Source organism: Phyllobates terribilis, unplaced genomic scaffold (genome assembly GCF_046119375.1).
Source record: "Phyllobates terribilis strain yellow unplaced genomic scaffold, ASM4611937v1 Scaffold_4__5_contigs__length_816908805, whole genome shotgun sequence".
In the NCBI taxonomy this organism is placed as follows: Eukaryota; Metazoa; Chordata; class Amphibia; order Anura; family Dendrobatidae; genus Phyllobates; species Phyllobates terribilis.
In genome coordinates, this window is record NW_027362764.1 from 504659340 (window position 1) to 504731428 (window position 72089).

Genomic DNA, 72089 nt, shown 5'->3' on the forward strand with positions numbered 1-72089 from the left:
TGTCGTAATCGATTTGAAGAGTCGGGATCTATGTTTTCTGACATTTTTCTATCAAAACCAGCATTAACTTTTTTATTATTTTATTCTACATTAGTGACTCGCCCCCTGGGCCATGGGGCACGCGGATCCGGGCGATAGGGGAACGATGGTGTAGTAGTGGCAACCCGGTCCCGCGGCTCAGGGTGGTCAGACCAATGGTAGTCTGCTACGTGCTTCAGATAATGTCCGACTACGCCACCCGTGGATTGCAGTTATTAGGAACCGCCGCTGCAAGGTAGTCCGCTGGGGCCGATGATGAATGCAGCTGGGATGGTGTGACTCCCCACGGGAAGAGTGCGGCCCCAGGGCAGTGTAGTGGATGGTGGGAGTGATGGTGGTGAGAGTCCCAGTACCGGTAGTGCTGGAGGCGCGAAGGAGCACACAGACAACAAGTTACAGTCCAGGGTCTTTACTCACAGTTCATTTGATCCGGGTCACTTCTGTACAGGTAGTGACCGCGCGAGCCGTGCTGCGTCCACCAGGTGTGGGGCTCGGTCAACTCCCAAGCAGTTCAGGAGCATGGCACAGGACCCCCTTTAATCCTTTCTCTGGCCTGCCTCACCAGTGACCCACTTTTGTCCAGCTGCCGCGGACTTGTGCAGTTAAACGTGGGCCCCGTCCTCCACTGTCCTATATGGTGCCTTCCTAGCAGGTTTGATGAGGTGTCGCACCAATAGATGATCACGACGACCGGTCTTTGGCTGAGGGTAGTTTCTCCTCCACCAACTTGGGATCTGGTACCCTTAATCTGCCTGACCCTGCACCCTGGATTCTCGTGGGTTCTTAGGGTCCCTTCCACCTTCTTGTTCCTGATCCCTTCTGTTTCTCTGTCTCTCCTTCTCTTTCTCTGTTCCTTTCTGTTCCTTTCTCGTGGAGCTGGGATGAGACTTAATCACAGCTCCCTTTCACCTCCTCTCTCTCTCTTCTCCGGCCTCTCTCTAGGCCCGCTCCTGAGTGGAGCTCCTACAGAGCATCCACTCCCGGTCTTCTCCTCTGACTGAACGAACCTAGATCTAAGATGGTGCCCACCTTTTATACCTCCCTCTGACCATGAGCCCAGGTGACCAGCAACCATTGGGATCCTTCCTACGCTCAGGAACCAACCCCTATCTGCCCCTACAGCACTGGGTGTTCCACCCCCCTCCCCACTCCAGCCAGGGACATAGTCGGTCGTGCCTACACTTCTGTCTAGTGGGAGCACCGTTGAGCTGTCCCTCGGAAATGGGGTGTGTGTGCTGTATGCAGCTAACTGAGCCCTGGTCCATACTCCATCCTTACCTGGGAGTGGAATACCACACCTCTGGCAGAGGTGCAATACCCCTGTAGCGGTCGAACCCTCGGGGCGTTACATTCCCCCCTGGTAAACCACAGCACGTCCTCGGGCTGGAAAAGAGCAAAAACAGTTAATTACAGGACATGCAAACTTTTTTAAAACTTTTCACATCAGAAAACAGGCAACATGGTTCAATTCCCTTTATGGGAATCGCTTTTCTTTTCTTGTCACACTATTATAAAACGCTTACTAATACTTCTGGAACTCTTTTGTCACTCGTCATATAAAACGGTTTCAAGATTATGTAAAACATTTTCTAGCAGCATATTAAACTCTTCATATAAAACAATTTTAGGCAAAACACATTCTTGTATTCTTGGATCCTGGCGGCGGTGCAACTTGCGACCAGGTGTGCACTCTTCTTGTAAGTGCAGGAACTTTGGCAAACTTGTAAACACGAGGGACTTGCTATCCCGAGGTAGACGTGGTAGTCTTTTTATAAAACCAGTAGGGGGCGCTTTAGGAAGCGCAACTATATACAAGGGATTGACCGCTCTCAGTCCTCGGCCAGTTTTGGGAAGGAAATGGCTGCTCACAGTCCTCAGCCTGGTAGGGGATGAGGGGCACACAGGTAACAGTCTCTTAACAGTAATCAGTTCTCTGTACCCTGACGGGTAACTATGTACACAGGTACTTTGCTACTTACTAGTAGCGGTGTCCTCCATATGCTCCTTCTTCCTCCTCATATGGTTCTTCAGACCCGTCCGGGTCCTCTTGGCTCTCCTCATAGCCGCGGTGTTGTAGCTCCTCCTCAGTGAGCCGATGAACATGTAGGGCGTATGGTCCTTTTGCACCTACGTGGCGGGTAAAGGCGACCACATCGCCAGGGTACAAGTCACGGCCACGGTGTCCCTCAGGTAGATGACTCTCAACGTCCCTGCAGGTCACAAAGACGTTGCCTGCGGTTTCTGGGCCCCTGATGAAACCCCAGCCGTTTTCCATATGAAATTTGACTATGGTCCCGGTGATTCGGGGACCACGGGCTGCTCGGGGGTCTTGGCGGGCCTCGCATTTTTGTTCAGCACTCTGGGCCTGGAGCCGTTCCTCTCTGACGCGCCTCTCTCGTCGCTCCCGCTCAAAGGTCGCCAGTTGCTGATGACAGGCCTCCAGACGACGGACCGCGTCTGCCCGGGTCTCTTGAGAGAACCCCATCAAGTTCTCGCTGGTGGGGTCCCACGCAAATTGGATGTCCTCCAGTGGGGGTAGGGTGACCTCTACGGGTTCTGGAGCTGGTATCAGAGGCTCGCGCGGGGGCTGGGCCTTCCATGGCTGACTGTCGGTCACTTCCGCCGGCCACTCCAGCGGCAGTCCATCCGGACCGGTATGATGTGCCAATAGGTGCTCCGGGTCTCTGGGGAGCTGCGCTAGGACTTCTGCTAGGCTGCAGAGCGGTTTGGCCTGCAGCAGGCTTCGGGCCAGGAGGCTGGTGCTGCTGAGGGAGTCCATCCCCGGGTGCGGTCTGTCTGGACTGATCCAGACCACCCCCTGCCCCGCAGTTTTCTTCTCTTTCCGCCCCCATGGGGGGTGGTCCTGGGGCATTCTGCTGACAATCACTCTCAGGGGCAACCCCCCCACGTTGACGGACATTTCCACAGCCGTGCTCATGGTTGTTGGGGGCAGGCTTCCTCTTTGGCGCCATTCTGGGACCCGGCCCACGATGGGAGGCGGCCTCCTGTGGTCTTTTGGCGCGCACATTATGGCGCTCATTCTTCTGGGGCGGGCGCCATCTTTAGTACCGTGAAACAGTCTCTTTTCAGGTGCGCAGTACCCGTTGTTAGCGGGCACGAAATCCTGCCGACTACGCCAAAGCAGACTCGCCCCCTGGGCCGTGGGGCACGCGGAACCGGGCAATAGGGAGATGCTGGGAGTAGTAGTGGTGGCCCGGTCCCGCGGTTCAGGGTGGTCAGGCCAATGGTTGTCTGTTATGTGCTGATGTTTATGTCCGACTACGCCACCCGTGGATTGCGGTTGTTAGGAACCGCCGCTGCAAGGCAGTCCGCTGGGGCTGATGACGTGTGCAGCTGGGATGGTGTGACTCCCCACGGGAAGAGTGCGGCCCCAGGGCAGTGTAGTGGATGTTGGGAGTGATGGTAGTGAGAGTCCCGGTGCTGATAGTGCTGGAGGAGCGAAAGAGCACACAGACAACGCACTGCAGTTCAATGTCGTTTACTCACAGTTCAGGTACTCCAGGTCACTTCTGTACAGGTAGTGACCGCCCGAGCCGTGCTGCGTCCACCAGGTGTGGGGCTCGGTCAACTCCCAGGCAGTTCAGGAGCATGGCTCAAGACCCCCTTTTGTCCTTTCTCTGGCCTGCCTCACCAGTGACCCACTTTTGTCCAGCTGCCGCGGACTTGTGCGGTTAAACGTGGGCCCCGTCCTCCGCTGTCCTATATGGTGCCTTCCTAGCAGGTTTGATGAGGTGTCGCACCAATAAATGATCACGACGTCCGGTCTTTGGCTGAGGGTAGTTTCTCCTCCACCAACTTGGGATCCGGTACCCTTAATCTGCCTGACCCTTCACCCTGGATTCTCGTGGGTTCTTGGGGTCCCTTCCACCTTCTTGTTCTTGAGCCATTCTGTTTCTCTGTCTCTTCTTCTCCCTTTCCGTTCCTTCCTGTTCCTTTCTCTTGGAGCTGAGCTCAGGTGGCACCACAGCTCCCCTTCACCTCCTCCTCGGCCTCTCACAAGGCCCTCCTGGAGTAGAGCTCCTACAGAGCCTCTACTCACTGTCTTCTCTCTGGACAGAACGAACTTCTCCTAGAGCTAAGATGGTGCCCACCTTTTATACCTCCCTCTGACCTATGCTCAGGAACCAACCCCTATCTGCCCCTACAGCACTAGGTGTTCTACCCCCCTCCCCACTCCAGACAGGGACATAGTCGGTCGTGCCTGCACTTCTGTCTAGTAGGAGCACCGTTGAGCTGTCCCTCGGAAATGGGGTGTGTGTGCTGTATGCAGCTAACTGAGCCCTGGTCCATACTCCATCCTTACCTGGGAGTGGAATATCACACCTCTGGTCTGAGGTGCAATACCCCTGTAGCGGCCGAACCCTCGGGGCGCTACATTAGCTTTTCTGTTAGATCAAATAAGATCGACTTACCGTCACCACCGTATGGTTATGTCCTGAAAAAGAAGTTGGGTAACTTCGAAACGCGTTGACTTATTAATAGTGGTGAGCGAACATGCTCGACACTGCTCGGTACTTGCCCGAGCATCACGCTACTCGGGATGTTCGGCGAGCACCGAGCATTTCCGGGTTACTCGGGCGGGAGCTCGGGTCTCCGCCCTGCATGTTTGGCGCTCTTTACAGAGCCAATGAACATGCAGGGATTGCCAGCCAGTCACTGTAATGCTGCAGCCATGTTGGTTGTGGGCATTAAAGTGATTGGCTGGCCGCACAACGTCACCTCGAGTATTTAAAACGGGGCGCCGCCATCTTGGACACAGTCGCTCCAGATTAGACAGTTTAGGGACAGCGCTGCCGATTTAGGGAGAGATATAAACTGCGAAATAGTTAGTGTAGGGTCTGTAAAGGCTGCCAGAACAAACAAACAGTCCTTTTCAGGACTAATATCCATCCCAGATACCAGGCAGGCAGGCTGTATAGGAGACACAGTGGTTATACCAGCAAACGCTGCATTACAGTCCTGTGTACTCCTGTTGCTGAAATTGCTAGACTTAGCACCAGGTGTTGGGGGCCAGGAAAAATCCTTTTTTTTTCATCTAAATCCTCCTTTTTTTTTCCTCCTTCACACTGTACAAATACCTGTCTTATTTACCTTTTGGTGTGTGTCCCCCTCCCACCCCAAAAAAAAAGCGTGTCTCTGATTTTTCAGACACAAATATAACTGTTGAAAATAGTCTGGTGTAAGCTAGAGAAACAGAAGTGTTGTTTTGCACTTCCACGGTTCAAACCTCTGTATTATCCATTTTGGGCCATTTGTATCTAAAAAAAAACAGTTTGAGTGTGTCGCTCACTGTTCAGCCGCAAATATCTCTATTTAAAAAAGTGTGGTATACCCCAGTAAACAAAAACTGTGGTTTTGACATGCCACGGTAAAAAATCTCTATTATTCAGGTTTTGGTAGTTTTTTCCGTAAAGAAAAACAGTAGTGTCTCCTGACTGTTGTGACACAAAAATATATCTGTTGAAAATAGTCTTGTGTAGGCCCGACATCCCAGTGTGGTTTCGCAGTTCCACGGGTCAAATTGCTGTACTATCCAGTTTTGGGCCTTTGGTATGTAAAAAAAAGCAGTTTGAGTGTGTCGCTCACTGTTCAGCCGCAAATATCTCTATTTAAGAAAGTGTGGTATACCCCAGTAAACAATAACTGTGGTTTTGCCATCCCACGGTAAAAATCTCTATTATTCAGTTTTTGGTATTTTTTTCTGTAAAGAAAAACAGTAGTGTCTCCTGACTGTTGTGACACAAAAATATATCTGTTGAAAATAGTCTTGTGTAGGCCCGACATCCCAGTGTGGTTTCGCAGTTCCACGGGTCAAATGGCTGTACTATCCAGTTTTGGGCCTTTGGTATCTAAAAAAAAAGCAGTTTGAGTGTGTCGCTCACTGTTCAGCCGCAAATATCTCTATTTAAAAAAGTGTGGTATACCCCAGTAAACAATAACTGTGGTTTTGCCATCCCACGGTAAAATATCTCTATTATTCAGCTTTTGGTAGTTTTTTCCGTAAAGAAAAACAGTAGTGTCTCCTGACTGTTGTGACACAAAAATATATCTGTTGAAAATAGTCTTGTGTAGGCCCGACATCCCAGTGTGGTTTCGAAGTTCCACGGGTCAAATCGCTGCACTATCCAGTTTTGGGCCTTTGGTATCTAAAAAAAAAGCAGTTTGAGTGTGTCGCTCACTGTTCAGCCGCAAATATCTCTATTTAAAAAAGTGTGGCATACCCCAGTAAACAATAACTGTGGTTTTGCCATCCCACGGTAAAAAATCTCTATTATTCAGCTTTTGGTAGTTTTTTCCGTAAAGAAAAACAGTAGTGTCTCCTGACTGTTGTGACACAAAAATATATCTGTTGAAAATAGTCTTGTGTAGGCCCGACATCCCAGTGTGGTTTCGCAGTTCCACGGGTCAAATCGCTGTACTATCCAGTTTTGGGCCTTTGGTATCTAAAAAAAAAAGCAGTTTGAGTGTGTCGCTCACTGTTCAGCCACAAATATCTCTATTTAAAAAAGTGTGGCATACCCCAGTAAACAATAACTGTGGTTTTCCTCTTCCACGATTCTAATCTACTCTTTAGTACCCATTTCAATTGATAGTGCAAGTGTAAGCTATTTTATTTCATTTACAATGGGCAAGGCGTGTGGCAAGGGACGTGGAAGTGGACGTTCTGGTAATGGTTCGTGCAGAGGACGGGGCCGTGGCCAAGGTGAAAATTAGTGTTGAGCCACCCCCGTAGTGTTCGAGTTCGGTTCGGTTCGTTGAACACCCGTGTGTTCGCCGAACTGTTCGTCGAACTGTTCGTCGAACACCTTCGAACACCGTTAAAACCAATGGCAGGCAAACAAAAACACATAGAAACACATAGAAAACACCTTCAAAGGTGTCCAAAAGCTGACAAACTGCTCAGAAGACACAACTAACACATGGAAAAGTGACAAGTACATATAGTCATGAGAAAAGAAAAGAGGTGGAGGAGTAAAAGGAGGGGGAGACACAGATATAGGCATGTCATGCCCTTCTAAAATCCAAAAAGTGAGAAGCCGACACGTTCAGTCCGCTCCTGCCCGTGCCACCTCTGTGTCGCCGGGTTTGTTCCAGAGCCGCGGTGAACCCTGACGGCCAGCCCCCCTCTCCCAATACTGGTGCCTGTCCGCTGGTGGGTCGAGCGAGCCCCCCTGTGGTGGAGGCAGCTCTAAGCTTTTTAATTTAAATTGTCTCTCTAATTTGAATGAATACACTTTAAATCCATTTACAAGGATCTATTGGAGGGCAAGTCTCATGCCAGCAGCCGCGTAATTCCAGCTCCAGTAGCGTCCACTAAAGCTGCTGCAGTTAAAAAGCTTTTATAAGGATCGAGCTCGGCTGTCCACCGCAAGGCATCCTACTGCCAGTCCCAGCCCCTATGCCTTGGGGTGCCTCCTGATGCTCTTCACTGAGTAACCCGTGGTCCCGAAGCATTTCCTTTGAAAAAATTAAGTGTCCAAACTACAGGTGGTGTAGCTTGCTTAACAGCCGGGATAATCCGCTGACTAGCAGACACTGCTACTAGGCACAAAGTATTTCCTGGGCTAGATGCAGTTAAAAATTTGTAATTAGATACTCTCGTTGGATGCTGAGAAAGCATTCCATAGAGTCTCCGGGCACGCCATATATGATTCTCTTAAAAAGCTTGGGGTAGGGGTCTAGGGGACCCTTTTATAGCCAAAATCACGGCCCTGTATCGCAATACATCACCTAGGCTGAAGATAAATGGAACTGTAGCACCCTGAGGGCTCGGTTGCTACAGAGGTATTGCACCTCACCCAGAGGTGTGATATCTCACTCTCAGGTAAGGATGGAGTGTGGATCAGGACCCGACACCTGCATGCATTACACCACATTGCCGTGGGGCAGGGCGACCAATATGCCCCTGAGATGGGCACGACAGTCCCTGTCCCTGGCTGGAGTGGGGGGAGGGAACACTGAGGAAGGGGAACCCTGTAGTGCAGGAGCAGGGAGGAAGCAGTTCCTGGGTGCATTGAGAAGGGATTATAAAAGGTGGGCACCATCTTAGTTCAGTGCAGAGAAGTCTGAGCAGAAGTGGCAGGGAGCAGGGGCTCTGCATGAGCTCTGCTCCGGAGGCGGGCCTAGTAACAGAGGCCCAGGCCTGGAAGAGGGAGAAGGAAGGAAGAGGAGCGGAGAAGGCTCCAGGAACGAGAAACGAAGGGATCCCAGGGGTGCGGACGGGCAAGTCGCCACCGCACGCCCGAATCCACCTGCATGGAGGGATCAGGCCAAAGGGGGAGACCGGTCCCCGAAACTAGTGGAGGCAGGAAACGACCCTCAGCTAGAAACCGGAGGCTGTGACATTTTATGTGGCGCAGCCCCTCGCTACACCCGCTAGGAGGGCAGCACATAGGGTCAGGGAAACTGGCGCCAAGTTTACCAAGAGGAGGCCCGAGGCAGCCGGACAGAAGGGTTGGTAAGAAAGGCCAGACAAAGGACACACAAAGGGGGTCCTGTGAAGCGCTCCAAAGTTATCTGGGAGTTGTCTGAGCCCCTCACCTGGTGAGCACAGTACGACGTGGGCAGCCGTTACCTGCAGACGTGGTCTGGATAATAAGAACTGTGAGTAAAGGCCCTGGACTGCATCACTGACTCCGTGTCGCTACTGCTGCTGCCCTGCACCATCACCCCCATCCTCCGTATACACTGCCCTGAGGCTATGCTCCTCCCGTGGGGAGTTATGCTACGCTCTGCTGCACCCACAACACCAGCCTCAGCGGTCTGCCCTGCAGCGGCGGTTCACTCTGACCGCAATCCACGGGTGGCGTAGTCGGACATTTAAACATCAAAACCACATAAATAGTTCCGCCACTGGTTTGACCACCCTGAGCCACGGAACCGGGTCGCCGCCACGAAGACTACAACCACCAGCATCCACCAAAAAGGGTCCGGCTCCGGGTGTCCCAAGGCCCAGTGGGTGCATCAGAACATTTTCATCACCTTTCACAATCACCAATGGGACAAGGCAGGGATGTCCTCTGTCCCCTCTCTTATACATCCTAGTGACGGAGCACCTGCTCTCATCAATTCGCCATAACCCCAATATTAGGTGGATTGAGGTGGGAGGCACCGAGTACAAGTGCTCTCTATTTGCTGATAATGTACTAGTATATATCACTCAATCACATATATCCATCCATGCTGTTATGGCTGAAATAGATCACTTTGTTACATGGTCAAATTTTAAAATCAATGCAGCGAAGTCTGAGGCCCTCGATGTCTCCCTCCCCAAATCCATATAGGATTCCATCCAGTCCAACTTTCCCTTTGCCTGGCCCTCACAGGGTATCAAATACTTAGGAATTCCTATTCATAGAGACCTCTCCCATCTATGTTATCTAAATTTTGGGCCCTTTATTGAACAACTCTATACAGACCACGGTTGGCAAGTTAGAACTGTAAGATTCACTACGTGAACCACTGGTGTTTTGTGGAAAAGCACATGTACACTGTGTTCCAAATTATTATGCAAAAAGTGTTTAGGAGTGATAAGGGAAGAATTTGTTTGTTTGTCAGTTAAACTCATTGATGGTGATGTGTGTCAGGGCTCTTTATATCACTGTAAGCAATTGCAGACACCTGTGCTAATTAGTTTGGCAGGTGTGTCCAATGAAAGGCAAGACTACTTAAGAAGGCTGTCTCACATTATTAAGCAGCCTACATTTTCTGCCAAAATGGGAAAGAAAAAGGATGTGTCGGCTGCTGAGAAGCAACAAATTGTGGAGTGTTTAGGTCAAGGCATGACTACAATCAACATTGTGCGATGATCAGGATGAAGTGTCTTGGCAATCAAGAAGTATGTAGCTGATTCACAGTACACACGTGTGCGTGCTGATAAGGGCAAATTGAGGACTCTTTCCTACAGGCAATTACGTCAGGTTAAAAGAGCAGCGGCAAAAAAGCCTTGTCATAGCAGCAGACAAGTTTTTGAAGCTGCTGGTGCCTCCAACGTCCCCCGAACAACAAGATGCAGGGTCCTTCAGAGGTTTGCAGCTGTGCATATGCCATCCTGTCGACCTTCTCTATCCACTTCACACAAGCAGAAACGGCTCCAGTGGGCCAAACATTACATGAAGACTGATTTCAAAACTGTTTTGTTCACGGATGAGTGCCGTGCAGAGCTCGATGGTCCAGATGGATGGAGTGGAGGATGGCTGGTTGATGGACACCCCACGCAAACACGGCTATAGCGCCAACAAGGAGGAGGTGGAGTAATGTTTTGGGCTGGAATCATGGGGAGAGAGATTGTCGGCCCCTTTAGGATCCCTGAAGGCGCTAAAGATGAACTCCATAATGTATGTGGATTTTCTCAAACAGCACTTCCTGCCATGGTTCAAGAAGAAGAACCATGTATTTCACAGCAAGATCATTTTTTTGCATGATAATGCACCATCTCATGCTGCACATAAAACATCTGCATCTCTGGCTGATATGGGCATAAAAGGGGACAAACTTATGGTGTGACCCCCATGCTCCCCTGACCTCTACCCCATTCAGAACCTCTGGAGCATCATCAAAAGGAGTGTCTATGATGGCGGGAGGCAGTTCACATCTAAGCAACAGCTCTGGGAGGGTATTCTGTCCTCATGCTAAACAATTGAAGCAGAAACCATCCAAAACCTGACAAATTCAATGGACGAGAGAGTTCAGAAGCTCCTTTCGAACAAGGGGTCCTATGTAAAAATGTAACATCACCTAGAATAAAGTTTTGAGTTGAAAACTGTTTGATTTCAGTTTCCAATAACCTGCTAATGCTTATAATTTCAAAAATGACCATTTTTTTGGTCTTTATTAAAATGAAAAGGTTGATCGAAAAGTTTGGGGGATCTAAGAGTGTGGCAACCCAGTAGTCATGATTACTTCGAATTCTGACAATATGAGGGTCATGTTGCAGGTAGTGCAGCAAGAAGGCACTTATGTGTCTTGCGCATCTCGGAGCCCCAAAATTATTTTCCGGGCTAGATGCAGCTACAAATTATTATTAATTTTAAATCTGGTGGTGCTTAGTATAGATGGGCTAATAGGATCAGTGCTGCACACTGCTACAAAGCCCAAATTATTTTCCAGTCAAGATACAGATAAACATGATTAGTAATTTGAAAGCTTAAAACGGTTGGTAGGGTGATTTTAACCAATCATCAAGCTTTTACTCTCCCCAGGATGACACAGGGGTAGAAAAGTCGTTTCGGATCCATGATTTGTTCATCTTTATGAACGTGAGTCCGTCTACATTATCAGTGGAGAGCCGCGTGCGCTTATCTATCAGCACACCACCAGCAGCGCTGAACACACGTTCAGACAGAACGCTGGCTGCGGGGCATGACAAGATCTCCAAGGCGTAAGTGGCTAGCTCCGGCCATTTATCCAGATTGGAAGCCCAAAAAGAGCAAGGGTCCAGTGACACAGTCATGGCTTCAATGTTTACTTGGAGATACTCCTGTACCATCGTCTCTAGGCGTTGACTATGTGTCAGACTTCTTGTCTCCTGTGGCCTTGCAAAGGATGGGCTAAAAAAGTGGTGAAATGATTCCGCAAAATTGATGTTACCAGCAGATACTGTGGTTCTGTTATGGTTTGAGTGATGAACACTTGACGGTCCCACGGTTGGCAAGTTGGAACTGTGAGATTCACTACGTGCACCACTGGTGTTTTGTGGAAAAGCACATGTAAGATTCTGCAACAGTCTCTGCTGATACTCCTGCATGCGTGCATCCCTTTCTATGGCAGGAATAATTTCTGCAAATTTACTTTTGTACCGGGGATCTAACAGTGTGGCAACCCAGTAGTCAGGATTATTTCTAATTCTCACAATTCGAGGGTCATGTTGCAGGTAGTGCAGCAAGAAGGCACTCATGTGTGTTGTGCATCCAGGAGCACCAAGTCCCTGTTGTGTTGGTGGCGAGGTAACAATCATGCTTCCTTCCTCTGTCCTCTCCCCCCAACCTCGCACAACAGAAATGTGATCAAGGTCTCCCTCATCTGATGAGTCTTCCATCAGTTCGTCCTCCACTTCTTCCTGGGCTCCTGCACCTTCCTCACTAGTTTGGCTGCTACCATGCGCCCTGGTAAAACCATCTCCCCCACCCTCACATGCCTGCCGCCTTGGTGCTGCCGACCGTCTGGACCTTGCAGATGTTAGCCCTTCCGCATACAACTCCTCCTCCTCTACTTCCTCCACCTCCTCTTGTGCCACCACCTGACTCCGAATTCTGTTTAACATGTGCTCCAGCATGTAAATCACCGGAATAGTCATGCTGATAATGGCATCGTCAGCACTAAACATCTTCGTCGCCATTTCAAAACTGTGCAGAAGGGTGCATAGGTCCCTGATCTGAGACCACTCCTCCAGCGTGATTTGCCCGACCTCCGGATCTCGTTGGCCCAGGCTATACGTCAGAACGTATTGCACCAGGGCTTGTCGGTGCTGCCACAGTCGCTGCAACATGTGCAGAGTTGAATTCCACCGGGTAGGCACATCGCATTTTAGCCGGTGAAGTGGCAGGCCCAACGACTTCTGTAGAGATGTAAGTCGCTGAGCTGCGGGATGCGAACGGCAGAAGTGAGCACACAGCAACCGTGCCCTCTGCAGAAGGCCATCTAGTCTGGGATAGTGGGCTAAAAATTGCTGGACAAACAGGTTCAACACGTGAGCCATACAAGGCACGTGTGTGACATTGCCCCGGCAAAAGGCCGCACCCAGGTTTGCAGCATTGTCGCACACGGCCTTCCCTGGTTTCAGGTCCAGTGGAGACAACCATTCATGAAATTGGTTCTCCAGAGCTGACCACAACTCCTCACCTGTGTGACTCACATTTCCCAGACATTTCAAAGTAAAAACCGCCTGATGACGTTGAGCCCTACTGCCAGCATAGTAAGGAGGTGTGCAGGATCCCTTCTGCGCAGTTAGAAAGCTTGTGGCATGACCAGACAGGCTTTGGGTGCAGGTGGAAGACCGAGAGGAGGTTGAGGAGGCAGAAGCAGTGGAGGAACTTTGACATAAAGAGGATTGACGCACAACTCGTGGGGACGGCAAGACTTGGACAGCAGCCCCTTGTCCTGCTGTCACCATAGTTACCCAGTGCCCAGTCAGCGACATGTAACGCCCCTGTCCATGCCTACTCGTCCAAGTGTCTGTGGTGAAATGCACCCTGTCACACACAGAGTTTCTCAAAGAAGCGGTGATGTTGTGTGCGACATGCTGGTGGAGCGCAGGCACACCTTTCTTTGAGAAGTAGTGCCGACTGGGCATCTGGTACTGGGGCACTGCGACGGACATAAGGTCTCGAAAATCCTCTGTGTCCACCAGGCGGAAAGGCAGCATTTCTGTAGCCAAGAGCTTGCAGATGGTGAAATTCAACCTCTTAGCTTTCTCATGGCTAGGAGGAAATGGTCTTTTACTTGTCCACATCTGAGGGATCGAGGGCTGGCTATTGTGCTTAGACGGGGTTGATAAGGGTGTCCCCGGCAAACTGCCGGTCTGTGAGGAAGATGCAGGCGGACATGTTAGGTTGCCTTGATCCAAAGGTGGTGCTATCGATGTCGGACAGCGCTCAACACCAGCTGGTGTTACCACCTCCAAAGAAAATGATGACCTGCCAATCACGCTGGCTGTTGCGGGTAAAGAGGTGGCAGGTCTGCGCCCCAAAACAGGTGTGACTGCTGTCCCCCCAGTCACAGAGGATGAAGAGGCCGCGGATGCACAAGATATGGCAGACGGTGGTTGGCCCGGCCGGCTAGGCCGCATTGTAGCACACTGAGCTTCCCACTGCAACTTATGCTTCATGTCCATGTGCCGGTTCATGCATGAAGTACTCAAACTATGTATTTTTTGGCCTCTACTTAGCTTTTGCTGACAAATGTTACAGATAACACGAGTTGGGTCATCTTTATCGATCTGAAAAAATGCCCAGGCTGTGCAACGCTTAGCACCCATGCGACCTGAAGAGCCACCACGACTTGTGGTGAGAGGCAGAGTTGTGTTTGAGGATGCAGTTGTTGACGTGCTTCCAGTACTATGTCTCTATCCAGGAAGGCGCAACCTGACCTCGTCGTCACTAGCATCTTCCTCCACCTCCTCTGCTGACCTCATCTCTTGGCTGACTGTGGGTTGACAGTAAGTGGGATCTCCAACCTCATCATCATCACCCTGTGCGTTATCACACCCGTCGTCCTCAGAGCCAACCTGTTCCTGCCCTGACAAAAAACTAAAGTTGTCGCTCCAATCAGGTATTTGAGTCTCATCATCGTCTTCCTCATTGTCTCCACCAACAGGAGTTACAGTTTGGGAATGAGGGTCTACATTATGGTCAGAACCGTCTGCGTCTGGTCCTGGATCCGATTCATAAAGATTCTGGGCATCAGTGCAGATCATTTCCTCGTCTGGATTCACAGAAGCGCTGGAGTCGACCTCTGATTCCCAGGCTATAGTATGAGTAAACAGCTCTGCAGACTCAACCATCTGTTCTACCTCATACTCAGACGGGCAGCTGGAGATTTGGGAGCTGTGAGGAAGCAAGTGCGATTGGGGTGACACTTTTGAGGACTGGAGTATTTGTGATGTTGAAGTTGATGTGGAGGAGAGCCCACTTAAAGGAGCACTTGATATCCGTTGAAGCACCTGCTGTTTTTGTGCCTCATCTGTAATTTGTAGCGATTGGCGTGGCCGTAAGAAAGGGATCTTATCACATTGTCCGCTAAAAGAAGTAGACATTTTAGTTTGGCTGGAAGATGGTCTTTCTTCTGCAGATGTTACTGTTGCTTTAACACCTACCCCACGGACACAACCTTTTTTCCCCTTCCCAACACGCCTGTTCCCCTTTCCACCAGCAGCAGGCCTTTTTCCACTCATTTTGGTGGTTAACTAATTCACAACTCTGGAGTTGTTTGCACAAAAAAACAATGGATGGGAACCGAGCAGAGCTGAGTGGCCAAACTGTGGTATTAGGCCAAAACTATTGGCTGGGTTAGATGCAGAAAAAAATTATATTCAATTTGCAACCTGATGGAGGTCAGTATAGATGGACTAATAGAGAAAGTCCCACACACACCTAGAAGCCCAAATATTTTTTCAGAGGTAGATGCAGAAAAAAAATATATTCAGTTTGCAACCTGATGGAGGTCAGTATAGATGGACTAATAGAGAAAGTCCCACACACTGCTAGAAGGCCAAATATTTTTTCAGAGGTAGATGCAGAAAAAAATTATATTCAGTTTGCAACCTGATGGAGGTCAGTATAGATGGACTAATAGAGAAAGTCCCACACACTGCTAGAAGGCCAAATATTTTTTCAGAGGTAGATGCAGAAAAAAATTATATTCAGTTTGCAACCTGATGGAGGTCTGTATAGATGGATTAATAGAACAAGTCCCACACACAGCTAGAAGCCCAATATTTTTTCAGAGGTAGATGCAGAAAAAAAATATATTCAGTTTGCAACCTGATGGAGGTCAGTATAGATGGACTAATAGAGAAAGTCCCACACACTGCTAGAAGGCCAAATATTTTTTCAGAGGTAGATGCAGAAAAAAAATATATTCAGTTTGCAACCTGATGAAGGTCAGTATAGATGGACTAATAGAGAAAGTCACACACACTGCTAGAAGGCCAAATATTTTTTCAGAGGTAGATGCAGATGAAAATTATTTTTAATTTGCAACCTGATGGAGGTCAGTATAGATGGACTAATAGAAAAAGTCCCACACACTGTTAGAAGGCCAAATATTTTTTCAGAGCTAGATGCAGACAAAAATTATTTTCAGTTTGCAACCTGATGGAGGTCAGTATAGATTGACTAATAGAACAAGTCCCACACACAGCTAGAAGCCCAAATATTTTTTCAGAGGTAGATGCAGAAAAAATTATATTCGGTTTGCAACCTGATGGAGATCAGTATAGATGGACTAATAGAGAAAGTCCCACACACTGCTAGAAGGCCAAATATTTTTTTCAGAGCTGGATGCAGATAAAAATTATTTTTAATTTGCAACCTGATGGAGGTCAGTATAGATGGACTAATAGAGAAAGTCCCACACACTGCTAGAAGGCCAAATATTTTTTCAGAGCTAGATGCAGAAAAAAAATATATTTAGTTTGCAACCTGATGGAGGTCAGTATAGATGGACTAATAGAACAAGTCCCACACACAGCTAGAAGCCCAAATATTTTTTCAGAGGTAGATGCAGATAAAAATTATTTTTAATTTGCAACCTGATGGAGGTCAGTATAGATGGACTAATAGAGAAAGTCCCACACACTGCTAGAAGGCCAAATATTTTTTCAGAGCTAGATGCAGACAAAAAATTATTTTCAGTTTGCAACCTGATGGAGGTCAGTATAGATGGACTAATAGAACAAGTCCCACACACAGCTAGAAGCCCAAATATTTTTTCAGAGGTAGATGCAGAAAAAAATTATATTCAGTTTGCAACCTGATGGAGGTCTGTATAGATGGATTAATAGAACAAGTCCCACACACAGCTAGAAGCCCAATATTTTTTCAGAGGTAGATGCAGAAAAAAAATATATTCAGTTTGCAACCTGATGGAGGTCAGTATAGATGGACTAATAGAGAATGTCCCACACACTGCTAGAAGGCCAAATATTTTTTCAGAGCTAGATGCAGACAAAAAATTATTTTTAATTTGCAACCTGATGGAGGTCAGTATAGATGGACTAATAGAGAAAGTCCCACACACTGCTAGAAGGCCAAATATTTTTTTCAGAGCTGGATGCAGATAAAAATTATTTTTAATTTGCAACCTGATGGAGGTCAGTATAGATGGACTAATAGAGAAAGTCCCACACACTGCTAGAAGGCCAAATATTTTTTCAGAGCTAGATGCAGAAAAAAATTATATTTAGTTTGCAACCTGATGGAGGTCAGTATAGATGGACTAATAGAACAAGTCCCACACACAGGTAGAAGCCCAAATATTTTTTCAGAGGTAGATGCAGAAAAAAATTATATTCAGTTTGCAACCTGATGGAGGTCTGTATAGATGGATTAACCACTTTGCGCCAGAGCCTGTTTTTGCCTTCGTGACCGGGCCAATTTTTTCAATTCTGACCACTGTCACTTTATGAGGTAATTACTCTGGAACGCTTCAACGGATCCACCTGATTCTGAGAATGTTTTTTTGTGACATATTGTACTTCATGATAGTGGTAAAATTTCTTCGATATCACTTGCGTTTATTTGTGAAAAAATCGGAAATTTGGCAAAAATTTTGAAAATTTTGCAATTTTCAAACTTTGAATTTTCATGCCCTTTAATCAGAGAGATATATCACACAAAATAGTTAATGAGTAACATTTCCCACATGTCTACTTCACAACAGCACAATTTTGGAACCAAAATTTTTTTCTGTTAGGAAGCTATAAGGGTTAAAAGTTGACCAGCGATTTCTCATTTTTACAACAAAATTTACAAAAAAATTTTTTTAGGGACCACATCTTATTTGAAGTGACTTTGAGGAGCCTTTATGACAGAAAATACCCAAAAGTGATACCATTCTAAAAACTGCTCCCCTCAAGGTGCCCAAAACCACATTCAAGAAGTTTATTAACCCTTCAGGTGCTTCACAGGAATTTTTGGAATGTGGAAGAAAACAATGAACATTTAACTTTTTTTCACAAAACTGCTACTTTAGCCTCAAATTTTTAATTTTCACAAGGGCAGCCAGAAAAAATGGACTCCAAAATGTGTTGTGCAATTTCTCCTGAGCACGCTGATACCCCATATGTGGTGCAAAGCCACTGTTTGGGCGCACGGCATGGCTCGGAAGGTAAGGAGCGCCATTTGACTTTTGGAATGGAAATTTGACTGGAATCGATAGCGGACGCCATGTTGCATTTGGAGAGCCCCTGAGGTGCCAAAACAGAGGAAACCCCCAACAAGTCACCCCATTTTGGAAACTAGACCCCTCAAGGAACTTATCTAGATGTGTGGTGAGCACCTTGAACCCCCAGGGGCTTCACAGAATTTTATAATGTTGAAGGGTGAAAATAAAAAAACACATTTTTATCACAAAACTGCTACTTTAGCCTCAAATTTTTAATTTTCACAAGGGCAGCCAGAAAAAATGGACCCCAAAATGTGTTGTGCAATTTCTCCTGAGCACGCTGATACCCCATATGTGGTGCAAAGCCACTGTTTGGGCGCACGGCATGGCTCAGAAGGTACGGAGCGCCATTTGACTTTTGGAATGGAAATTTGACTGGAATCGATAGCGGACGCCATGTTGCATTTGGAGAGCCCCTGAGGTGCCTAAACAGAGGAAACCCCCAACAAGTCACCCCATTTTGGAAACTAGACCCCTCAAGCAACTTATCTAGATGTGTGGTGAGCACCTTGAACCCCCAGGGGCTTCATAGAATTTTATATTGTTGAAGGGTGAAAATAAAAAAACAAATTTTTAACACAAAACTGCTACTTTAGCCTCAAATTTTTAATTTTCACAAGGGCAGCCAGAAAAAATGGACCCCAAAATGTGTTGTGCAATTTCTCCTGAGCACGCTGATACCCCATATGTAGTGCAAAGCCAGTGTTTGGGCGCACGGCATGGCTCGGAAGGTAAGGAGCGCCATTTGACTTTTGGAATGGAAATTTGACTGGAATCGATAGTGGACGCCATGTTGCATTTGGAGAGCCCCTGAGGTGCCTAAACAGAGGAAACCCCCAACAAGTCACCCCATTTTGGAAACTAGACCCCTCAAGGAACTTATCTAGATGTGTGGTGAGCACCTTGAACCCCCAGGGGCTTCACAGAATTTTATAATGTTGAAGGGTGAAAATAAAAAAACACATTTTTAACACAAAACTGCTACTTTAGCCTCAAATTTTTAATTTTCACAAGGGCAGCCAGAAAAAATGGACCCCAAAATGTGTTGTGCAATTTCTCCTGAGCACGCTGATACCCCATATGTGGTGCAAAGCCACTGTTTGGGCGCACGGCATGGCTCGGAAGGTAAGGAGCGCCATTTGACTTTTGGAATGGAAATTTGACTGGAATCGATAGTGGACGCCATGTTGCATTTGGAGAGCCCCTGAGGTGCCTAAACAGAGGAAACCCCCAACAAGTCACCCCATTTTGGAAACTAGACCCCTCAAGGAACTTATCTAGATGTGTGGTGAGCACCTTGAACCCCCAGGGGCTTCACAGAATTTTATAATGTTGAAGGGTGAAAATAAAAAAACACATTTTTAACACAAAACTGCTACTTTAGCCTCAAATTTTTAATTTTCACAAGGGCAGCCAGAAAAAATGGACCCCAAAATGTGTTGTGCAATTTCTCCTGAGCACGCTGATACCCCATATGTGGTGCAAAGCCACTGTTTGGGCGCACGGCATGGCTCAGAAGGTACGGAGCGCCATTTGACTTTTGGAATGGAAATTTGACTGGAATCGATAGCGGACGCCATGTTGCATTTGGAGAGCCCCTGAGGTGCCTAAACAGAGGAAACCCCCAACAAGTCACCCCATTTTGGAAACTAGACCCCTCAAGGAACTTATCTAGATGTGTGGTGAGCACCTTGAACCCCCAGGGGCTATATAGAATTTTATATTGTTGAAGGGTGAAAATAAAAAAACAAATTTTTAACACAAAACTGCTACTTTAGCCTCAAATTTTTAATTTTCACAAGGGCAGCCAGAAAAAATGGACCCCAAAATGTGTTGTGCAATTTCTCCTGAGCACGCTGATACCCCATATGTAGTGCAAAGCCACTGTTTGGGCGCACGGCATGGCTCGGAAGGTAAGGAGCGCCATTTGACTTTTGGAATGGAAATTTGACTGGAATCGATAGTGGACGCCATGTTGCATTTGGAGAGCCCCTGAGGTGCCTAAACAGGGGAAACCCCCAACAAGTCACCCCATTTTGGAAACTAGACCCCTCAAGGAACTTATCTAGATGTGTGGTGAGCACCTTGAACCCCAGGGGCTTCACAGAATTTTATAATGTTGAAGGGTGAAAATAAAAAAACACATTTTTAACACAAAACTGCTACTTTAGCCTCAAATTTTTAATTTTCACAAGGGCAGCCAGAAAAAATGGACCCCAAAATGTGTTGTGCAATTTCTCCTGAGCACGCTGATACCCCATATGTGGTGAAAAGCCACTGTTTGGGCGCACGGCATAGCTCGGAAGGTAAGGAGCGCCATTTGACTTTTGGAATGGAAATTTGACTGGAATCGATAGCGGACGCCATGTTGCATTTGGAGAGCCCCTGAGGTGCCTAAACAGAGGAAACCCCCAACAAGTCACCCCATTTTGGAAACTAGACCCCTCAAGGAACTTATCTAGATGTGTGGTGAGCACCTTGAACCCCCAGGGGCTTCACAGAATTTTATAATGTTGAAGGGTGAAAATAAAAAAACAAATTTTTAACACAAAACTGCTACTTTAGCCTCAAATTTTTAATTTTCACAAGGGCAGCCAGAAAAAATGGACCCCAAAATGTGTTGTGCAATTTCTCCTGAGCACGCTGATACCCCATATGTAGTGCAAAGCCACTGTTTTGGCGCACGGCATGGCTCGGAAGGTAAGGAGCGCCATTTGACTTTTGGAATGGAAATTTGACTGGAATCGATAGTGGACGCCATGTTGCATTTGGAGAGCCCCTGAGGTGCCTAAACAGAGGAAACCCCCAACAAGTCACCCCATTTTGGAAACTAGACCCCTCAAGGAACTTATCTAGATGTGTGGTGAGCACCTTGAACCCCCAGGGGCTTCACAGAATTTTATAATGTTGAAGGGTGAAAATAAAAAAACACATTTTTATCACAAAACTGCTACTTTAGCCTCAAATTTTTAATTTTCACAAGGGCAGCCAGAAAAAATGGACCCCAAAATGTGTTGTGCAATTTCTCCTGAGCACGCTGATACCCCATATGTGGTGCAAAGCCACTGTTTGGGCGCACGGCATGGCTCAGAAGGTACGGAGCGCCATTTGACTTTTGGAATGGAAATTTGACTGGAATCGATAGCGGACGCCATGTTGCATTTGGAGAGCCCCTGAGGTGCCTAAACAGAGGAAACCCCCAACAAGTCACCCCATTTTGGAAACTAGACCCCTCAAGGAACTTATCTAGATGTGTGGTGAGCACCTTGAACCCCCAGGGGCTTCATAGAATTTTATATTGTTGAAGGGTGAAAATAAAAAAACAAATTTTTAACACAAAACTGCTACTTTAGCCTCAAATTTTTAATTTTCACAAGGGCAGCCAGAAAAAATGGACCCCAAAATGTGTTGTGCAATTTCTCCTGAGCAAGCTGATACCCCATATGTAGTGCAAAGCCACTGTTTGGGCGCACGGCATGGCTCGGAAGGTAAGGAGCGCCATTTGACTTTTGGAATGGAAATTTGACTGGAATCGTTAGTGGACGCCATGTTGCATTTGGAGAGCCCCTGAGGTGCCTAAACAGAGGAAACCCCCAACAAGTCACCCCATTTTAGAAACTAGACCCCTCAAGGAACTTATCTAGATGTGTGTTGAGCACCTTGAACCCCCAGGGGCTTCACAGAATTTTATAATGTTGAAGGGTGAAAATAAAAAAACAAATTTTTAACACAAAACTGCTACTTTAGCCTCAAATTTTTAATTTTCACAAGGGCAGCCAGAAAAAATGGACCCCAAAATGTGTTGTGCAATTTCTTCTGAGCACGCTGATACCCCATATGTGGTGCAAAGCCACTGTTTGTGCGCACGGCATGGCTCAGAAGGTACGGAGCGCCATTTGACTTTTGGAATGGAAATTTGACTGGAATCGATAGCGGACGCCATGTTGCATTTGGAGAGCCCCTGAGGTGCCTAAACAGAGGAAACCCCCAACAAGTCACCCCATTTTGGAAACTAGACCCCTCAAGGAACTTATCTAGATGTGTGGTGAGCACCTTGAACCCCCAGGGGCTTCATAGAATTTTATATTGTTGAAGGGTGAAAATAAAAAAACAAATTTTTAACACAAAACTTCCACTTTAGCCTCAAATTTTTAATTTTCACAAGGGCAGCCAGAAAAAATGGACCCCAAAATGTGTTGTGCAATTTCTCCTGAGCACGCTGATACCCCATATGTAGTGCAAAGCCACTGTTTGGGCGCACGGCATGGCTTGGAAGGTAAGGAGCGCCATTTGACTTTTGGAATGGAAATTTGACTGGAATCGATAGTGGACGCCATGTTGCATTTGGAGAGCCCCTGAGGTGCCTAAACAGAGGAAACCCCCAACAAGTCACCCCATTTTGGAAACTAGACCCCTCAAGGAACTTATCTAGATGTGTGTTGAGCACCTTGAACCCCCAGGGGCTTCACAGAATTTTATAATGTTGAAGGGTGAAAATAAAAAAACACATTTTTAACACAAAACTGCTACTTTAGCCTCAAATTTTTAATTTTCACAAGGGCAGCCAGAAAAAATGGACCCCAAAATGTGTTGTGCAATTTCTCCTGAGCACGCTGATACCCCATATGTGGTGCAAAGCCACTGTTTGGGCGCACGGCATAGCTCGGAAAGTAAGGAGCGCCATTTGACTTTTGGAATGGAAATTTGACTGGAATCGATAGCGGACGCCATGTTGCATTTGGAGAGCCCCTGAGGTGCCTAAACAGAGGAAAGCCCCAACAAGTCACCCCATTTTGGAAACTAGACCCCTCAAGGAACTTATCTAGATGTGTGGTGAGCACCTTGAACCCCCAGGGGCTTCACAGAATTTTATAATGTTGAAGGGTGAAAATAAAAAAACAAATTTTTAACACAAAACTGCTACTTTAGCCTCAAATTTTTAATTTTCACAAGGGCAGCCAGAAAAAATGGACCCCAAAATGTGTTGTGCAATTTCTCCTGAGCACGCTGATACCCCATATGTAGTGCAAAGCCACTGTTTGGGCGCACGGCATGGCTCGGAAGGTAAGGAGCGCCATTTGACTTTTGGAATGGAAATTTGACTGGAATCGATAGCGGACGCCATGTTGCATTTGGAGAGCCCCTGAGGTGCCTAAACAGAGGAAACCCCCAACAAGTCACCCCATTTTGGAAACTAGACCCCTCAAGGAACTTATCTAGATGTGTGGTGAGCACCTTGAACCCCCAGGGGCTTCACAGAATTTTATAATGTTGAAGGGTGAAAATAAAAAAACACATTTTTAACACAAAACTGCTACTTTAGCCTCAAATTTTTAATTTTCACAAGGGCAGCCAGAAAAAATGGACCCCAAAATGTGTTGTGCAATTTCTCCTGAGCACGCTGATACTCCATATGTAGTGCAAAGCCACTGTTTGGGCGCACGGCATGGTTCGGAAGGTAAGGAGCGCCATTTGACTTTTGGAATGGAAATTTGACTGGAATCGATAGTGGACGCCATGTTGCATTTGGAGAGCCCCTGAGGTGCCTAAACAGAGGAAACCCCCAACAAGTCACCCCATTTTGGAAACTAGACCCCTCAAGGAACTTATCTAGATGTGTGGTGAGCACCTTGAACCCCCAGGGGCTTCACAGAATTTTATAATGTTGAAGGGTGAAAATAAAAAAACACATTTTTAACACAAAACTGCTACTTTAGCCTCAAATTTTTAATTTTCACAAGGGCAGCCAGAAAAAATGGACCCCAAAATGTGTTGTGCAATTTCTCCTGAGCACGCTGATACCCCATATGTGGTGCAAAGCCACTGTTTGGGCGCACGGCATAGCTCGGAAGGTAAGGAGCGCCATTTGACTTTTGGAATGGAAATTTGACTGGAATCGATAGCGGACGCCATGTTGCATTTGGAGAGCCCCTGAGGTGCCTAAACAGAGGAAACCCCCAACAAGTCACCCCATTTTGGAAACTAGACCCCTCAAGGAACTTATCTAGATGTGTGGTGAGCACCTTGAACCCCCAGGGGCTTCACAGAATTTTATAATGTTGAAGGGTGAAAATAAAAAAACACATTTTTAACACAAAACTGCTACTTTTGCCTCAAATTTTTAATTTTCACAAGGGCAGCCAGAAAAAATGGACCCCAAAATATGTTGTGCAATTTCTCCTGAGCACGCTGATACCCCATATGTGGTGCAAAGCCACTGTTTGGGCGCACGGCATGGCTCGGAAGGTAAGGAGCGCCATTTGACTTTTGGAATGGAAATTTGACTGGAATGGATAGCGGACGCCATGTTGCATTTGGAGAGCCCCTGAGGTGCCTAAACAGAGGAAACCCACAACAAGTGACCGAATTTTACAATCTACTCCTCTGTATAAATTAATCTAGTGGTGGGAAAATAAGTAGATAGGTAAATGGTCACTAAACCCATAGATGAATTCCCACAGAGGTGTCATTTCCATAATGGGGTCACTTCAGGGGGGATTATGCTGTTCTGGCACTTTTCAGAGTACCAGAGCTAAAGAATCCCCCCTGAAGTGAACCCATTTTGGAAATGACACCCCTCTGGGAATTCATCTATGGGTTTAGTGACCATTTTAACTTGATGGATGATTTCCAGAAACAAGCACGCAATGGAAGGTTTAGATTCTGGAGAACCCCCCCTGGAAATTAAGTGAGCTCTACTCGAATATGTCATTCACTAAATGAACCAAATGTTTGAATGACAAATTGGGATACATTTTTACAGTTTAAAAACGTGGTTCTGTGTGGTAGATTTTAAAGCAGTCAGTGACGCATAAGGCTGGCAATGATGGGCATTGTGGGCAATAGTAGCGGATATCACGCCTCATTCCTCTCTTAGTACATACACAAAATCTTTTCTGGGGGTTCCTTCTTGTTTCCGTTGCTGGAATAAGTGCAATAAAATGTCGCTCAGTGAGTCTTTTCACATCCTCAGATTCTAATGGATGAGCGGGGCTAACACTTTGAAAGACAAGATTTTCAATTACCTTTTCTTGATAATCAAGAAAAGGATCTGAATTTCCTGCTTTTTTGTACAACACAAAAGAATTGTATGTGGCCACCTGAAACAAATAAATAACCAACTTTTTATACCAGGTATAGGACTTTCTTGATACCTGGTATGGCTGTAGAACCTGGTCTGCAAGGTCCACACCCCCCATGTGTTTGTTGTAGTCAATGACTGACACAGGTTTTTGCTTCGGAGTGGTGGATCCTAGTTCTACAGTGGCCCTTGTGGCATCTGTGTGGATCGAGCTGAGGACAAAAATATCCCTCTTATCCCTATATTTCAGGGCAAGCAGCTCTCCGTTGCGTACAGCCCCTGACTGCCCCTTTTGGAACTTCTGGTTGACCAATGGTTGTGGAAACCCCTGACGGTTTTTACGGATGGTCCCACAAGCCCCGATGTTGTGTTCAACCAGACTTTTAAATAGGGGTATGCTGGTGTAATAATTGTCCACATATAGATTGTAGCCTTTTTGAAAAAATGGACTTATCAGCTCCCAAACAATTTTTGCAGATGTCCCCAGATAAGTAGGGCATCCTGGTGGGTTTAGCTGGCTATCTTTCCCCTCATATATGCGGAAAGCGGATGTGTATCCGGTTGAACTTTCGCACATTTTATAGATCTTTATTCCAAACCTTGCCCTTTTAGATGGGATAAATTGCTTGAGGCGCAGTCTTCCTTTGAATTTTACAAGGGACTCATCTATAGAAATATTTTGTGTTGGGGTGTAGAGGCTTAAGAATTTTTCTGACAAATTTTCAATGATGGGTCTAATTTTATATAACCTGTCATGTTCTGGGGCATTTCTGGGCAGGCATTGACTATTGTCGTTAAAATGCCAAAACCGCATGAGCATTTCATAACGGGTCCTAGGCAGAATGACTGAAAACGTAGGGGTGGCTTGAACAGGGTGGTTGGACCAGTAGGATCGAATGCTCAGTTTTTTAACAAGCCCCATGGCAAATGTAAGTCCTAAAATTTTTTTTATTTCCGGGACATTAGTTGGTGTCCATAAATTTGCCCTAGCATAGTAAGATCGGGGATTCTGGCTTATGAATTGGGATGCATATAAATTTGTTTGCACGACAATATGCTCTAGCAAGCTGTCTGTAAAAAACAAATTAAAAAAATTAATTGGTCCAAAATCTTCCACCTCCACATTTATACCAGGAGTGGCGTTGAAATCAGGGCTGAATGGAGCAGCCGAATCCGAAGCCTCCCATCTGGGAAATGCTAGATCATGTGGCAAAGCCCCTTGTACACTGGGGTGCGCCAATTCACTAGTAGCAGGGACAGCGCTTGTACTGGGCAGTGTTCCCTGATTTGGAGACGTTTCTCCAGTAGCGCTATTTGCACCTATTGCTGTACTGGTCCTTGGGCTTGAGGATGGAACAGAATCACTGCTCATTTCTGAGCTCTCAGTGTCGCCGCTACTAAAGCCCTCAAAATCCACATCTCCATCTGAGATTGCGCTGTCATCAGTGTCAGAACACAGCAGGGCATACACCTCTTCTGCGGTATAAGTCTGACTGGCCATTTTATTTTTAGATTTTTTGACTGGACTGAACGGACCGGACTGAACGGACGGGACTGACCGGACTGGACTGACCGGACTGGACTGACCGGACTGGACTGACCGGACTGGACTGACCGGACTGACTGATCTGACAGGACTGACTGATCTGACAGGACTGACTGACTGATCTGACAGGACTGACTGACTGACAGATCTGACAGGACTGAGCTGACAGGACTGACTGATCTGACAGGACTGACTGACTGACAGATCTGACAGGACTGACTGACTGACAGATCTGACAGGACTGACTGACTGACAGATCTGACAGGACTGACTGACTAACAGATCTGACAGGACTGACTGACTGGACTGATCTGACAGGACTGACTGACTGGACTGATCTGACAGGACTGACTGACTGGACTGACCTGACTGGACTGACTGATCTGACAGGACTGACTGACTGACAGATCTGACAGGACTGACTGACTGACAGATCTGACAGGACTGACTGACTGACAGATCTGACAGGACTGACAGATCTGACTGACTGACTGATCTGACAGGACTGACTGACTGACTGATCTGACAGGACTGACTGACTGACTGATCTGACAGGACTGACTGATAGATCTGACAGGACTGACTGACTGATAGATCTGACAGGACTGACTGACTGATAGATCTGACAGGACTGACTAACCCTAACTCTTACTTTCTTTTTTATTTTTATTTTTTTACTTTCACAGTGGCAAGGCTGACACAGCTCTTGTCACACTGTTTCTCCTCTGCTCTCTCACTGAGATCGGAGGAGAAACAGTGTATTTATCAGGCAGATCGCCCGGGAAAGGTTGTTGCTAAAACAAACTTCCCTGGTGATCTCTCTGATTGGCTGGTGTGACGCTGACATCATCGAGACCTGAGCCAATCAGGTCTCGATGATGTCAGAGGTCACAGCACCGGGATCCCCGCCGCTCCTGAGGTATGTGGGGGGTCCCGATCGCCGACCACCAGCTGTTACTATCTTTTAAATGCCGCGATCGCTATGGATCGCGGCATCTAGAAGATAGGAACAGGTTAACATCATGGGGACCTGATCCATTCAGGTCCCCATGATGCCACATGTCAGAGCTATCGCTCTGAACCGGTACCGCAGCGCTAGCAGGACCCTGGGGGTCCTGAGCGCTGTGGGACCACCCACCGTTTTTAAACGTCGGCGCTGCACAGAGCCCGGGCAGCGCCGACGTTTATGTACAGTGGGCGGTCCTGAACCGGTTAATAGAACAAGTCCCACACACAGCTAGAAGCCCAATATTTTTTCAGAGGTAGATGCAGAAAAAAAATATATTCAGTTTGCAACCTGATGGAGGTCAGTATAGATGGACTAATAGAGAAAGTCCCACACACTGCTAGAAGGCCAAATATTTTTTCAGAGCTAGATGCAGACAAAAAATTATTTTTAATTTGCAACCTGATGGAGGTCAGTATAGATGGACTAATAGAGAAAGCCCCACACACTGCTAGAAGGCCAAATATTTTTTCAGAGCTGGATGCAGATAAAAATTATTTTTAATTTGCAACCTGATGGACGTCAGTATAGATGGACTAATAGAGAAAGTCCCACACACTGCTAGAAGGCCAAATATTTTTTCAGAGCTAGATGCAGAAAAAAATTATATTCAGTTTGCAACCTGATGGAGGTCAGTATAGATGGACTAATAGAACAAGTCCCACACACAGCTAGAAGCCCAAATATTTTTTCAGAGGTAGATGCAGATAAAAATTATTTTTAATTTGCAACCTGATGGAGGTCAGTATAGATGGACTAATAGAACAAGTCCCACACACAGCTAGAAGCCCAAATATTTTTTCAGAGGTAGATGCAGAAAAAAATTATATTCAGTTTGCAACCTGATGGAGGTCTGTATAGATGGATTAATAGAACAAGTCCCACACACAGCGAGAAGCCCAATATTTTTTCAGAGGTAGATGCAGAAAAAAAATATATTCAGTTTGCAACCTGATGGAGGTCAGTATAGATGGACTAATAGAACAAGTCCCACACACTGCTAGAAGCCCAAATATTTTTTCAGAGCTAGATGCAGAAAAAAATTATATTCAATTTGCAACCTGATGGAGGTCAGTATAGATGGACTAATAGAATGATGCTATGCCCAAAAGATTTTACTTCACTAGGTGCAGTAAAAAAATTGGTATTCTATACACAGGTGGTATATCTTGCAACACAGATAGGCTACTCCACTGACTAACACACTCTGCAATAGGCCAAAAAGGATTAGCTTTGCTAGATTCATCCAAATGCTGTGAAAAAAACTTGCACAGCACTGGCACAGACCTGCCTGGCAAAAACTGATAGGAACTGATGTAACCTAGTCCTGAAAAGGACTGCAATTACAATTAGTCTTTACTCCCACAATCTATCTATTTAAGAGCACAGACCTGCCTGATAAAAGTCGTAGGAAATGCTGTAACCTAGTCCTTAAAAGGACTGCAATCACAACTATTCCCTACTCCCAAGCTATCTGTAGATTTGTGGGAAAATTGGCTTGAAATTAACAAGGTATAGCGCACACAGCAACAGCGGTACTGTCTAACACGCAGCTGCAGCAGTGAGAAAATGGTGGCGACGGGGAAAATGGCTTGGTCTTATAGGGCAAGGACATGTGACATACACTGCCAATGACACATGCCCTTGCTTGTGTGAAAAAAGCACTTCGCTCCGTGTGTGCGCTGCTGATAGGCTGACAGATTGCAACTCCCCACTGTAAATGCGGGAAAGAGAAAAAAAAATGGAGATCTTCATTATTCCTGCAGAGATCCATCCCCTGCCCCTCCCCCCACCCCGCTGTACACTCAAACTGCGTATTAACATTAATTTTCATCATTACTGAGAAAAAATCCAGTTATGATTTTGGTGCACGAACAGTTATCGAACATAACCTCGAACAGCCGAATTTTTCTCAAATCGTTCGTGTTCGCCGAACGGCTCGAACACCGCCCAAAACAGCTCGAATTTGAGATTGGCGAACAGTTCGAGGAGAACAACGCTCATCTCTAGTGAAAATGTGCCACAACCAACAGCCACATCTTCTCGCTCCCACTTCTTGACCGAATTACTAGGGAAGCACAGAACAACACCAGTATTGAGAACTGATCAGTGTGAACAGGTTATTAATTGGATAGCAGATAATACTTCCAGTTACCAGGGCACCACCACCTCCGGTCTGTCTTCCACACGGTCAACTCTTAGTAGCCGTGAGTCTCGACCGCATACTCCTCCTCACCCTGATGCTCCTTCCTCCCACCATGCCGAGTGTCGTCAGACAGCAAGTGATCCCACACTTGGACACTCTGAAGGGCTGTTCACTGGTCCATTTCCATATTTGGGCCCCTAGCCTGATACGCTTGAAGTGGTGGAAGAGGAGATCCCATGTTGCAATGCCCAAATATTTTAACAGCCACGGCCACAGGAAGTCGACGTTGGCAATCTGTCACAAGAGGTGGACGATGATGAGACACAATTGCCAGGAAGTGAGGAGGAGGATCGTGGTGCGCAAGTGGAAGAGGAGGAGGTGGTGGATGATCTAGTAACTGACCCAACGTGGAAGGAGGACATGCAGAGTGAGGCCAGCAGCACACAGGGGGAGGGAGGCAGAGTACCCCAACAGGCAGGAAGAAGCAGTGTGGTGGCCGCAGACAGAAGGCAGGCAACCGTTCCCCGTAACACCAACACGAGGGACGTTGCCAGTACAAGCGGTAGGTCTTCCAGAGTCTGGAATTTTTTTAAAGACTCTGCTGATAACCCCAAAAAGGCCATATGTTCCACCTGCCATGCCAGCATCAGCAGGGGTGACAAAACTACCAGCCTGACCACCACCAGCATGATCAGGCACATCGCAGCAAAGCACCCGACTTTGTGGGGCGAAACCCAGGGTCCACGACCAGTGTCAGCGGGTGTCACCACTGCATCTTCCACTGTTGTGCGTGCAATAGAACCCCCTGTTGTGTGTGCAAGGCAATCCCCTGTCCATACTGCATGTAAAGATGCCTCCTCCTCTCAGTCTTCACTTGTTATGGCAGTTTCTCAAGAAACAGCATCAACGTCCACGTCCCACCACAGAGTTCAATTGTCCATATCCCAGACCTTTGAACGAAAGCGGAAATTCGCAGCTTACGCCCCACAGGCCACAGTCCTAAATTCGCACATTTCATGACTGCTTGCATTGGAAATGCTGCCTTTTAGGCTGGTGGAGACGGAATCCTTCCGCAATCTTATGTCGGTGGCCGTCCCTCGGTACTCGGTCCCCAGCCGACACTATTTTGCCCAGTGTGCCATCCCCGCACTACATAAGCACGTGTCCCAAAGCATCTGCCGTGCCCTCAACAACGCAGTTACTGGGAGAGTCCACCTGACAACGGACTCGTGGACAAGTGCTTGTGGCCAGGGACGGTACATCTCTCTGATGGCACACTGGGTAAACATAGTGGAAGCCGGGACCCAGTCGGACCTTGGGACGGAACACATCCTCCCCACACCGAGGATTGCGGGCCCTATGTCAGTCAGAGTTGCCCCCACAGTGTACAGCTCCTGCGCATCCTCCTCCTCCTCCTCCTCCTCATGTTCAGCCTCCATCTGAGATATCACCACATCAGTTACAAGCTGGAAGCATTGCTGTACTGCCTCCGCCAAGCGGCAACAGGCTGTGCTGAAACTCATAAGCTTAGGTGATAAACCTCACACTGCTTGTGAGTTGTGGACAGCTTTGAAAGAGCAGGCAGATCTGTGGCTGAGACCGCTGAACCTACATCCCGGCATGGTCGTGTGTGACAATGGCCGTAACCTGGTGGCGGCTCTGAGGCGAGGTGAGATCACACACGTACCATGCCTGGCTCATGTGCTTAACCTCGTGGTTCAGCGGTTTCTTAAATCGTACCCCGAGTTTCCAGATCTGCTCGTGAAAGTACGCCGCCTGTCAGCTCATTTTCGCAAGTCGGCTACAGCTTCCGCCGCCCTTGCTGTGTTGCAGCAGCATTTGCAGCTTCCGGCACACCGACTGGTGTGTGATGTCCCCACACGTTGGAACTCTACCCTCCACATGTTGCAAAGGATTTGTGAGCAGAAGAGAGCAGTTGTGGAGTACCAGCTGCAACAAGGCCGTCGATATTCAGGTCAGACTCCACACATAAGACCTCAGGAGTGGACCTGGATGTCTGACATATGTACCATCCTGACAAACTTTGAGGAGGCCACCAAGATGGTGAGTGGCGATGACGCCATCATTAGTGTCAGCATCCCACTTGTCTGTCTTTTGCAACGCTCTCTGCAGAGAATTAAAGAGGAGGCATTGCAGCCAGAGTATGATGAGATGGATCAAGAAGCCATAGCGGGCGATTGCACACAGCCCAGCCTCATCTCATTACAATGTGCATTGGGGGACAATGAGGGAGAGTAGGAGGAGGAGGAGGAGGAAGAACAGGAGCTGCTATCATGCGTTGTAGACGGTAGTACCTGTACAAGTGTCATACCGTCGGTTCAGCGTGGGTGGCCTGAGGACAGGGGGGAGGAGGAAGAGGAGGAGGAGGAGGAGAGCATGGTCAGTCGTCATCTTGGTGAGGACACGGAAATCTTGCCCGTTACCAGTCTGGCACGCATGGCTGACTTTATATTACGCTGCCTTAACCATGACCCTCGCGTTGTCAAAATGTTGGGTGACAGTCATTACTGGTTGGTGACACTTGTAGACCCCCGCTACAAGGAGAACTTTCACTCTCTTATTCCTGAGGTGGAGAGGTCTACAAAAATGGGGCAATACCAGAAGGCCCTTGCTGCAGAACTCTTAAAAAAATTCCCATCTGAACACGCTAGCGGCAGAGGTCACAGTTCGTTGCCCAACCAAGGAGTACAGGTGAGAGAGATGCAACTCCAATCCAGCAGAGGCAGGGGAACACTGTCAACATTCTGGGACAGTTTTCTGACACCCGCCCAGCTTACAGGCCCTGAGGCGCGGGGTACTCTCACAAGGAGTGGAAAGTTTCAAAAGATGGTGAGGGAGTACCTTGCCGATCGTACCAGCGTCCTCCGTGATTCCTCTGTGCCATTTAATTATTAGGTATCCAAGCTGGACACTTGGAATGAACTCGCTCTGTACGCTTTGGAGGTCCTGGCCTGCCCTGCCGCTAGCGTGTTATCGGAGCGAGTTTTAAGTGCTGCTCGGGGAATTATAACTGATAAGCGCACTCGCCTGTCAACTGACAATGCTGACAAGCAGACCCTTATCAAAATGAACAAGGGCTGGATTGGGCCAGACTTCTCATCACCACCAAATGACAGCAGAGTAACATAAAGTCAAATCCACTGTGTTATTTCGGGAGGTGTATTCACATGCACAGCTTCACACCCACACATGGGTATACGCTTCCTCGTTTCGGCTGTTTAATCTTCTTCTCCTTATCCTCAGCCTCCAACACCACTATACCACCAGGGTGACAGCATTGCAAGTTCCTCCGTCCTTATTTTTGGCAGCTTTTGCTTGAAAGGCATAAGCAAATACTATGGGACACCCACTCCCCAATAATGGGACTTATGTTTGTAATATGCTGTACTGCAGGACTCTTGTAAGGGGCATTGCAAGTTGTTCCGTCCTAATTTTTGGCAGCTATTGCTGGGAAGGCATAAGCAAATACTGTGGGACACCCACGCCCCAATAATGGGACTTATGTTTGTAATATGCTGTACGGCATGGCTCTTGAAAGGGGCATTGCAAGTTGCTCCGTCCTAATTTTTGGCAGCTTTTGCTGGGAAAGCATAAGCAAATACCATGGGACACCCACTCCCCAATAATGGGACTTATGTTTGTAATATGCTGTACTGCATGGCTTTTGTAAGGGGCATTGTAAGTTGCTCAGTCCTAATTTTTGGCAGCTTTTGCTGGGAAAGCATAAGCAAATACTATGGGACACCCACTCTCCAATAATGGGACTTATGTTTGTAATATGCTGTACTGCATGGCTCTTGTAAGGGGCACTGCAAGTTGCTCGGTCCTAATTTTTGGCAGCTTTTGCTGGGAAAGCATAAGCAAATACTATGGGACACTCACTCCCCAATAATGGGACTTATGTTTGTAATATGCTGTACTGCATGGCTCTTGTAAGGGGCATTGCAAGTTGCTCCGTCCTAATTTTTGGCAGCTTTTGCTGGGAAAGCATAAGCAAATACCATGGGACACCCACTCCCCAATAATGGGACTTATGTTTGTAATATGCTGTACTGCATGGCTCTTGTAAGGGGCATTGCAAGTTGCTCCGTCCTAATTTTTGGCAGCTTTTGCTGGGAAAGCATAAGCAAATACTATGGGACACCCACTCCCCAATAATGGGACTTATGTTTGTAATATGCTGTACTGCATGGCTCTTGTAAGGGGCATTGCAATTTGCTCCGTCCTAATTTTTGGCAGCTTTTGCTGGGAAAGCATAAGCAAATACTATGGGACACCCACTCCCCAATAATGGGACTTATGTTTGTAATATGCTGTACTGCATGGCTCTTGTAAGGGGCATTGCAAGTTGCTCCGTCCTAATTTTTGGCAGCTTTTGCTGGGAAAGCATAAGCAAATACTATGGGACACCCACTCCCCAATAATGGTACTTATGTTTGTAATATGCTGTACTGCATGGCTCTTGTAAGGGGCATTGCAAGTTGCTCTGTTCTAATTTTTGGCAGCTTTTGCTGGGAAAGCATAAGCAAATACCATGGGACACCCACTCCCCAATAATGGGACTTATGTTTGTAATATGCTGTACTGCATGGCTCTTGTAAGGGGCATTGCAAGTTGATCCGCTATAATTTTTGGCAGCTTTTGCTGGGAAAGCATAAGTAAATACTATTGGACACCCACGCCCCAATAATGGGACTCATGTTTGTAATATGCTGTACTGCATGGCTCTAGTAAGGGGCATTGCAAGTTGCTCCGTCCTAATTTTTGGCAGCTTTTGCTGGGAAAGCATAAGCAAATACCATGGAACACTCACTCCCCAATAATGGGACTTATGTTTGTAATATGCTGTACTGCATGGCTCATGTAAGAGGCATTGCAAGTTGCTCGGTCCTAATTTTTTGCAGCTTTTGCTGGGAAAGCATAAGCAAATACTATGGGACACCCACTCCCCTATAATGGGACTTATTTTTGTAATATGCTGTACTGCATGGCTCTTGTAAGGGGCATTGCAAGTTGCTCCATCCTAATTTTTGGCAGCTTTTGCTGGGAAAGCATAAGCAAATACCATGGGATACCCACTTCCCAATAATGGGACTTATGTTTGTAATATGCTGTACTGCATGGCTCTTGTAAGGGGCATTGCAAGTTGCTCAGTCCTAATTTTTGGCAGCTTTTGCTGGGAAAGCATAAGCAAATACTATGGGACCCCCACTCCCCAATAATGGGACTTATGTTTGTAATATGCTGTACTGCATGGCTCTTGTAAGGGGTATTGCAAGTTGCTCCGTCCTAATTTTTGGCAGCTTTTGCTGGGAAAGCATAAGCAAATACTATGGGACACCCACTCCCCAATAATGGGACTTATGTTTGTAATATGCTGTACTGCATGGCTCTTGTAAGGGGCATTGCAAGTTGCTCCGTCCAAATTTTTGGCAACTTTTGCTGGGAAAGCATAAGCAAATACCATGGTACACCCACTCCCCAATAATGGGACTTATGTTTGTAATATGCTGTACTGCATGGCTCTTGTAAGGGGCATTGTAAGTTGCTCAGTCCTAATTTTTGGCAGCTTTTGCTGGGAAAGCATAAGCAAATACTATGGGACACCCACTGCCCAATAATGGGACTTATGTTTGTAATATGCTGTACTGCATGGCTCTTGTAAGGGGCATTGCAAGTTGCTCCGTCCTAATTTTTTGCAGCTTTTGCTGGGAAAGCATAAGCAAATACTATGGGACACCCACGCCCCAATAATGGGACTTATGTTTGTAATATGCTGTACTGCATGGCTCTTGTAAGGGGCATTGCAAATTGCTCCGTTCTAATTTTTGGCAGCTTTTGCTGGGAAAGCATAAGCAAATACCATGGGACACTCACTCCCCAATAATGGGACTTATGTTTGTAATATGCTGTACTGCATGGCTCTTGTAAGGGGCATTGCAAGTTGCTCGGTCTTAATTTTTGGCAGCTTTTGCTGGGAAAGCATAAGCAAATACTATGGGACCCCCACTCCCCAATAATGGGACATATGTTTGTAATATGCTGTATTGCATGGCTCTTGTAAGGGGCATTGCAAGTTGCTCCATCCTAATTTTTGGCAGCTTTTGCTGGGAAAGCATAAACAAATACCATGGGACACCCACTCCCCAATAATGGGACTTATGTTTGTAATATCCTGTACTGCATGGCTATTGTAAGGGTCATTGCAAGTTGCTCCGTCCTAATTTTTGGCAGCTTTTGCTGGGAAAGCATAAGCAAATACTATGGGACCCCCACTCCCCAATAATGGGACTTATGTTTGTAATATGCTGTACTGCATGGCTCCTGTAAGGGGCATTGCAAGTTGCTCCGTCCTAATTTTTGGCAGCTTTTGCTGGGAAAGCATAAGCAAATACTATGGGACACCAACTCCCCAATAATGGGACTTATGTTTGTAATCTGCTGTACTGCATGGCTCTTGTAAGGAGCATTGCAAGTTGCTCAGTCCTAATTTTTGGCAGCTTTTGCTGGGAAAGCATAAGCAAATACTATGGGACTCCCACTCCCCAATAATGGGACTTATGTTTGTAATATGCTGTACTGCATTGCTCTTGTAAGGGGCATTGCAAATTGCCCCGTTCTAATTTTTTGGCAGCTTTTGCTGAGAAAGCATAAGCAAATACCATGGGACACCCACTCCCCAATAATGGGACATATGTTTGTAATATGCTGTACTGCATGGCTCTTGTATGGGGCATTGCAAGTTGCTCCGTCCTAATTTTTGGCAGCTTTTGCTGGGAAAGCATAAGCAAATACTATGGGACACCCACGCCCCAATAATGGGACTTATGTTTGTAATATGCTGTACTGCATGGCTCTTGTAAGGGGCATTGCAAGTTGCTCCTTCCTAATTTTTGGCAGCTTTTGCTGGGAAAGCATAAGCAAATACCATGGGACATCCACTCCCCAATAATGGGACTGATGTTTGTAATATGCTGTACTGCATGGCTCTTGTAAGGGGCATTGCAAGTTGCTCCGTCCTAATTTTTGGCAGCTTTTGCTGGGAAAGCATAAGCAAATACTATGGGACACCCACTCCCCAATAATGGGACTTATCTTTGTAATATGCTGTACTGCATGGATCTTGTAAGGGGCATTGCAAGTTGCTCCGTCCTAATTTTTGGCAGCTTTTGCTGGGAAAGCATAAGCAAATACTAAGGGACACCCACTCCCCAATAATGGGACTTATGTTTGTAATATGCTGTACTGCATGGCTCTTGTAAGGGGCATTGCAAGTTGCTCAGTCCTAATATTTGGCAGCTTTTGCTGGGAAAGCATAAGCAAATACTATGGGACACCCACTGCCCAATAATGGGACTTATGTTTGTAATAAGCTGTACTGCATGGCTCTTGTAAGGGGCATTGCAAGTTGCTCCGTCCTAATTTTTTCAGCTTTTGCTGGGAAAGCATAAGCAAATACTATGGGACACCCACGCCCCAATAATGGGACTTATGTTTGTAATATGCTGTACTGCATGGCTCTTGTAAGGGGCATTGCAAGTTGCTCCGTCCTAATTTTTGGCAGCTTTTGCTGGGAAAGCATAAGCAAATACCATGGGACACTCACTCCCCAATAATGGGACTTATGTTTGTAATATGCTGTACTGCATGGCTCTTGTAAGGGGCATTGCAAGTTGCTCGGTCTTAATTTTTGGCAGCTTTTGCTGGGAAAGCATAAGCAAATACTATGGGACCCCCACTCCCCAATAATGGGACTTATGTTTGTAATATGCTGTACTGCATGGCTCTTGTAAGGGGCATTGCAAGTTGCTCCATCCTAATTTTTGGCAGCTTTTGCTGGGAAAGCATAAGCAAATACCATGGGACACCCACTCCCCAATAATGGGACTTATGTTTGTAATATCCTGTACTGCATGGCTATTGTAAGGGTCATTGCAAGTTGCTCCGTCCTAATTTTTGGCAGCTTTTGCTGGGAAAGTATAAGCAAATACTATGGGACCCCCACTCCCCAATAATGGGACTTATGTTTGTAATATGCTGTACTGCATGGCTCTTGTATGGGGCATTGCAAGTTGCTCCGTCCTAGTTTTTGGCAGCTTTTGCTGGGAAAGCATAAGCAAATACTATGGGACACCCACTCCCCAATAATGGGACTTATGTTTGTAATCTGCTGTACTGCATGGCTCTTGTAAGGAGCATTGCAAGTTGCTCCGTCCTAATTTTTGGCAGCTTTTGCTGGGAAAGCATAAGCAAATACTATGGGACACCCACTCCCCAATAATGGGACTTATGTTTGTAATATGCTGTACTGCATTGCTCTTGTAAGGGGCATTGCAAATTGCTCCGTTCTAATTTTTGGCAGCTTTTGCTGAGAAAGCATAAGCAAATACCATGGGACACCCACTCCCCAATAGTGGGACATATGTTTGTAATATGCTGTACTGCATGGCTCTTGTATGGGGCATTGCAAGTTGCTCCGTCCTAATTTTTGGCAGCTTTTGCTGGGAAAGCATAAGCAAATACTATGGGACACCCACGCCCCAATAATGGGACTTATGTTTGTAATATGCTGTACTGCATGGCTCTTGTAAGGGGCATTGCAAGTTGCTCCATCCTAATTTTTGGCAGCTTTTGCTGGGAAAGCATAAGCAAATACCATGGGACATCCACTCCCCAATAATGGGACTGATGTTTGTAATATGCTGTACTGCATGGCTCTTGTAAGGGGCATTGCAAGTTGCTCCGTCCTAATTTTTGGCAGCTTTTGCTGGGAAAGCATAAGCAAGTACTATGGGACACCCACTCCCCAATAATGGGACTTATCTTTGTAATATGCTGTACTGCATGGATCTTGTAAGGGGCATTGCAAGTTGCTCCGTCCTAATTTTTGGCAGCTTTTGCTGGGAAAGCATAAGCAAATACTATGGGACACCCACTCCCCAATAATGGGACTTATGTTTGTAATATGCTGTACTGCATGGCTCTTGTAAGGGGCATTGCAAGTTGCTCAGTCCTAATATTTGGCAGCTTTTGCTGGGAAAGCATAAGCAAATACTATGGGACACCCACTGCCCAATAATGGGACTTATGTTTGTAATAAGCTGTACTGCATGGCTCTTGTAAGGGGCATTGCAAGTTGCTCCGTCCTAATTTTTTCAGCTTTTGCTGGGAAAGCATAAGCAAATACTATGGGACACCCACGCCCCAATAATGGGACTTATGTTTGTAATATGCTGTACTGCATGGCTCTTGTAAGGGGCATTGCAAGTTGCTCCGTCCTAATTTTTGGCAGCTTTTGCTGGGAAAGCATAAGCAAATACCATGGGACACTCACTCCCCAATAATGGGACTTATGTTTGTAATATGCTGTACTGCATGGCTCTTGTAAGGGGCATTGCAAGTTGCTCGGTCTTAATTTTTGGCAGCTTTTGCTGGGAAAGCATAAGCAAATACTATGGGACCCCCACTCCCCAATAATGGGACTTATGTTTGTAATATGCTGTACTGCATGGCTCTTGTAAGGGGCATTGCAAGTTGCTCCATCCTAATTTTTGGCAGCTTTTGCTGGGAAAGCATAAGCAAATACCATGGGACACCCACTCCCCAATAATGGGACTTATGTTTGTAATATCCTGTACTGCATGGCTATTGTAAGGGTCATTGCAAGTTGCTCCGTCCTAATTTTTGGCAGCTTTTGCTGGGAAAGTATAAGCAAATACTATGGGACCCCCACTCCCCAATAATGGGACTTATGTTTGTAATATGCTGTACTGCATGGCTCTTGTAAGGGGCATTGCAAGTTGCTCCATCCTAATTTTGGCAGCTTTTGCTGGGAAAGCATAAGCAAATACTATGGGACACCCACTCCCCAATAATGGGACTTATGTTTGTAATCTGCTGTACTGCATGGCTCTTGTAAGGAGCATTGCAAGTTGCTCCGTCCTAATTTTTGGCAGCTTTTGCTGGGAAAGCATAAGCAAATACTATGGGACACCCACTCCCCAATAATGGGACTTATGTTTGTAATATGCTGTACTGCATTGCTCTTGTAAGGGGCATTGCAAATTGCTCCGTTCTAATTTTTGGCAGCTTTTGCTGAGAAAGCATAAGCAAATACCATGGGACACCCACTCCCCAATAATGGGACATATGTTTGTAATATGCTGTACTGCATGGCTCTTGTATGGGGCATTGCAAGTTGCTCCGTCCTAATTTTTGGCAGCTTTTGCTGGGAAAGCATAAGCAAATACTATGGGACACCCACGCCCCAATAATGGGACTTATGTTTGTAATATGCTGTACTGCATGGCTCTTGTAAGGGGCATTGCAAGTTGCTCCGTCCTAATTTTTGGCAGCTTTTGCTGGGAAAGCATAAGCAAATACCATGGGACATCCACTCCCCAATAATGGGACTGATGTTTGTAATATGCTGTACTGCATGGCTCTTGTAAGGGGCATTGCAAGTTGCTCCGTCCTAATTTTTGGCAGCTTTTGCTGGAAAAGCATAAGCAAATACCATGGGACACCCACTCCCCAATAATGGGACTTATGTTTGTAATATGCTGTACTGCATGGCTCTTGTAAGGGGCATTGCAAGTTGCTCCGTCCTAATTTTTGGCAGCTTTTGCTGGGAACGCATAAGCAAATACCATGGGACACCCACTCCCCAATAATGGGACTTATGTTTGTAATATGCTGTACTGCATGGCTCTTGTAAGGGGCATTGCAAGTTGCTCCATCCTAATTTTTGGCAGCTTTTGCTTGGAAAGCATAAGCAAATACTATGGGACATCCAATCCCCAATAATGGGACTTACGTTTGTAATATGCTGTACTGCAAGACTCTTGTAAGGGGCATTGCAAGTTGCTCTGTCCTAATTTTTGGCAGCTTTTGCTGGGAAAGCATAAGCAAATACTATGGGACACGCACTCCCCAATAATGGGACTTATGTTTGTAATATGCTGTACTGCATGACTCTTGTAAGGGGCATTGCAAGTTGCTCCGTCCGAATTTTTGGCAGCTTTTGCTGGGAAAGCATAAGCAAACACTATGTGACACCCACTCCCCAATAATGGGACTTATGTTTGTAATATGCTGTACTGCATGGCTCTTGTAAGGGGCATTGCAAGTTGCTCCGTTCTAATTTTTGGCAGCTTTTGCTGAGAAAGCATAAGCAAATACCATGGGACACCCACTCCCCAATAATGGGACATATGTTTGTAATATGCTGTGCTGCATGGCTCTTGTATGGGGCATTGCAAGTTGCTCCGTCCTAATTTTTGGCAACTTTTGCTGGGAAAGCATAAGCACATACTATGGGACACCCACGCCCCAATAATGGGACTTATGTTTGTAATATGCTGTACTGCATGGCTCTTGTAAGGGGCATTGCAAGTTGCTCCGTCCTAATTTTTGGCAGCTTTTGCTGGGAAAGCATAAGCAAATACCATGGGACATCCACTCCCCAATAATGGGACTGATGTTTGTAATATGCTGTACTGCATGGCTCTTGTAAGGGGCATTGCAAGTTGCTCCGTCCTAATTTTTGGCAGCTTTTGCTGGAAAAGCATAAGCAATTACCATGGGACACCCACTCCCCAATAATGGGACTTATGTTTGTAATATGCTGTACTGCATGGCTCTTGTAAGGGGCATTGCAAGTTGCTCCGTCCTAATTTTTGTCAGCTTTTGCTGGGAAAGCATAAGCAAATACTATGGGACACTCACTCCCCAATAATGGGACTTATGTTTGTAATATGCTGTACTGCAGGACTCTTGTAAGGGGCATTGCAAGTTGCTCCGTCCTAATTTTTGGCAGCTTTTGCTGGGAAAGCTTAAGCAAATACTATGGGACACCCACTCCCCAATAATGGGACTTATGTTTGTAATATGCTGTACTGCATGGCTCTTGTAAGGGGCATTGCAAGTTGCTCCGTCCTAATTTTTGGCAGCTTTTGCTGGGAAATCATAAGCAAATACTATGGGACACCCACTCCCCAATAATGGGACTTATGTTTGTAATATGCTGTACTGCAGGACTCTTGTAAGGGGCATTGAAAGTTGCTCCATCCTAATTTTTGGCAGCTTTTGCTGGGAAAGCATAAGCAAATACTATGGGACACCCACTCCCCAATAATGGGACTTATGTTTGTAATATGCTGCACTGCAAGGCTCTTGTAAGGGGCATTGCAAGTTGCTCCGTCCTAATTTTTGGCAGCTTTTGCTGGGAAAGCATAATCAAATACCATGGGACACCCACTCCCCAATAATGGGACTTATGTTTGTAATATGCTCTACTGCATGGCTCTTGTAAGGGGCATTGCAATTTGCTCCGATCTAATTTTTGGCAGCTTTTCCTGGGAAAGCATAAGCAAATACTATGGGACACCCACTCCCCAATAATGGGACTTATGTTTGTAATATGGTGTACTGCATGGCTCTTGTAAGGGGCATTGCAAGTTGCAAAGTTCTAATTTTTGGCAGCTTTTGCTGGGAAAGCATAAGCAAATACCATGGGACACCCACTCCCCAATAATGGGACTTATGTTTGTAATATGCTGTACTGCATGGCTCTTGTAAGGGGCATTGCAAGTTGCTCCGTTCTAATTTTTGGCAGCTTTTGCTGGGATAGCATAAGCAAATACCATGGGACACCCACTCCCCAATAATGGGACTTATGTTTGTAATATGCTGTACTGCATGGCTCTTGTAAGGGGCATTGCAAGTTGCTCCATCATAATTTTTGGCAGCTTCTGCTGGGAAAGCATAAGCAAATACTATGGGACACCCACTCCCCAATAATGGGACTTATGTTTGTAATATGCTGTACTGCATGGCTCTTGTAAGGGGCATTGCAAGTTGCTCCGTCCTAATTTTTGTCAGCTTTTGCTGGGAAAGCATAAGCAAATACTATGGGACACCCACTCCCCAATAATGGTACTTATGTTTGTAATATGCTGTACTGCATGGCTCTTGTAAGGGGCATTGCAAGTTGCTCCGTCCTAATTTTTTGGCAGCTTTTGCTGGGAAAGCATAAGCAAATACCATGGGACACCCACTCCCCAATAATGGGACTTATGTTTGTAATATGCTGTACTGCATGGCTCTTGTAAGGGGCATTGCAAGTTGCTCCGTCCTAATTTTTGGCAGCTTTTGCTGGGAAAGCATAAGCAAATACCATGGGACACCCACGCCCCAATAATGGGACTTATGTTTGTAATATGCTGTACTGCAGGACTCTTGTAAGGGGCATTGCAAGTTGATCCGTCCTAATTTTTGGCAGCTTTAGCTGGGAAAGCATAAGCAAATACAATGGGACACCCAATCCCCAATAATGGTACTTATGTTTGTAATATGCTGTACTGCATGGCTCTTGTAAGGGCCATTGCAAGTTGCTCCGTCCTAATTTTTGGCAGTTTTTGCTGGGAAAGCATAAGCAAATACTATGGGACACCCACTCACCAGTAATGGGACTTATGTTTGTAATATGCTGTACTGCATGGCTCTTGTAAGGGGCATTGCAAGTTGCTCCGTCCTAATTTTTGGCAGCTTTTGCTGGGAAAGCATAAGCAAATACTATGGGACACCCACTCCCCAGTAATGGGACTTATGTTTGTAATATGCTGTACTGCATGGCTCTTGTAAGGGGCATTGCAAGTTGCTCCGTCCTAATTTTTGGCAGCTTATGCTGGGAAAGCATAAGCAAATACTATGGGACACCCACTCCCCAATAATGGGACTTATGTTTGTAATATGCTGTACTGCATGGCTCTTGTAAGGGGCATTGCAAGTTGCTCCGTCCTAATTTTTGGCAGCTTTTGCTGGGAAAGCATAAGCAAATAACATGGGACACCCACTCCCCAATAATGGGACTTATGTTTGTAATATGCTGTACTGCATGGCTCTTGTAAGGGGCATTGCAAGTTGCTCCGTCCTAATTTTTGGCTGCTTTTGCTGGGAAAGCATAAGCAAATACCATGGGACACCCACTCCCCAATAATGGGACTTATGTTTGTAATATGCTGTATTGCATGGCTCTTTTAAGGGGCATTGCAAGTTGCTCCGTCCTAATTTTTGGCAGTTTTTGCTGGGAAAGCATAAGCAAATACTATGGGACAACCACTCACCAGTAATGGGACTTATGTTTGTAATATGCTGTACTGCATGGCTCTTGTAAGGGGCATTGCAAGATGCTCCGTCCTAATTTTTGGCAGCTTTTGCTGGGAAAGCATAAGCAAATACTATGGGACACCCACTCCCCAATAATGGGACTTATGTTTGTAATATGCTGTACTGCATGGCTCTTGTAAGGGGCATTGCAAGTTGCTCCGTTTTAATTTTTGGCAGTTTTTGCTGGGAAAGCATAAGCAAATACTATGGGACACCCACTCCCCAGTAATGGGACTTATGTTTGTAATATGCTGTACTGCATGGCTCTTGTAAGGGGCATTGCAAGTTGCTCCGTCCTAATTTTTGGCAGCTTTTGCTGGGAAAGCATAAGCAAATACTATGGGACACCCACTCCCCAATAATGGGACTTATGTTTGTAATATGCTGTACTGCATGGCTCTTGTAAGGGGCATTGCAAGTTGCTCCGTCCTAATTTTTGGCAGCTTTTGCTGGGAAAGCATAAGCAAATAACATGGGACACCCACTCCCCAATAATGGGACTTATGTTTGTAATATGCTGTACTGCATGGCTCTTGTAAGGGGCATTGCAAGTTGCTCCGTTCTAATTTTTGGCTGCTTTTGCTGGGAAAGCATAAGCAAATACCATGGGACACCCACTCCCCAATAATGGGACTTATGTTTGTAATATGCTGTATTGCATGGCTCTTTTAAGGGGCATTGCAAGTTGCTCCGTCCTAATTTTTGGCAGTTTTTGCTGGGAAAGCATAAGCAAATATTATGGGACACCCACTCACCAGTAATGGGACTTATGTTTGTAATATGCTGTACTGCATGGCTCTTGTAAGGGGCATTGCAAGATGCTCCGTCCTAATTTTTGGCAGCTTTTGCTGGGAAAGCATAAGCAAATACTATGGGACACCCACTCCCCAATAATGGGACTTATGTTTGTAATATGCTGTACTGCAGGACTCTTGTAAGGGGCATTGCAAGTTGCTCCGTCCTAATTTTTGGCAGCTTTTGCTGGGAAAGTATAAGCAAATACTATGGGACACCCACTCCCCAATAATGGGACTTATGTTTGTAATATGCTGTACTGCATGGCTCTTGTAAGGGGCATTGCAAGTTGCTCCGTCCTAATTTTTGGCAGCTTTTGCTGGGAAAGAATAAGCAAATACTATGGGACACCCACTCCCCAATAATGGGACTTTTGTTTGTAATATGCTGTACTGCATGGCTCTTGTAAGGGGCATTGCAATTTGCTCCGTCCTAATTTTTGGCAGCTTTTGCTGGGAAAGCATAAGCAAATGCTATCGGACACCCACTCCCCAATAATGGGACTTATGTTTGTAATATGCTGTACTGCATGGCTCTTGTAAGGGGCATTGCAAGTTGCTCCGTCCTAATTTTTGGCAGCTTTTGCTGGGAAAGCATAAGCAAATAACATGGGACACCCACTCCCCAATAATGGGACTTATGTTTGTAATATGCTGTACTGCATGGCTCTTGTAAGGGGCATTGCAAGTTGCTCCGTCCTAATTTTTGGCTACTTTTGCTGGGAAAGCATAAGCAAATACCATGGGACACCCACTCCCCAATAATGGGACTTATGTTTATAATATGCTGTATTGCATGGCTCTTTTAAGGGGCATTGCAAGTTGCTCCGTCCTAATTTTTGGCAGTTTTTGCTGGGAAAGCATAAGCAAATATTATGGGACACCCACTCACCAGTAATGGGACTTATGTTTGTAATATGCTGTACTGCATGGCTCTTGTAAGGGGCATTGCAAGATGCTCTGTCCTAATTTTTGGCAGCTTTTGCTGGGAAAGCATAAGCAAATACTATGGGACACCCACTCCCCAATAATGGGACTTATGTTTGTAATATGCTGTACTGCAGGACTCTTGTAAGGGGCATTGCAAGTTGCTCCGTCCTAATTTTTGGCAGCTTTTGCTGGGAAAGTATAAGCAAATACTATGGGACACCCACTCCCCAATAATGGGACTTATGTTTGTAATATGCTGTACTGCAGGACTCTTGTAAGGGGTATTGCAAGATGCTCCGTCCTAATTTTTGGCAGCTTTTGCTGGGAAAGCATAAGCAAATACTATGGGACACCCACTCCCCAATAATGGGACTTATGTTTGTAATATGCTGTACTGCATGGCTCTTGTAAGGGGCATTGCAAGTTGCTCCGTCCTAATTTTTGGCAGTTTTTGCTGGGAAAGCATAAGCAAATACTATGGGACACCCACTCCCCAGTAATGGGACTTATGTTTGTAATATGCTGTACTGCATGGCTCTTGTAAGGGGCATTGCAATTTGCTCCGTCCTAATTTTTGGCAGCTTTTGCTGGGAAAGCATAAGCAAATGCTATCGGACACCCACTCCCCAATAATGGGACTTATGTTTGTAATATGCTGTACTGCATGGCTCTTGTAAGGGGCATTGCAAGTTGCTCCATCCTAATTTTTGGCAGCTTTTGCTGGGAAAGCATAAGCAAATACTATGGGACACCCACTCCCCAATAATGGGACTTATGTTTGTAATATGCTGTACTGCATGGCTCTTGTATGGGGCATTGCAAGTTGGTCGGTCCTAATTTTTGGCAGCTTTTGCTGGGAAAGCATAAGCAAATACCATGGGACACCCACTCCCCAATAATGGGACTTATGTTTGTAATATGCTGTATTGCATGGCTCTTTTAAGGGGCATTGCAAGTTGCTCCGTCCTAATTTTTGGCAGTTTTTGCTGGGAAAGCATAAGCAAATATTATCGGACACCCACTCACCAGTAATGGGACTTATGTTTGTAATATGCTGTACTGCATGGCTCTTGTAAGGGGCATTGCAAGATGCTCCGTCCTAATTTTTGGCAGCTTTTGCTGGTAAAGCATAAGCAAATACTATGGGACACCCACTCCCCAATAATGGGACTTATGTTTGTAATATGCTGTACTGCAGGACTCTTGTAAGGGGCATTGCAAGTTGCTCCGTCCTAATTTTTGGCAGCTTTTGCTGGGAAAGTATAAGCAAATATTATGGGACACCCACTCCCCAATAATGGGACTTATGTTTGTAATATGCTGTACTGCAGGACTCTTGTAAGGGGTATTGCAAGATGCTCCGTCCTAATTTTTGGCAGCTTTTGCTGGGAAACCATAAGCAAATACTATGGGACACCCACTCCCCAATAATGGGACTTATGTTTGTAATATGCTGTACTGCATGGCTCTTGTAAGGGGCATTGCAAGTTGCTCCGTCCTAATTTTTGGCAGTTTTTGCTGGGAAAGCATAAGCAAATACTATGGGACACCCACTCCCCAGTAATGGGACTTATGTTTGTAATATGCTGTACTGCATGGCTCTTGTAAGGGGCATTGCAATTTGCTCCGTCCTAATTTTTGGCAGCTTTTGCTGGGAAAGCATAAGCAAATGCTATCGGACACCCACTCCCCAATAATGGGACTTATGTTTGTAATATGCTGTACTGCATGGCTCTTGTAAGGGGCATTGCAAGTTGCTCCATCCTAATTTTTGGCAGCTTTTGCTGGGAAAGCATAAGCAAATACTATGGGACACCCACTCCCCAATAATGGGACTTATGTTTGTAATATGCTGTACTGCATGGCTCTTGTATGGGGCATTGCAAGTTGCTCGGTCCTAATTTTGGCAGCTTTTGCTGGGAAAGCATAAGCAAATACTATGGGACACCCACTCCCCAATAATGGGACTTATGTTTGTAATATGCTGTACTGCATGGCTCTTGTAAGGGGCATTTCAAGTTGCTCCATCCTAATTTTTGGCAGCTTTTGCTGGGAAAGCATAAGCAAATACTATGGGACACCCACTCCCCAATTATGGGACTTATGTTTGTAATATGCTGTACTGCATGGCTCTTGTAAGGGGCATTGCAAGTTGCTCCGTCCTAATTTTTGGCAGCTTTTGCTGGGAAAGCATAAGCAAATACTATGGGACACCCACTCCCCAATAATGGGACTTATGTTTGTAATATGCTGTACTGCATGGCTCTTGTAAGGGGCATTGCAAGTTGCTCCGTCCTAATTTTTGGCAGCTTTTGCTGGGAAAGCATAAGCAAATACTATGGGACACCCTCTCTCCAATAATGGGACTTATGTTTGTAATATGCTGTACTGCATGGCTCTTGTAAGGGGCATTGCAAGTTGCTCGGTCCTAATTTTTGGCAGCTTTTGCTGGGAAAGCATAAGCAAATACTATGGCACACCCACTCCCCAATAATGGGACTTATGTTTGTAATATGCTGTACTGCATGGCTCTTGTAAGGGGCATTGCAAGTTGCTCCGTCCTAATTTTTGGCAGCTTTAGCTGGGAAAGCATAAGCAAATACTATGGGACACCCACTCCCCAATAATGGGACTTATGTTTGTAATATACTGCACTGCTTGTCTCTTGTAAGGGGCATTGCATGTTGCTCCTTCCTAATTTTTAGCAGCTTTTGCTGGGAAAGCATAAGCAAATACCATGGGACACCCACTCCCCAATAATGGGACTTATGTTTGTAATATGCTGTACTGCATGGCTCTTGTAAGGGGCATTGCAATTTGCTCCGTCCTAATTTTTGGCAGCTTTTGCTGGGAAAGCATAAGCAAATACTCTGGGACACCCACTCCCCAATAATGGGAGTTATGTTTGTAATATGCTGTACTGCATGGCTCTTGTAAGGGGCATTGCAAGTTGCTCCGTCCTAATTTTTGGCAGCTTTTGCTGGGAAAGCAGAAGCAAAAAACATGGGACACCCAATCCCCAATAATGGGACTTATGTTTGTAATATGCTGTATTGCATGGCTCTTGTAAGGGGCATTGCAAGTTGCTCCGTCCTAATTTTTGGCAGCTTTTGCTGGGAAAGCATAAGCAAATACCATGGGACACCCACTCCCCAATAATGGGACTTATGTTTGTAATATGCTGTACTGCATGGCTCTTGTAAGGGGCATTGCAAGTTGCTCCGTCCTAATTTTTGGCAGCTTTTGCTGGGAAAACATAAGCAAATACCATGGGACACCCACTCCCCAATAATGGGACTTATGTTTGTAATATGCTGTACTGCAAGACTCTTTTAAGGGGCATTGCAAGTTGCTCCATCCTAATTTTTGGCAGCTTTTCCTGGGAAAGCATAAGCAAATACTATGGGACACCCACTCCCCAATAATGGGACTTATGTTTGTAATATGCTGTACTGCATGGCTCTTGTAAGGGGCATTGCAAGTTGCTCCGTCCTAATTTTTGGCAGCTTTTCCTGGGAAAGCATAAGCAAATACTATGGGACACCCACTCCCCAATAATGGGACTTATGTTTGTAATATGCTGTACTGCAGGACTCGTGTAAGGGGCATTGCAAGTTGCTCCGTCCTAATTTTTGGCAGCTTTTGCTGGGAAAGCATAAGCAAATACTATGGGACACCCACTCCCCAATAATGGGACTTATGTTTGTAATATGCTGTACTGCATGGCTCTTTTAAGGGGCATTGCAAGTTGCTCCGTCCTAATTTTTGGCAGTTTTTGCTGGGAAAGCATAAGCAAATATTATGGGACACCCACTCACCAGTAATGGGACTTATGTTTGTAATATGCTGTACTGCATGGCTCTTGTAAGGGGCATTGCAAGATGCTCCGACCTAATTTTTGGCAGCTTTTGCTGGGAAAGCATAAGCAAATACTATGGGACACCCTCTCTCCAATAATGGGACTTATGTTTGTAATATGCTGTACTGCATGGCTCTTGTAAGGGGCATTGCAAGTTGCTCGGTCCTAATTTTTGGCAGCTTTTGCTGGGAAAGCATAAGCAAATACTATGGGACACCCACTGACCAATAATGGGACTTATGTTTGTAATATGCTGTACTGCATGGCTCTTGTAAGGGGCATTGCAAGTTGCTCCGTCCTAATTTTTGGCAGCTTTTGCTGGGAAAGCATAAGCAAATACTATGGGACACCCTCTCCCCAATAATGGGACTTATGTTTGTAATATGCTGTACTGCATGGCTCTTGTAAGGGGCATTGCAAGTTGCTCGGTCCTAATTTTTGGCAGCTTTTGCTGGGAAAGCAAAAGCAAATACTATGGGACACCCACTCCCCAATAATGGGACTTATGTTTGTAATATGCTGTACTGCATGGCTCTTGTAAGGGGCATTGCAAGTTGCTCCGTCCTAATTTTTGGCAGCTTTAGCTGGGAAAGCATAAGCAAATACTATGGGACACCCACTCCCCAATAATGGGACTTATGTTTGTAATATACTGCACTGCTTGTCTCTTGTAAGGGGCATTGCATGTTGCTCCTTCCTAATTTTTGGCAGCTTTTGCTGGGAAAGCATAAGCAAATACTATGGGACACCCACTCCCCAATAATGGGACTTATGTTTGTAATATGCTGTACTGCATGGCTCTTGTAAGGGGCATTGCAAGTTGATCCGTCCTAATTTTTGGCAGCTTTTGCTGGGAAAGCATAAGCAAATACTATGGGATACCCACTCCCCAATAATGGGACTTATGTTTGTAATATGCTGTACTGCATGGCTCTTGTAAGGGGCATTGCATGTTGCTCCTTCCTAATTTTTGGCAGCTTTTGCTGGGAAAGCATAAGAAAATACTATGGGACACCCACTCCCCAATAATGGGACTTATGTTTGTAATATGCTGTACTGCATGGCTCTTGTAAGGGGCATTGCAAGTTGATCCGTCCTAATTTTTGGCAGCTTTTGCTGGGAAAGCATAAGCAAATACTATAGGATACCCACTCCCCAATAATGGGACTTATGTTTGTAATATGCTGTACTTCATGGCTCTTGTAAGGGGCATTGCAAGTTGCTTCGTCCTAATTTTTGGCAGCTTTTGCTGGGAAAGCATAAGCAAATACTATGGGACACCCACTCCCCAATAATGGGACTTATGTTTGTAATATGCTGTACTGCAGGACTCTTGTAAGGGGCATTGCAAGTTGCTCCGTCCTAATTTTTAGCAGCTTTTGCTGGGAAAGCATAAGCAAATACTATGGGACACCCACTCCCCAGTAATGGGACTTATGTTTGTAATATGCTGTACTGCAGGACTCTTGTAAGGGGCATTGCAAGATGCTCCGTCCTAATTTTTGGCAGCTTTTGCTGGGAAAGCATAAGCAAATACTATGGGTCACCCACTCCCCAATAATGGGACTTATGTTTGTAATATGCTGTACTGCATGGCTCTTGTAAGGGGCATTGCAAGTTGCTCCGTTTTAATTTTTGGCAGTTTTTGCTGGGAAAGCATAAGCAAATACTATGGGACACCCACTCCCCAGTAATGGGACTTATGTTTATAATATGCTGTACTGCATGGCGCTTGTAAGGGGCATTGCAAGTTGCTCCGTCCTAATTTTTGGCAGATTTTGCTGGGAAAGCATAAGCAAATACTATGGGACACCCACTCCCCAATAATGGGACTTATGTTTGTAATATGCTGTACTGCATGGCTCTTGTAAGGGGCATTGCAAGTTGCTCCGTCCTAATTTTTGGCAGCTTTTGCTGGGAAAGCATAAGCAAATAACATGGGACACCCACTCCCCAATAATGGGACTTATGTTTGTAATATGCTGTACTGCATGGCTCTTGTAAGGGGCATTGCAAGTTGCTCCGTCCTAATTTTTGGCTGCTTTTGCTGGGAAAGCATAAGCAAATACCATGGGACACCCACTCCCCAATAATGGGACTTATGTTTGTAATATGCTGTACTGCATGGCTCTTGTAAGGGGCATTGCAAGTTGCTCCGTCCTAATTTTTGGCAGCTTTTGCTGGGAAAGCATAAGCAAATACCATGGGACACCCACTCCCCAATAATGGGACTTATGTTTGTAATATGCTGTACTGCAAGACTCTTTTAAGGGGCATTGCAAGTTGCTCCGTCCTAATTTTTGGCAGCTTTTGCTGGGAAAGCATAAGCAAATACTATGGGACACCCACTCCCCAATAATGGGACTTATGTTTGTAATATGCTGTATTGCATGGCTCTTTTAAGGGGCATTGCAAGTTGCTCCGTCCTAATTTTTGGCAGTTTTTGCTGGGAAAGCATAAGCAAATATTATGGGACACCCACTCACCAGTAAAGGGACTTATGTTTGTAGTATGCTGTACTGCATGGCTCTTGTAAGGGGCATTGCAAGATGCTCCGTCCTAATTTTTGGCAGCTTTTGCTGGGAAAGCATAAGCAAATACTATGGGACACCCACTCCCCAATAATGGGACTTATGTTTGTAATATGCTGTACTGCAGGACTCTTGAAAGGGGCATTGCAAGTTGCTCCGTCCTAATTTTTGGCAGCTTTTGCTGGGAAAGTATAAGCAAATACTATGGGACACCCACTCCCCAATAATGGGACTTATGTTTGTAATATGCTGTACTGCAGGACTCTTGTAAGGGGTATTGCAAGATGCTCCGTCCTAATTTTTGGCAGCTTTTGCTGGGAAAGCATAAGCAAATACTATGGGACACCCACTCCCCAATCATGGGACTTATGTTTGTAATATGCTGTACTGCATGGCTCTTGTAAGGGGCATTGCAAGTTGCTCCGTCCTAATTTTTGGCAGTTTTTGCTGGGAAAGCATAAGCAAATACTATGGGACACCCACTCCCCAGTAATGGGACTTATGTTTGTAATATGCTGTACTGCATGGCTCTTGTAAGGGGCATTGCAAGTTGCTCCGTCCTAATTTTTGGCAGCTTTTGCTGGGAAAGCATAAGCAAATACTATGGGACACCCACTCCCCAATAATGGGACTTTTGTTTGTAATATGCTGTACTGCATGGCTCTTGTAAGGGGCATTGCAATTTGCTCCGTCCTAATTTTTGGCAGCTTTTGCTGGGAAAGCATAAGCAAATGCTATCGGACACCCACTCCCCAATAACGGGACTTATGTTTGTAATATGCTGTACTGCATGGCTCTTGTAAGGGGCATTGCAAGTTGCTGCATCCTAATTTTTGGCAGCTTTTGCTGGGAAAGCATAAGCAAATGCTATGGGACACCCACTCCCCAATAATGGGACTTATGTTTGTAATATGCTGTACTGCATGGCTCTTGTATGGGGCATTGCAAGTTGCTCGGTCCTAATTTTTGGCAGCTTTTGCTGGGAAAGCATAAGCAAATACTATGGGACACCCACTCCCCAATAATGGGACTTATGTTTGTAATATGCTGTACTGCATGGCTCTTGTAAGGGGCATTTCAAGTTGCTCCATCCTAATTTTTGGCAGCTTTTGCTGGGAAAGCATAAGCAAATACTATGGGACACCCACTCCCCAATAATGGGACTTATGTTTGTAATATGCTGTACTGCATGGCTCTTGTAAGGGGCATTGCAAGTTGCTCCGTCCTAATTTTTGGCAGCTTTTGCTGGGAAAACATAAGCAAATACTATGGGACAACCACTCCCCAATAATGGGACTTATGTTTGTAATATGCTGTACTGCATGGCTCTTGTAAGGGGCATTGCAAGTTGATCCGTCCTAATTTTTGGCAGCTTTTGCTGGGAAAGCATAAGCAAATACTATGGGATACCCACTCCCCAATAATGGGACTTATGTTTGTAATATGCTGTACTTCATGGCTCTTGTAAGTGGCATTGCAAGTTGCTTCGTCCTAATTTTTGGCAGCTTTTGCTGGGAAAGCATAAGCAAATACTATGGGACACCCACTCCCCAATAATGGGACTTATGTTTGTAATATACTGTACTGCATGGCTCTTGTAAGGGGCATTGCAAGTTGCTCCGTCCTAATTTTTGGCAGCTTTTGCTGGGAAAGCATAAGCAAATACTATGGGACACCCACTCCCCAGTAATGGGACTTATGTTTGTAATATGCTGTACTGCAGGACTCTTGTAAGGGGCATTGCAAGATGCTCCGTCCTAATTTTTGGCAGCATTTGCTGGGAAAGCATAAGCAAATACTATGGTACACCCTCTCCCCAATAATGGGACTTATGTTTGTAATATGCTGTACTGCATGGCTCTTGTAAGGGGCATTGCAAGTTGCTCCATCCTAATTTTTGGCAGTTTTTGCTGGGAAAGCATAAGCAAATACTATGGGACACCCACTCCCCAGTAATGGGACTTATGTTTGTAATATGCTGTACTGCATGGCTCTTGTAAGGGGCATTGCAAGTTGCTCCGTCCTAATTTTTGGCAGCTTTTGCTGGGAAAGCATAAGCAAATACTATGGGACACCCACTCCCCAATAATGGGACTTATGTTTGTAATATGCTGTACTGCATGGCTCTTGTAAGGGGCATTGCAAGTTGCTCCGTCCTAATTTTTGGCAGCTTTTGCTGGGAAAGCATAAGCAAATAACAAGGGACACCCACTCCCCAATAATGGGACTTATGTTTGTAATATGCTGTACTGCATGGCTCTTGTAAGGGGCATTGCAAGTTGCTCCGTCCTAATTTTTGGCTGCTTTTGCTGGGAAAGCATAAGCAAATACTATGGGACACCCACTCCCCAGTAATGGGACTTATGTTTGTAATATGCTGTACTGCATGGCTCTTGTAAGGGGCATTGCAAGTTGCTCCGTCCTAATTTTTGGCAGCTTTTGCTGGGAAAGCATAAGCAAATACTATGGGACACCCACTCCCCAATAATGGGACTTATGTTTGTAATATGCTGTACTGCATGGCTCTTGTAAGGGGCATTGCAAGTTGCTCCGTCCTAATTTTTGGCAGCTTTTGCTGGGAAAGCATAAGCAAATAACATGGGACACCCACTCCCCAATAATGGGACTTATGTTTGTAATATGCTGTACTGCATGGCTCTTGTAAGGGGCATTGCAAGTTGCTCCGTCCTAATTTTTGGCTGCTTTTGCTGGGAAAGCATAAGCAAATACCATGGGACACCCACTCCCCAATAATGGGACTTATGTTTGTAATATGCTGTACTGCATGGCTCTTGTAAGGGGCATTGCAAGTTGCTCCGTCCTAATTTTTGGCAGCTTTTGCTGGGAAAGCATAAGCAAATACTATGGGACACCCACTCCCCAGTAATGGGACTTATGTTTGTAATATGCTGTACTGCATGGCTCTTGTAAGGGGCATTGCAAGTTGCTCCGTCCTAATTTTTAGCAGCTTTTGCTGGGAAAGCATAAGCAAACACTATGGGACACCCACTCCCCAATAATGGGACTTTTGTTTGTAATATGCTGTACTGCATGGCTCTTGTAAGGGGCATTGCAATTTGCTCCGTCCTAATTTTTGGCAGCTTTTGCTGGGAAAGCATAAGCAAATGCTATCGGACACCCACTCCCCAATAATGGGACTTATGTTTGTAATATGCTGTACTGCATGGCTCTTGTAAGGGGCATTGCAAGTTGCTCCATCCTAATTTTTGGCAGCTTTTGCTGGGAAAGCATAAGCAAATACTATGGGACACCCACTCCCCAATAATGGGACTTATGTTTGTAATATGCTGTACTGCATCGCTCTTGTATGGGGCATTGCAAGTGGCTCGGTCCTAATTTTTGGCAGCTTTTGCTGGGAAAGCATAAGCAAATACTATCGGACACCCACTCCCCAATAATGGGACTTATGTTTGTAATATGCTGTACTGCATGGCTCTTGTAAGGGGCATTTCAAGTTGCTCCATCCTAATTTTTGGCAGCTTTTGCTGGGAAAGCATAAGCAAATACTATGGGACACCCACTCCCCAATAATGGGACTTATGTTTGTAATATGCTGTACTGCATGGCTCTTGTAAGGGGCATTGCAAGTTGCTCCGTCCTAATTTTTGGCAGCTTTTGCTGGGAAAGCATAAGCAAATACTATGGGACACCCACTCCCCAATAATGGGACTTATGTTTGTAATATGCTGTACTGCATGGCTCTTGTAAGGGGCATTGCAAGTTGCTCCGTCCTAATTTTTGGCAGCTTTTGCTGGGAAAGCATAAGCAAATACTATGGGACACCCTCTCTCCAATAATGGGACTTATGTTTGTAATATGCTGTACTGCATGGCTCTTGTAAGGGGCATTGCAAGTTGCTCGGTCCTAATTTTTGGCAGCTTTTGCTGGGAAAGCATAAGCAAATACTATGGGACACCCACTCCCCAATAATGGGACTTATGTTTGTAATATGCTGTACTGCATGGCTCTTGTAAGGGGCATTGCAAGTTGCTCCGTCCTAATTTTTGGCAGCTTTAGCTGGGAAAGCATAAGCAAATACTATGGGACACCCACTCCCCAATAATGGGACTTATGTTTGTAATATACTGCACTGCTTGTCTCTTGTAAGGGGCATTGCATGTTGCTCCTTCCTAATTTTTAGCAGCTTTTGCTGGGAAAGCATAAGCAAATACCATGGGACACCCACTCCCCAATAATGGGACTTATGTTTGTAATATGCTGTACTGCATGGCTCTTGTAAGGGGCATTGCAATTTGCTCCGTCCTAATTTTTGGCAGCTTTTGCTGGGAAAGCATAAGCAAATACTCTGGGACACCCACTCCCCAATAATGGGACTTATGTTTGTAATATGCTGTACTGCAGGACTCTTGTAAGGGGCATTGCAAGATGCTCCGTCCTAATTTTTGGCAGCTTTTGCTGGGAAAGCATAAGCAAATAACATGGGACACCCACTCCCCAATAATGGGACTTATGTTTGTAATATGCTGTATTGCATGGCTCTTGTAAGGGGCATTGCAAGTTGCTCCGTCCTAATTTTTGGCAGCTTTTGCTGGGAAAGCATAAGCAAATACCATGGGACACCCACTCCCCAATAATGGGACTTATGTTTGTAATATGCTGTAATGCAGGACTCTTGTAAGGGGCATTGCAAGATGCTCCGTCCTAATTTTTGGCAGCATTTGCTGGGAAAGCATAAGCAAATACTATGGTACACCAACTCCCCAATAACGGGACTTATGTTTGTAATATGCTGTACTGCATGGCTCTTGTAAGGGGCATTGCAAGTTGCTCCATCCTAATTTTTGGCAGTTTTTGCTGGGAAAGCATAAGCAAATACTATGGGACACCCACTCCCCAGTAATGGGACTTATGTTTGTAATATGCTGTACTGCATGGCTCTTGTAAGGGGCATTGCAAGTTGCTCCGTCCTAATTTTTGGCAGCTTTTGCTGGGAAAGCATAAGCAAATACTATGGGACACCCACTCCCCAATAATGGGACTTATGTTTGTAATATGCTGTACTGCATGGCTCTTGTAAGGGGCATTGCAAGTTGCTCCGTCCTAATTTTTGGCAGCTTTTGCTGGGAAAGCATAAGCAAATAACATGGGACACCCACTCCCCAATAATGGGACTTATGTTTGTAATATGCTGTACTGCATGGCTCTTGTAAGGGGCATTGCAAGTTGCTCCGTCCTAATTTTTGGCTGCTTTTGCTGGGAAAGCATAAGCAAATACTATGGGACACCCACTCCCCAATAATGGGACTTATGTTTGTAATATGCTGTACTGCATGGCTCTTGTACGGGGCATTGCAAGTTGCTCCGTCCTAATTTTTGGCAGCTTTTGCTGGGAAAGGATAAGCAAATAACATGGGACACCCACTCCCCAATAATGGGACTTATGTTTGTAATATGCTGTACTGCATGGCTCTTGTAAGGGGCATTGCAAGTTGCTCCGTCCTAATTTTTGGCTGCTTTTGCTGGGAAAGCATAAGCAAATACTATGGGACACCCACTCCCCAATAATGGGACTTTTGTTTGTAATATGCTGTACTGCATGGCTCTTGTAAGGGGCATTGCAATTTGCTCCGTCCTAATTTTTGGCAGCTTTTGCTGGGAAAGCATAAGCAAATGCTATCGGACACCCACTCCCCAATAATGGGACTTATGTTTGTAATATGCTGTACTGCATGGCTCTTGTAAGGGGCATTGCAAGTTGCTCCATCCTAATTTTTGGCAGCTTTTGCTGGGAAAGCATAAGCAAATACTATGGGACACCCACTCCCCAATAATGGGACTTATGTTTGTAATATGCTGTACTGCATGGCTCTTGTATGGGGCATTGCAAGTGGCTCGGTCCTAATTTTTGGCAGCTTTTGCTGGGAAAGCATAAGCAAATACTATGGGACACCCACTCCCCAATAATGGGACTTATGTTTGTAATATGCTGTACTGCATGGCTCTTGTAAGGGGCATTTCAAGTTGCTCCATCCTAATTTTTGGCAGCTTTTGCTGGGAAAGCATAAGCAAATACTATGGGACACCCACTCCCCAATAATGGGACTTATGTTTGTAATATGCTGTACTGCATGGCTCTTGTAAGGGGCATTGCAAGTTGCTCCGTCCTAATTTTTGGCAGCTTTTGCTGGGAAAGCATAAGCAAATACTATGGGACACCCACTCCCCAATAATGGGACTTATGTTTGAAATATGCTGTACTGCATGGCTCTTGTAAGGGGCATTGCAAGTTGCTCCGTCCTAATTTTTGGCAGCTTTTGCTGGGAAAGCATAAGCAAATACTATGGGACACCCTCTCTCCAATAATGGGACTTATGTTTGTAATATGCTGTACTGCATGGCTCTTGTAAGGGGCATTGCAAGTTGCTCGGTCCTAATTTTTGGCAGCTTTTGCTGGGAAAGCATAAGAAAATACTATGGGACCCCCACTCCCCAATAATGGGACTTATGTTTGTAATATGCTGTACTGCATGGCTCTTGTAAGGGGCATTGCAAGTTGCTCCGTCCTAATTTTTGGCAGCTTTAGCTGGGAAAGCATAAGCAAATACTATGGGACACCCACTCCCCAATAATGGGACTTATGTTTGTAATATACTGCACTGCTTGTCTCTTGTAAGGGGCATTGCATGTTGCTCCTTCCTAATTTTTAACAGCTTTTGCTTTGAAAGCATAAGCAAATACCATGGGACACCCACTCCCCAATAATGGGACTTATGTTTGTAATATGCTGTACTGCATGGCTCTTGTAAGGGGCATTGCAATTTGCTCCGTCCTAATTTTTGGCAGCTTTTGCTGGGAAAGCATAAGCAAATACTCTGGGACACCCACTCCCCAATAATGGGACTTATGTTTGTAATATGCTGTACTGCATGGCTCTTGTAAGGGGCATTGCAAGTTGCTCCGTCCTAATTTTTGGCAGCTTTTGCTGGGAAAGCATAAGCAAATAACATGGGACACCCACTCCCCAATAATGGGACTTATGTTTGTAATATGCTGTATTGCATGGCTCTTGTAAGGGGCATTGCAAGTTGCTCCGTCCTAATTTTTGGCAGCTTTTGCTGGGAAAGCATATGCAAATACCATGGGACACCCACTCCCCAATAATGGGACTTATGTTTGTAATATGCTGTACTGCATGGCTCTTGTAAGGGGCATTGCAAGTTGCTCCGTCCTAATTTTTGGCAGCTTTTGCTGGGAAAGCATAAGCAAATACCATGGGACACCCACTCCCCAATAATGGGACTTATGTTTGTAATATGCTGTACTGCAAGACTCTTTTAAGGGGCATTGCAAGTTGCTCCATCCTAATTTTTGGCAGCTTTTGCTGGGAAAGCATAAGCAAATACTATGGGACACCCACTCCCCAATAATGGGACTTATGTTTGTAATATGCTGTACTGCATGGCTCTTGTAAGGGGCATTGCAAGTTGCTCCGTCCTAATTTTTGGCAGCTTTTCCTGGGAAAGCATAAGCAAATACTATGGGACACCCACTCCCCAATAATGGGACTTATGTTTGTAATATGCTGTACTGCAGGACTCGTGTAAGGGGCATTGCAAGTTGCTCCGTCCTAATTTTTGGCAGCTTTTGCTGGGAAAGCATAAGCAAATACTATGGGACACCCACTTCCCAATAATGGGACTTATGTTTGTAATATGCTGTACTGCATGGCTCTTTTAAGGGGCATTGCAAGTTGCTCCGTCCTAATTTCTGGCAGTTTTTGCTGGGAAAGCATAAGCAAATATTATGGGACACCCACTCACCAGTAATGGGACTTATGTTTGTAATATGCTGTACTGCATGGCTCTTGTAAGGGGCATTGCAAGATGCTCCGACCTAATTTTTGGCAGCTTTTGCTGGGAAAGCATAAGCAAATACTATGGGACACCCTCTCTCCAATAATGGGACTTATGTTTGTAATATGCTGTACTGCATGGCTCTTGTAAGGGGCATTGCAAGTTGCTCGGTCCTAATTTTTGGCAGCTTTTGCTGGGTAAGGATAAGCAAATACTATGGGACACCCACTGACCAATAATGGGACTTATGTTTGTAATATGCTGTACTGCATGGCTCTTGTAAGGGGCATTGCAAGTTGCTCCGTCCTTATTTTTGGCAGCTTTTGCTGGGAAAGCATAAGCAAATACTATGGGACACCCTCTCCCCAATAATGGGACTTATGTTTGTAATATGCTGTACTGCATGGCTCTTGTAAGGGGCATTGCAAGTTGCTCGGTCCAAATTTTTGGCAGCTTTTGCTGGGAAAGCATAAGCAAATACTATGGGACACCCACTCCCCAATAATGGGACTTATGTTTGTAATATACTGCACTGCTTGTCTCTTGTAAGGGGCATTGCATGTTGCTCCTTCCTAATTTTTGGCAGCTTTTGCTGGGAAAGCATAAGCAAATACTATGGGACACCCACTCCCCAATAATGGGACTTATGTTTGTAATATGCTGTACTGCATGGCTCTTGTAAGGGGCATTGCAAGTTGCTCCGTCCTAATTTTTGGCAGCTTTTGCTGGGAAAGCATAAGCAAATACTATGGGACACCCACTCCCCAATAATGGGACTTATGTTTGTAATATGCTGTACTGCATGGCTCTTGTAAGGGGCATTGCAAGTTGCTCCGTCCTAATTTTTGGCAGCTTTTGCTGGGAAAGCATAAGCAAATAAGATGGGACACCCACTCCCCAATAATGGGACTTATGTTTGTAATATGCTGTACTGCAAGACTCTTTTAAGGGGCATTGCAAGTTGCTCCATCTTAATTTTTGGCAGCTTTTGCTGGGAAAGCATAAGCAAATACTATGGGACACCCACTCCCCAATAATGGGACTTATGTTTGTAATATGCTGTACTGCATGGCTCTTGTAAGGGGCATTGCAAGTTGCTCCGTCCTAATTTTTGGCAGCTATTCCTGGGAAAGCATAAGCAAATACTATGGGACACCCACTCCCCAATAATGGGACTTATGTTTGTAATATGCTGTACTGCAGGACTCGTGTAAGGGGCATTGCAAGTTGCTCCGTCCTAATTTTTGGCAGCTTTTGCTGGGAAAGCATAAGCAAATACTATGGGACACCCACTCCCCAATAATGGGACTTATGTTTGTAATATGCTGTACTGCATGGCTCTTTTAAGGGGCATTGCAAGTTGCTCCGTCCTAATTTTTGGCAGTTTTTGCTGGGAAAGCATAAGCAAATATTATGGGACACCCACTCACCAGTAACGGGACTTATGTTTGTAATATGCTGTACTGCATGGCTCTTGTAAGGGGCATTGCAAGATGCTCCGACCTAATTTTTGGCAGCTTTTGCTGGGAAAGCATAAGCAAATACTATGGGACACCCTCTCTCCAATAATGGGACTTATGTTTGTAATATGCTGTACTGCATGGCTCTTGTAAGGGGCATTGCAAGTTGCTCGGTTCTAATTTTTGGCAGCTTTTGCTGGGAAAGCATAAGCAAATACTATGGGACACCCACTGACCAATAATGGGACTTATGTTTGTAATATGCTGTACTGCATGGCTCTTGTAAGGGGCATTGCAAGTTGCTCCGTCCTAATTTTTGGCAGCTTTTGCTGGGAAAGCATAAGCAAATACTATGGGACACCCTCTCCCCAATAATGGGACTTATGTTTGTAATATGCTGTACTGCATGGCTCTTGTAAGGGGCATTGCAAGTTGCTCGGTCCTAATTTTTAGCAGCTTTTGCTGGGAAAGCATAAGCAAATACTATGGGACACCCACTCCCCAATAATGGGACTTATGTTTGTAATATGCTGTACTGCATGGCTCTTGTAAGGGGCATTGCAAGTTGCTCCGTCCTAATTTTTGGCAGCTTTAGCTGGGAAAGCATAAGCAAATACTATGGGACACCCTCTCCCCAATAATGGGACTTATGTTTGTAATATGCTGTACTGCATGGCTCTTGTAAGGGGCATTGCAAGTTGCTCGGTCCTAATTTTTGGCAGCTTTTGCTGGGAAAGCATAAGCAAATACCATGGGACACCCACTCCTCAATAATGGGACTTATGTTTGTAATATGCTGTACTGCATGGCTCTTGTATGGGGCATTGCAAGTTGCTCCGTCCTAATTTTTGGCAGCTTTTGCTGGGAAAGCATAAGCAAATACTATGGGACACCCATGCCCCAATAATGGGACTTATGTTTGTAATATGCTGTACTGCATGGCTCTTGTAAGGGGTATTGCAAGTTGCTCCGTCCTAATTTTTGGCAGCTTTTGCTGGGAAAGCATAAGCAAATACCATGGAACACCCACTCCCCAATAATGGGACTTATGTTTGTAATATGCTGTACTGCATGGCTCTTGTAAGGGGCATTGCAAGTTGCTCCGTCCTAATTTTTGGCTGCTTTTGCTGGGAAAGCATAAGCAAATACTATGGGACACCCACTCCCCAATAATGGGACTTTTGTTTGTAATATGCTGTACTGCATGGCTCTTGTAAGGGGCATTGCAATTTGCTCCGTCCTAATTTTTGGCAGCTTTTGCTGGGAAAGCATAAGCAAATGCTATCGGACACCCACTCCCCAATAATGGGACTTATGTTTGTAATATGCTGTACTGCATGGCTCTTGTAAGGGACATTGCAAGTTGCTCCATCCTAATTTTTGGCAGCTTTTGCTGGGAAAGCATAAGCAAATACTATGGGACACCCACTCCCCAATAATGGGACTTATGTTTGTAATATGCTGTACTGCATGGCTCTTGTATGGGGCATTGCAAGTGGCTCGGTCCTAATTTTTGGCAGCTTTTGCTGGGAAAGCATAAGCAAATACTATGGGACACCCACTCCCCAATAATGGGACTTATGTTTGTAATATGCTGTACTGCATGGCTCTTGTAAGGGGCATTTCAAGTTGCTCCATCCTAATTTTTGGCAGCTTTTGCTGGGAAAGCATAAGCAAATACTATGGGACACCCACTCCCCAATAATGGGACTTATGTTTGTAATATGCTGTACTGCATGGCTCTTGTAAGGGGCATTGCAAGTTGCTCCGTCCTAATTTTTGGCAGCTTTTGCTGGGAAAGCATAAGCAAATACTATGGGACACCCACTCCCCAATAATGGGACTTATGTTTGTAATATGCTGTACTGCATGGCTCTTGTAAGGGGCATTGCAAGTTGCTCCGTCCTAATTTTTGGCAGCTTTTGCTGGGAAAGCATAAGCAAATACTATGGGACACCATCTCTCCAATAATGGGACTTATGTTTGTAATATGCTGTACTGCATGGCTCTTGTAAGGGGCATTGCAAGTTGCTCGGTCCTAATTTTTGGCAGCTTTTGCTGGGAAAGCATAAGCAAATACTATGGGACACCCACTCCCCAATAATGGGACTTATGTTTGTAATATGCTGTACTGCATGGCTCTTGTAAGGGGCATTGCAAGTTGCTCCGTCCTAATTTTTGGCAGCTTTAGCTGGGAAAGCATAAGCAAATACTATGGGACACCCACTCCCCAATAATGGGACTTATGTTTGTAATATACTGCACTGCTTGTCTCTTGTAAGGGGCATTGCATGTTGCTCCTTCCTAATTTTTAGCAGCTTTTGCTGGGAAAGCATAAGCAAATACCATGGGACACCCACTCCCCAATAATGGGACTTGTGTTTGTAATATGCTGTACTGCATGGCTCTTGTAAGGGGCATTGCAATTTGCTCCGTCCTAATTTTTGGCAGCTTTTGCTGGGAAAGCATAAGCAAATACTCTGGGACACCCACTCCCCAATAATGGGACTTATGTTTGTAATATGCTGTACTGCATGGCTCTTGTAAGGGGCATTGCAAGTTGCTCCGTCCTAATTTTTGGCAGCTTTTGCTGGGAAAGCATAAGCAAATAACATGGGACACCCACTCCCCAATAATGGGACTTATGTTTGTAATATGCTGTATTGCATGGCTCTTGTAAGGGGCATTGCAAGTTGCTCCGTCCTAATTTTTGGCAGCTTTTGCTGGGAAAACATAAGCAAATACCATGGGACACCCACTCCCCAATAATGGGACTTATGTTTGTAATATGCTGTACTGCATGGCTCTTGTAAGGGGCATTGCAAGTTGCTCCGTCCTAATTTTTGGCAGCTTTTGCTGGGAAAGCATAAGCAAATACCATGGGACAGCCACTCCCCAATAATGGGACTTATGTTTGTAATATGCTGTACTGCAAGACTCTTTTAAGGGGCATTGCAAGTTGCTCCATCCTAATTTTTGGCAGCTTTTGCTGGGAAAGCATAAGCAAATACTATGGGACACCCACTCCCCAATAATGGGACTTATGTTTGTAATATGCTGTACTGCATGGCTCTTGTAAGGGGCATTGCAAGTTGCTCCGTCCTAATTTTTGGCAGCTTTTGCTGGGAAGGCATAAGCAAATACTATGGGACACCCACTCCCCAATAATGGGACTTATGTTTGTAATATGCTGTACTGCATGGCTCTTGTAAGGGGCATTGCAAGTTGCTCCGTCCTAATTTTTGGCTGCTTTTGCTGGGAAAGCATAAGCAAATACCATGGGACACCCACTCCCCAATAATGGGACTTATGTTTGTAATATGCTGTACTGCATGGCTCTTGTAAGGGGCATTGCAAGTTGCTCCGTCCTAATTTTTGGCAGCTTTTGCTGGGAAAGCATAAGCAAATACTATGGGACACCCACTCCCCAGTAATGGGACTTATGTTTGTAATATGCTGTACTGCATGGCTCTTGTAAGGCGCATTGCAAGTTGCTCCGTCCTAATTTTTAGCAGCTTTTGCTGGGAAAGCATAAGCAAATACTATGGGACACCCACTCCCCAATAATGGGACTTTTGTTTGTAATATGCTGTACTGCATGGCTCTTGTAAGGGGCATTGCAATTTGCTCCGTCCTAATTTTTGGCAGCTTTTGCTGGGAAAGCATAAGCAAATGCTATCGGACACCCACTCCCCAATAATGGGACTTATGTTTGTAATATGCTGTACTGCATGGCTCTTGTAAGGGGCATTGCAAGTTGCTCCATCCTAATTTTTGGCAGCTTTTGCTGGGAAAGCATAAGCAAATACTATGGGACACCCACTCCCCAATGATGGGACTTATGTTTGTAATATGCTGTACTGCATGGCTCTTGTATGGGGCATTGCAAGTGGCTCGGTCCTAATTTTTGGCAGCTTTTGCTGGGAAAGCATAAGCAAATACTATGGGACACCCACTCCCCAATAATGGGACTTATGTTTGTAATATGCTGTACTGCATGGCTCTTGTAAGGGGCATTTCAAGTTGCTCCATCCTAATTTTTGGCAGCTTTTGCTGGGAAAGCATAAGCAAATACTATGGGACACCCACTCCCCAATAATGGGACTTATGTTTGTAATATGCTGTACTGCATGGCTCTTGTAAGGGGCATTGCAAGTTGCTCCGTCCTAATTTTTGGCAGCTTTTGCTGGGAAAGCATAAGCAAATACTATGGGACACCCACTCCCCAATAATGGGACTTATGTTTGTAATATGCTGTACTGCATGGCTCTTGTAAGGGGCATTGCAAGTTGCTCCGTCCTAATTTTTGGCAGCTTTTGCTGGGAAAGCATAAGCAAATACTATGGGACACCCTCTCTCCAATAATGGGACTTATGTTTGTAATATGCTGTACTGCATGGCTCTTGTAAGGGGCATTGCAAGTTGCTCGGTCCTAATTTTTGGCAGCTTTTGCTGGGAAAGCATAAGCAAATACTATGGGACACCCACTCCCCAATAATGGGACTTATGTTTGTAATATGCTGTACTGCATGGCTCTTGTAAGGGGCATTGCAAGTTGCTCCGTCCTAATTTTTGGCAGCTTTAGCTGGGAAAGCATAAGCAAATACTATGGGACACCCACTCCCCAATAATGGGACTTATGTTTGTAATATACTGCACTGCTTGTCTCTTGTAAGGGGCATTGCATGTTGCTCCTTCCTAATTTTTAGCAGCTTTTGCTGGGAAAGCATAAGCAAATACCATGGGACACCCACTCCCCAATAATGGGACTTATGTTTGTAATATGCTGTACTGCATGGCTCTTGTAAGGGGCATTGCAATTTGCTCCGTCCTAATTTTTGGCAGCTTTTGTTGGGAAAGCATAAGCAAATACTCTGGGACACCCACTCCCCAATAATGGGACTTATGTTTGTAATATGCTGTACTGCAGGACTCTTGTAAGGGGCATTGCAAGATGCTCCGTCCTAATTTTTGGCAGCATTTGCTGGGAAAGCATAAGCAAATAACATGGGACACCCACTCCCCAATAATGGGACTTATGTTTGTAATATGCTGTATTGCATGGCTCTTGTAAGGGGCATTGCAAGTTGCTCCGTCCTAATTTTTGGCAGCTTTTGCTGGGAAAGCATAAGCAAATACCATGGGACACCCACTCCCCAATAATGGGACTTATGTTTGTAATATGCTGTACTGCAGGACTCTTGTAAGGGGCATTGCAAGATGCTCCGTCCTAATTTTTGGCAGCATTTGCTGGGAAAGCATAAGCAAATACTATGGTACACCCACTCCCCAATAATGGGACTTATGTTTGTAATATGCTGTACTGCATGGCTCTTGTAAGGGGCATTGCAAGTTGCTCCATCCTAATTTTTGGCAGTTTTTGCTGGGAAAGCATAAGCAAATACTATGGGACACCCACTCCCCAGTAATGGGACTTATGTTTGTAATATGCTGTACTGCATGGCTCTTGTAAGGGGCATTGCAAGTTGCTCCGTCCTAATTTTTGGCAGCTTTTGCTGGGAAAGCATAAGCAAATACTATGGGACACCCACTCCCCAATAATGGGACTTATGTTTGTAATATGCTGTACTGCATGGCTCTTGTAAGGGGCATTGCAAGTTGCTCCGTCCTAATTTTTGGCAGCTTTTGCTGGGAAAGCATAAGCAAATAACATGGGACACCCACTCCCCAATAATGGGACTTATGTTTGTAATATGCTGTACTGCATGGCTCTTGTAAGGGGCATTGCAAGTTGCTCCGTCCTAATTTTTGGCTGCTTTTGCTGGGAAAGCATAAGCAAATACTATGGGACACCCACTCCCCAGTAATGGGACTTATGTTTGTAATATGCTGTACTGCATGGCTCTTGTAAGGGGCATTGCAAGTTGCTCCGTCCTAATTTTTGGCAGCTTTTGCTGGGAAAGCATAAGCAAATACTATGGGACACCCACTCCCCAATAATGGGACTTATGTTTGTAATATGCTGTACTGCATGGCTCTTGTAAGGGGCATTGCAAGTTGCTCCGTCCTAATTTTTGGCAGCTTTTGCTGGGAAAGCATAAGCAAATAACATGGGACACCCACTCCCCAATAATGGGACTTATGTTTGTAATATGCTGTACTGCATGGCTCTTGTAAGGGGCATTGCAAGTTGCTCCGTCCTAATTTTTGGCTGCTTTTGCTGGGAAAGCATAAGCAAATACTATGGGACACCCACTCCCCAGTAATGGGACTTATGTTTGTAATATGCTGTACTGCATGGCTCTTGTAAGGGGCATTGCAAGTTGCTCCGTCCTAATTTTAGGCAGCTTTTGCTGGGAAAGCATAAGCAAATACTATGGGACACCCACTCCCCAATAATGGGACTTTTGTTTGTAATATGCTGTACTGCATGGCTCTTGTAAGGGGCATTGCAATTTGCTCCGTCCTAATTTTTGGCAGCTTTTGCTGGGAAAGCATAAGCAAATGCTATCGGACACCCACTCCCCAATAATGGGACTTATGTTTGTAATATGCTGTACTGCATGGCTCTTGTAAGGGGCATTGCAAGTTGCTCCATCCTAATTTTTGGCAGCTTTTGCTGGGAAAGCATAAGCAAATACTATGGGACACCCACTCCCCAATAATGGGACTTATGTTTGTAATATGCTGTACTGCATGGCTCTTGTATGGGGCATTGCAAGTGGCTCGGTCCTAATTTTTGGCAGCTTTTGCTGGGAAAGCATAAGCAAATACTATGGGACACCCACTCCCCAATAATGGGACTTATGTTTGTAATATGCTGTACTGCATGGCTCTTGTAAGGGGCATTGCAAGTTGCTCCGTCCTAATTTTTGGCAGCTTTTGCTGGGAAAGCATAAGCAAATACTATGGGACACCCACTCCCCAATAATGGGACTTATGTTTGTAATATGCTGTACTGCATGGCTCTTGTAAGGGGCATTGCAAGTTGCTCCGTCCTAATTTTTGGCAGCTTTTGCTGGGAAAGCATAAGCAAATACTATGGGACACCCTCTCTCCAATAATGGGACTTATGTTTGTAATATGCTGTACTGCATGGCTCTTGTAAGGGGCATTGCAAGTTGCTCGGTCCTAATTTTTGGCAGCTTTTGCTGGGAAAGCATAAGCAAATACTATGGGACCCCCACTCCCCAATAATGGGACTTATGTTTGTAATATGCTGTACTGCATGGCTCTTGTAAGGGGCATTGCAAGTTGCTCCGTCCTAATTTTTGGCAGCTTTAGCTGGGAAAGCATAAGCAAATACTATGGGACACCCACTCCCCAATAATGGGACTTATGTTTGTAATATACTGCACTGCTTGTCTCTTGTAAGGGGCATTGCATGTTGCTCCTTCCTAACTTTTAGCAGCTTTTGCTTTGAAAGCATAAGCAAATACCATGGGACACCCACTCCCCAATAATGGGACTTATGTTTGTAATATGCTGTACTGCATGGCTCTTGTAAGGGGCATTGCAATTTGCTCCGTCCTAATTTTTGGCAGCTTTTGCTGGGAAAGCATAAGCAAATACTCTGGGACACCCACTCCCCAATAATGGGACTTATGTTTGTAATATGCTGTACTGCATGGCTCTTGTAAGGGGCATTGCAAGTTGCTCCGTCCTAATTTTTGGCAGCTTTTGCTGGGAAAGCATAAGCAAATAACATGGGACACCCACTCCCCAATAATGGGACTTATGTTTGTAATATGCTGTATTGCATGGCTCTTGTAAGGGGCATTGCAAGTTGCTACGTCCTAATTTTTGGCAGCTTTTGATGGGAAAGCATAAGCAAATACCATGGGACACCCACTCCCCAATAATGGGACTTATGTTTGTAATATGCTGTACTGCATGGCTCTTGTAAGGGGCATTGCAAGTTGCTCCGTCCTAATTTTTGGCAGCTTTTGCTGGGAAAGCATAAGCAAATACCATGGGACACCCACTCCCCAATAATGGGACTTATGTTTGTAATATGCTGTACTGCAAGACTCTTTTAAGGGGCATTGCAAGTTGCTCCATCCTAATTTTTGGCAGCTTTTGCTGGGAAAGCATAAGCAAATACTATGGGACACCCACTCCCCAATAATGGGACTTATGTTTGTAATATGCTGTACTGCATGGCTCTTGTAAGGGGCATTGCAAGTTGCTCCGTCCTAATTTTTGGCAGCTTTTCCTGGGAAAGCATAAGCAAATACTATGGGACACCCACTCCCCAATAATGGGACTTATGTTTGTAATATGCTGTACTGCAGGACTCGTGTAAGGGGCATTGCAAGTTGCTCCATCCTAATTTTTGGCAGCTTTTGCTGGGAAAGCATAAGCAAATACTATGGGACACCCACTTCCCAATAATGGGACTTATGTTTGTAATATGCTGTACTGCATGGCTCTTTTAAGGGGCATTGCAAGTTGCTCCGTCCTAATTTTTGGCAGTTTTTGCTGGGAAAGCATAAGCAAATATTATGGGACACCCACTCACCAGTAATGGGACTTATGTTTGTAATATGCTGTACTGCATGGCTCTTGTAAGGGGCATTGCAAGATGCTCCGACCTAATTTTTGGCAGCTTTTGCTGGGAAAGCATAAGCAAATACTATGGGACACCCTCTCTCCAATAATGGGACTTATGTTTGTAATATGCTGTACTGCATGGCTCTTGTAAGGGGCATTGCAAGTTGCTCGGTCCTAATTTTTGGCAGCTTTTGCTGGGTAAGGATAAGCAAATACTATGGGACACCCACTGACCAATAATGGGACTTATGTTTGTAATATGCTGTACTGCATGGCTCTTGTAAGGGGCATTGCAAGTTGCTCCGTCCTTATTTTTGGCAAATTTTGCTGGGAAAGCATAAGCAAATACTATGGGACACCCTCTCCCCAATAATGGGACTTATGTTTGTAATATGCTGTACTGCATGGCTCTTGTAAGGGGCATTGCAAGTTGCTCGGTCCAAATTTTTGGCAGCTTTTGCTGGGAAAGCATAAGCAAATACTATGGGACACCCACTCCCCAATAATGGGACTTATGTTTGTAATATACTGCACTGCTTGTCTCTTGTAAGGGGCATTGCATGTTGCTCCTTCCTAATTTTTGGCAGCTTTTGCTGGGAAAGCATAAGCAAATACTATGGGACACCCACTCCCCAATAATGGGACTTATGTTTGTAATATGCTGTACTGCATGGCTCTTGTAAGGGGCATTGCAAGTTGCTCCGTCCTAATTTTTGGCAGCTTTTGCTGGGAAAGCATAAGCAAATACTATGGGACACCCACTCCCCAATAATGGGACTTATGTTTGTAATATGCTGTACTGCATGGCTCTTGTAAGGGGCATTGCAAGTTGCTCCGTCCTAATTTTTGGCAGCTTTTGCTGGGAAAGCATAAGCAAATAACATGGGACACCCACTCCCCAATAATGGGACTTATGTTTGTAATATGCTGTACTGCAAGACTCTTTTAAGGGGCATTGCAAGTTGCTCCATCCTAATTTTTGGCAGCTTTTGCTGGGAAAGCATAAGCAAATACTATGGGACACCCACTCCCCAATAATGGGACTTATGTTTGTAATATGCTGTACTGCATGGCTCTTGTAAGGGGCATTGCAAGTTGCTCCGTCCTAATTTTTGGCAGCTATTCCTGGGAAAGCATAAGCAAATACTATGGGACACCCACTCCCCAATAATGGGACTTATGTTTGTAATATGCTGTACTGCAGGACTCGTGTAAGGGGCATTGCAAGTTGCTCCGTCCTAATTTTTGGCAGCTTTTGCTGGGAAAGCATAAGCAAATACTATGGGACACCCACTCCCCAATAATGGGACTTATGTTTGTAATATGCTGTACTGCATGGCTCTTTTAAGGGGCATTGCAAGTTGATCCGTCCTAATTTTTGGCAGTTTTTGCTGGGAAAGCATAAGCAAATATTATGGGACACCCACTCACCAGTAATGGGACTTATGTTTGTAATATGCTGTACTGCATGGCTCTTGTAAGGGGCATTGCAAGATGCTCCGACCTAATTTTTGGCAGCTTTTGCTGGGAAAGCATAAGCAAATACTATGGGACACCCTCTCTCCAATAATGGGACTTATGTTTGTAATATGCTGTACTGCATGGCTCTTGTAAGGGGCATTGCAAGTTGCTCGGTCCTAATTTTTGGCAGCTTTTGCTGGGAAAGCATAAGCAAATACTATGGGACACCCACTGACCAATAATGGGACTTATGTTTGTAATATGCTGTACTGCATGGCTCTTGTAAGGGGCATTGCAAGTTGCTCCGTCCTAATTTTTGGCAGCTTTTGCTGGGAAAGGATAAGCAAATACTATGGGACACCCTCTCCCCAATAATGGGACTTATGTTTGTAATATGCTGTACTGCATGGCTCTTGTAAGGGGCATTGCAAGTTGCTCGGTCCTAATTTTTAGCAGCTTTTGCTGGGAAAGCATAAGCAAATACTATGGGACACCCACTCCCCAATAATGGGACTTATGTTTGTAATATGCTGTACTGCATGGCTCTTGTAAGGGGCATTGCAAGTTGCTCCGTCCTAATTTTTGGCAGCTTTAGCTGGGAAAGCATAAGCAAATACTATGGGACACCCTCTCCCCAATAATGGGACTTATGTTTGTAATATGCTGTACTGCATGGCTCTTGTAAGGGGCATTGCAAGTTGCTCGGTCCTAATTTTTGGCAGCTTTTGCTGGGAAAGCATAAGCAAATACCATGGGACACCCACTCCTCAATAATGGGACTTATGTTTGTAAT